The sequence below is a fragment of the Bidens hawaiensis genome, unplaced genomic scaffold, assembly GCF_021521415.1.
Source record: "Bidens hawaiensis isolate Kalapana, Puna unplaced genomic scaffold, B.hawaiensis_p1.1 tig00029598_1, whole genome shotgun sequence".
Lineage (NCBI taxonomy): Eukaryota > Viridiplantae > Streptophyta > Magnoliopsida > Asterales > Asteraceae > Bidens > Bidens hawaiensis.
In genome coordinates this window covers 150291-222379 of record NW_027505156.1, presented here as the reverse complement: position 1 = coordinate 222379, position 72089 = coordinate 150291, and the positions used below count along the sequence as shown (strand labels likewise).

Below are 72089 nucleotides of genomic sequence, written 5' to 3'. Positions count from 1 at the left end.
TAAACTCATTTTACCCAACATCTACCATCGGGCATTTTACCTCCCGGACACGTGTCACAACCCCAGGAATCCTCTATCTCAAATAGAGGATTCCACATGTCACACACCGTTGACGTGGAAAACGTTTGTCGAACCGATATTGCGTGTACTGATAATCCGCTATCTCAAATAGAGGATTACCTAAAACCACTTAAATTATAGTCAAACACCTAAAAACACTCTTTTTTTTCACAAGTCACCAATAAATTCTGCACCTGGCGTGCAAATAAGAGAAACCCAATACTAAACGAACTGACCCATTGGAACTAAATAGACAATGCCATCAATAATAAGTCACACCACCAAAGTTCCTAACCCAATACTAAACTCTCCATTAGGCGTTCCAAATACAATGGCTAACACTTCATCTCTCTAAATCCCAATTGACATTATTGACTTCAGATGTTAAACAAGTTACTCATCAACTTCATAAATTTTATGGATGTGACCCAGTGCTACAAAACTGCAAAAATAATGTCTAAACTGAAATCATCTTAACATTTTTTTTTAACTAAATTTTATTAATAAAAAACATCAACTAGCAAGAAAGTAGCCGGGCAAAAGCAGAACCACTAGACAACCGTGATTGGGTTTAGAAGGCAAGCCATCCACTCAATGTTTTATCTTATGATTTATATACACAAACCAATAATAAGAATAACTTAAAGTCATTATATTTTAATTGATTATCGGTTGGAATTCAAACGAACAAGACGACTAGGGACAACCATAAACACTGAGAATGTTAGACCATGTGTAGTCATAAAGCCTCATCCCCAGGCATTATGCGACACGTGACGCCCAGTCAGAGTTATGGTTTTATACAAAAATAGAGTGTAGTCATAAAGTCTCCACAAAAATAGAGTGTTGACTTGTTTCCCCTTACTAATAACTTCGCCCGTCTAGCCCCTAAGAGTACAAAAAAAAATACTAATAACAATATAAACTCAAATCAGCTTAAAGTTAAACATAATAGAGTTAAACATAATAGCCTGGGCCATATAATAACGCCAAGATATTTTTTCTGTTAAGTTATATATGCCAAGATATCATGGATTTATGTCACATAATATTAAAATTGTCTAACCTGTCCTGAACTCCTGATGAGACCATCAGATGTAAATGCATTATTAAATGTAGCATAGATAGCTACTATACATAAAATACAACATCTTATCCACTTGTGTATTTATAGGCCTATAAAGGAACCAGACATACACGAATGAGACATATTTAGTGTTTGTTTATTTAAATTTAACTGCACAAACGATTGAACAAGTAACCACGGTTTCTGTTCGTGTTTATTTATATCCGCTTGTAAATAATATAAACAAACACTTTATGAACGTAATGAACATAACTGAACATATATGCATGAATATTAACAAACACAAGTAAGTGAACACCGATTAAAAGAAAACGTGAGCATCAACCTATACTAAATTATAATAGACAATATGCAATTTTATAAATTAGACTAAATCGTAACGGCCTAGAAATTTAGATTAACATGTAAACGAACATAAATGAACAAAGTTAAACAAACGTAAACTAACGAACATAAATGAATGTGAGTGAACGAACATAATGAGTTTAAGTGAACGAGCGCAAACAAATGATGACAAACATAAACGAGCGAACGAAACATATGTTCATGTTTGTTCATCATCGTCCGTTTATTGAATAAAATAAATGCTTGAAGAACAACTTACGAATAGTCACGAAGTGTTCGGTTTTCACATGTGTATTTCATCAAATACATTTTTATTTCATTCTAGGTTATTGTATTCCAAATTAACTTTAGCAAAATGACACCAAATGCCTCTACATAGTTAAACTATGTTTGTAAGTAGGGGTGTTAATCGGGTCAACTTGATCGGGTTTCGGGTTAATCGGGTCGGGTTAGTCGGGTTTTCCTTAAAAAATATCTAACCGCGACCCGACCCTATTAAGGTTCGGGTTAGTCAAGTTCGGGCTATTCGGGTTTCAGGTTAGTCGGGTTGGATAAGTCGGGTTAATCGGGTTAACCGTGTTACTTTATAATTTTAAGTTGTTTTTTGTGTTTGTAACTTATAGGTTGCGAAATTTCTCATTTCACTCGATTTTCAAATTATTTTACAAGTAATTGTCTTATAAATCATATATAGACCTGTAAACGAATCGAATCGACATGAATAAAGACATGTCCGTGTTCGTTCATTTTACTTTTAAACAAACACGACAATTAATCGAACAAATATTTGTGTTCATGTTTGTTAGTTAAAAACTAAACATGTTCTTGTTCGTTTATTTAAAATCTAAACGAATAGTTCACAACCATAATTAAACAAAGATAAATGAACATGAAGGAGCATATATGCACATACATAAACGAACACAAATATACATAAACAAACATAACTCATCTATAAAGCTTATAATATTGCCTTTATGGTGCTTATTTCACCATTTCATTATTGTATTTAAAGTTAAGTATCACCACCAATCGGGTTATTCGGATTAACCCGAAACCCGACCCTATTAATAATTCGGATTCGGGTCGGGTTAATCGGGTTCGGGTATTTTGAACACCCCTATTTGTAAGTCTATATATAAATAGTATCTTGGTTTTCGTTGATAAATAATATCCTAAAAACAAAGTTCATAATCTCAATAATATCCTTGGATTCCATGATCTAATATTGATATCCCCGTATTCCTTCAATGATTCTTTATGATAGATGTTCCAACCATGAACACATCATGTCATGAATTCGCTACTCGACATTCATCCAAGTTGCGTCTTTTTATTTTAGATCGAGCGTATAATTAGTGGTATTGGGTTTATGAGAACTACCACGGACATCTCAAATCTATTTTGGAACTTGTGAAATCTTAATTCAGATTTTTTGTATAAACTTTCATTGGTATAACCTTTGACTATATATTTATAACAAAAATAATATAAATAGTTTATATAATTCATGTACAAATATACATATTTCGGGAAAAGTTAACGTACAAATTAAATTAATGTGCTAACCGTAAGAAACAAGTAATGTAATTATATTTATAAGTAGTGTAATTGTATAATTACATCATAGTTTAATTACACTATACTGTAATTACACTATATTATAATTACACTATGTTGTATATATAATTACATGACTTGATGTTGTATATTATAATTTCACAAATAACACGTTAATTTAATTTTGTATGATCTAAACCCAACATATTTATTCTTTTAACTTTATGTGAGACAAATTTTAAAAATTTTTCAAAAGTTTCTTCAATAAATATATAAATTGGTATCCCACATGATGAATAAAAAAATACATATATATAAACTTAAAATATTTAAATACTGAGAAATCAAATGACACCTGGAGTGATAAATTGAGCGGGTCAGGTAGGTCAGATTCGGATAGCAGGTAAAAGAATAATGAGTGTTAAAATTAGTTGGGTCGACCCACAAACACATTTTTCAACTTCTATTCTTTTTTTTATTTTCACATTTAGTTGGTATGTGTAAATTATTATTATTATAAATGCTATATTATTACAAAACTAAACTTACTTATTATATAAAGCAATTAGTTAGTTTTATGCCTTTGGATGCACCTAACATCATTTCTAACCCATTTGACTCAAATTGTCACATAATCACTAATTGCAAGAAAGACCATTGACTCATCAATATTCACAATTTACATAAGATGGCATCAAGTGAATCAGTTGATTCAAGATTCAGAAAAGAGAAATACATCTTTACATTTCGGTTTTCGAGTTTTCTAGCCTTTGATTGTTGCAAGTGCTCCAAACGCACTCAGCTTCATGGCATTGGAACCACTAATCAAGAAGCACGAGGATATACAAAACAGCTTTCCTGATTACTGTTATCAAACCTGAAATAAAGAACAGTTTGTTTGATTTCATGTCACGGTCCTAAACCGCATTTTTTAAGACCCAATAAAGATTAATGACAAATGTGACACAATATTAAGAGGGTAGGCCGGAAAATGAACCGAACGAACACAAACGTGGCTCGTACTTGTTCATTTAACTTTAACTGAACAAACAAACGGCCATGTACAACTAAACAAACGGATTTTCTGGTTCATGTTCGTTCTTTAAGAAAATAAACGTGTTCGAGTTCAATTAATGTTCGTTTTTTAATATTCTAAACGAACAATTCACAAACATAAGTGAACACATACCTAAAGACTAAAGTACACATATTCCCAACTTAAAGTTAAAAATACAATTATCATTACATTCAATAGTTCAAGAATAAACAAAGATATCCAAATAAAGGTTTTTCAAATACAATATTCAAATTGAATTTTAAAATAATATCAGTAATAAATATATTTGAACTAATACTTAAATAAACAAACATAATTGAGTGGATAAACGAACGGATATAAACGAATGTAAATGAATGAACATAAATGAACAAACGAGACACGTGTTCATGTTCGTTCGTTTAATTAAATGAACAAAAAGCCAGTGTTCATGTTTGTTTGTTTATTAAATAAAAAGGTAATGCTCATGCTCATCTGTTTATTAAATGAATGAACTTCCCGCCAAACGATTCACTAAACATTCGGTTCGATTTTACTTTATTACCCTTTTTATTAGATATGAAAAAAAAATGTATGAAACTAAGAACTAAGAACTGAAGTGACTCACTAACCTGCCTTCTCCTTTGCCTTAATATCATTATCCATGAACGGCCCACCACATAACATGGAAGTAGTATACCGACCAGTTGAAGAACAGAAACCTGAAACTGCAGTTCATGTACAGCATGCATTACATTAAGTCAACCAAAAAAAGTCAATAACTGAAGACAATAAGTCAACCAAAAACATCAACTTACATTAAAGAACTTTGATGATTCTGGCAGCATCCCGAGGTCTCTAGTGACCAACAAAGCTTGGCGGATCAACAATATTATCATCAGCTACACATTTAAGCAAACAATATTAAAGTTTATAACTTTATACGACATTTCATGAAACTCATGACATGGCACATATTGTTCAGTTGTTCGCTTACAATTAGAGCCATGAACCGAAGGTAAGCAATGCTATTATTACTTGCCACACCATATTCTTCATAATCCGGTTCAAGAAACTGGTTTTCAGCAGTAGCAAAAGCCAGAAAATGAGCATCCCGGAGGTCGATTTGCGGGCCCCACGCATGCCTAACAAAGATAATAAAAATAACATTAGAAAATGATCACATCTTTGTTAAATCTTTGTAGCAAATTCACCTGATATCAATAGTCATGACATCTGGATTGGTTCTTGCAGGTGGAAGAGCATAATCAGGTGAATAAACCTATCAAAAAAGCAAAAAATACATCAACATCAACATCAACATAAACATAAACATAATAATAATAATAATAATAATAATAATAATAAACATAATAATAATAAACATAATAATAATAATAATGTAGCAAATTATTAAAAAAAAATCAGCAAACCTGATTGCAAATTTCACAGGTTATATCTCCTTTCTTATTACACCATTTCTGAATGCATTTTCTATGAGCAAACTGCAACCAACAAATTCAAATTTTTAATCAAAGCAATCATGGCAATGGGGTCATAAATTATGTACTGTAATGTAGTACAAGTACATCTTCATCTAGCACAAGTGTACAACCAAACTTATTGCTTTAACAAGATCAAAATATCTGAACCAAACATGGTCCCACCAGTCCAATCCACATACATGATCACACTTTAACATCATCCAAACATCTTAAATCTCAAACCCATCAACCAAAATATACTACTGGATGTGATCTTCATACACCACCCAAATGCTAACTGTACATGCCTATACAATCAGTATAGGCCAAGTATGACTGACAAGTGTACGGAGGGGACAAAAAAACAGCTTTTTTTAGCCTATCAACCAAAATATACAAACTGGATGTGATCTTCATACACCACCCTCATTTTGACTGTACATGCCTATACGATCAGTATAGGCCAAGCATGACTGACAAGTGTACGGATGGAACAAAAAAACAGCTTTTTCAGCCTATACGGTCCGTATAGGTCTTCAACTGCTCATATAGAGCCTGATACAAACTGACACAACTCAGGTCCTATACGAACTGTAGCCCTATACGACCCGTATATGAAAATCTTTTCTCTATACAATAAGTCAATAACCAACTCAAATTTCAAAATCCCTAATTTCAAACCCCAAATTAACAAATTACGGGATGTGATCTTCATACACCACCCAAATGTTGTCTGGATAGGTCTATACGAGCCGTAGAGACCATATGGGTAAAAAAACAACTTTTTCAGCCTATACGGCCCGCATAGCCTTCAACTGCTCATATAGAGTCCTGTACAACCTGTATAGCCTATACCCCTATATGCCCGGTGTAAGCAAAAAATTGGTGTGTGAAGATCCTTTGCCTATACAATAACCAACTCTAATTTCAAAATACCTAATTTCAAACAAATTACAAAAATTAGATAAAAAATTGGTAAAAAAATAAATATATTGGGGGAAATGAAATTAGATTAAACCTTGAGGGTGCCATTACAAGCACAAGGAGCCTCCAATTCATGTTCATCATCTTCTTCTTGACAAATCCTACACTCTCTAGTAACCTTAGAACAGCCTTCACCAACTTTAGTCTGTAAATTGGTGTTAAAATTGGTGGTTTTTTGCAGCATTTGGATTGTTTCGGAAATCAATTGGTGGGTCTGGGTAGAATTGGTGTGATGGATGCAGGATGATGCAGTCATGGGTTGGTTTGTTGAGTGTGAATAAAACACGCAGTAACACACACAGTTGGTGTGAATAATATGAAGAAGAAGCAGAGAGAATAATAATAATAATCAGGGAAATGTTTTTGAGACTGGAAATGAGGGGAGTGGGGAGAGAGAGTGGGTTTTGTTTTCAAAAGTGGAGGTCCTGAAATTACTAAACTACCCATGCCTTTTATTGTCTTGTGACTCTTGTCATAATATTTTTATTTATTTTATTATCGTGTAACTTGTCTTTCTTAATCAATGACATACAAACGAATCCGGACACAATGTATATTAGACGGGTTTCAAGTAACGGTGAAGCTTTGATGAAAACGCTGAGAGGGTAAGACTTATATTGTATGTTAATAAATGAGTAGAACCGGGCTCAAATTTTTGTTTGGCCGAAAATGAGTAAATCTACATTATGTATAATTTTCCGGATGAAAAACATGTTAATTTACAATACTACGTAAAAAAATAGGGGGCCAGGGCCACCTCTGGCTCTCAATAAGCTTCATCTGTGGTATAAAGTTTAATCACTTAGAGTATGTTTGGTATATGGTAATGGAATGGATGAGGGAATGAAATGAACATGGTAATGGAATGGCCAATAAATGAAATAGATCATTACCATTTCATTGTCATGTTTGGTTACTATATAAAAATGAAATAATTAATCACTTTATTATTATTATTATTATGTTGTTGTTGTTGTTGTTCTTATTATTAAAATTTTTATTAATAATAATAATAAAATTAATAAATAAATAATTTCAGTAATAATACGAATATTCATAATAACTAATTTTTAGACCCTCGTGCTGCAACAGGATCTTTAAACTGAATATAAATAATCGTAACAATGTTAAATCAAGTATATGCATTGTGAAATGTTAACTCGCCAAATTTAAAAAAAAAACTAATAGTAATAATGTAGTAATAGTTTTAATATAATAATAATTATATTATATTATACAAAACAATAATAAATAATTATATAATAATAATATAACTAATAACTATAATTGGAAAATAATAATAATAATAATATCATTATAATTATATAATACTAATAATAATTGTTGACTCTTTTGACTTTTTCATTCCGTGAAGGAATGAAAAAAAACACATAAACCCAAAACAATGAAAATCCTAAAAGAAGAAGGAGTTTCGTTCCTCGTGGAATGATCTATTCCATTCATGCATGGTAACCAAACAAGATTTTTTGCATTTCTTTGGAATGACTCATTAAATTCCACATTCCATTCCTACATAACAACACTACCATATTAGGTATCAGATATTTGTAATTTAAACACCCATGTTATTAGGTGATATACAACTTGATTACCAAAAATATATATACAACAAATTACATATTTTTTAAAAAGCATATAAGATAACTTGAACACTTAATTTTAAAAACAATTGTCTTTTGGTACTTTTGTCTTTGTTAATATGATCTACTAATTTTTAGTTTTTATATTGAATTTTTATATAAAAGATATAAAGGTAGAAAACTCATTTGGGAATCTTAATGAGGTAAATTTAACGAACTAACTAGACAGGTAATATGACGTGCATTAAGCCGGGTATAAGGCTCCAGATTATACACTAGGTATGAGACTGAAATACCAATACTCATCAAAACTCATATTAGTATCGTCCCTATTCGTAATTGAATCATGCGGTCAAAGCCATACATTAATGATAAAATTTCTTTTTTCTTTTAACTTAAAACAGGTTTTCGGTTCTCTTTTGAGAATACCACGAACCCAAAAGTTAGACATTGCTCGAGTGCTAACGGAGAACACAGACGAAGACAAGTCTTACAACATGAGGTGAGGGTAAATAATCCGTCATGTTGTAATTTTTTATTGGAATAACGAATGTTTATAGTAATTGGGTTATAACGAGTATATGTTACATACATACTAAAATAAGTGATTTTGCGAAGGGTGTTTTATGATGATTGAGATACCATTTACAACGAGCTTTTATGATAGAGTATGTTTTGTTCGCGAATGTTATAAATGTTTAATAATCTCAAAAACAAACTTTATGAACACTCCAAATAAGAAGAAAGGTGTATGTCTTAGTTTTAAATGTAAGGATATTCCACACTTTTTCTTAAAGGGACATGGTATAGAAAAAAATGAACATGGTATAAAAATGTAAAAAAGGGTTATAGGTGCATATCATGTATAACAACAGTCAGGGATCTCCGGACTCCGGTGTGCAAAGAATCAGACGGTCACGCCACCACACCACACATTCCCTCTTCTCTTCTTCTTCTTCTCCTTTCTGTAAGACACATGATAATATTTTTTTAATAGATGAAAGTTAAGACTTAATATGAATTACAGTTATAAAAGTTACGTGTCATTATCATTTTATATATGTAAAACCAAAATTACTTTTCTTAAACTTTTTGGTTTTTGGGTATAGGACTTTAACCGAGTCACAAACTTTGGTATAGTGACATTGTAAATTTGCTTTGGTCAAAATGATTATAAGTACGAGGTGATATATCTCACTAGGGTTGAAAGCAAGTTGAATCAAACACGTGTTTGATGGGACTTGAGCTCGATTTTTTTACAACCAATACTATTAATCTTTTAAGAGGTACTAATAAAATTCTTCCTTTAAAGACTCAAGCTCATGATCTCTCCATGAAGAAAACATCACCACCTATCAAAGTGATGATGGTTTGAGCTCGGTTATATAACTTGACTATGATGTAGTTTCAAGCCTGGTTTAAATATGGTTTACAATCAATTTATATTTACTGAGAAAGCTCAAATATAAATAAACATATCCAATATCAAAACTTATTTAAAACTTATTTTGAATATATGTAAAGACTATATAAGATGAATAGATAATGTGCAATAAAATTTAAACACAATTTGATTAAAAGTGCAAACAGAAAGAAAAAATAAATTGATAAGCCTAACAATAACATCAAATTAGTTACGTCTATATACTTTTGTACACGTCTGTGGACAACATAAAACTTAATAAATACTCAAGCCGATTCGTATAAAATTAAAATATACTCGTTTTGTATATATTTCAAACATGTTTTTAAGCTTTAGACTCCAACAAAACACGAAAGGCTAAAAAGCCAACTTAATTTCAACCCTATTTATCATACTTCGTATGGTCCCCTAATGAGTTTCATTATCATGAAAATATAAAAAGATAAGGGTCAATTTAGTCATTTTAAAAGTCAGAGGTGGGTGCTAGTGGATAATTGCTCATCTTTTATTTGTATCTTAAGTTTCAAGGAATGGGGTTACACCATAATACCATATGACTATCATGGAGAATAGTAATGAGTTGTTCTTAGCATTATCATTATAAAATAAAAAAGTCCATTAAAGAAATCTTTTGGGCTTGTGTTGTCACCACTTTGTAGATACAGTGATCAACGGTGGAAATATAAAACAATTAAGCATACCTAATATATTAAAGTTGGATTCTTTTTTGTACTTTCAATAACACATTTGATAATATTTTAATCCGAGGTTCAAAGTTAGGTTTTATTTAAGTTAATAAATTTTATAAAATGTGATTAAGCTAGATTACGTAACGCCAGTTGGACATACTGAACAATTGGTCAACCAAAGTGCAAATATAAATTAAACCAACAAATGACTTTTTCAGATTTATCAAATTTAACCAAAGTGCATAACCTCACGGACTGGGTACAACAATTAATTTACAATGTATTCCGAAATTGATTGCATTTCGCATATCTCACTCGTCAGAAGCTGGGGACATTTCCTCATGAGTTTGACATAATGAAACCAATAACCTATGATCATAATCCAGACGTATAGGCTGATTCTAAACCATTTGCAAGAATGCCATAGTATCTTAAGAGACGGCTATGTGCTATGTGAGAAATAATTGTCTATAGTTAAAAGTCAATCGCACAAGTAGATAATAAATTTATAGTGTAATACTATAGTTGTGACGAATTTAACTAAGTGTCGACCTGTAAAGCGGTAGGTTTCCCAACATCGTTTTTAGAAGTGCTAACTTGCCCTGAATGAGAGCATGTTGGCTAAGATAATTGGCTTGCAAATTTTTATATAATCAGATTCTAGTTTTTGATGAGTTTCATGTTAACGCGACTTTAAAGCCGAAGTAAGTGAAAGGGAAAGAGCCGATTTGAGAGCCTAAACGTGCAACTTTTATTTTAAGCCATAGGACGGACCCGCTCTAGCTTTAAAAGCGTCCCTTTAATTCTTACATAATTTAAGTCCTTATGTTATTACTAGTTCTATATTATGAATTTATATCATGTTAGCAGTTAGCCATACAGAGACAAGGACGATTGACTTTTAAGTTTTAACACAGCCTGTAATTAACCAAACCTTCTAATTTATTTATGCGTATTTAGTTAATTATTGATTTTATTCAGTGAGTGTTGATTAAATATCTATACCATAAATTAATATAAAAAGGCCACTTTCCATCTTATAAACAAATTATCTTCTCAGATTATTTATAACTAATAACATCCAAATTACTAATTAATGCTATAACTCGTCATAGAGTAGACAACCATAACTGGTTTATCACAATAAGTTTATTTCTCAAAAAAATTCATTGTTCACACAACCTGATGATCCTTTGGTTTATTGTGTTATCAGTTTATACGTGACTAAAGGTGGGGATTAAACCAAGTTCCGGACCCAACCCGGCCCTACCCATCTCGCAGGTACAAACCAGGTATCGGTTCCTTAGAAAAATCGTGCCCGGATCCGGACCGGCTGGAACCGGTTCCACTTTCACCTTGTCAAAACCCCAGACCCGACCAGACCAAACGCGATAAAAACCCAGCAAGCCTGGTCAAATACTCGATCATACCTAGATTTGTTGACCATATTCCGGTTCATAAAAATACCTGATTTGTGCACGTGACCAGCAACACATAAAACAGTTTTAAGGCATGCTAGCAGTAGCAGTTCCGGGCTGATCTTGCTAATTAAGTGTATTATATATGACTTTGGGTAATTGGGTCATGTGTATACATGGGAGCTGGCCCAAGTCAGAAGAGGTTTGGGCTGCAATGGGTTACATGTAAGGCCCCGTTCTCGGTAGCCCTACTTTAACGTCGGATTTACTCATAAACATAGTTCTATAAATCAGAGTTTATTAAAAATTTCGCGGAATATAAAACATCAATCATTCGTTACAAAACATTAAATCCTTTCTTTAAAACCAACTTAAAACATCATATTTTAATCACCATCGTTTCTTCCATCTTCAGATGCCAGCCGTTCAATCCATGCCATGTGTCATACTCATATAACTCTACATTCAGCTCACCTGCGTGCATACTAAAAGTCAGCTACGCTGAGTGAGTTCTAGTTAATCAGACAACATACAATTTATTCTCATATATTTCTTAACGGATCCGAAGACACGTATTAATACTTTATCTTTGTATAAATATCCATAAGAGGAACGTCACGTAATATCTATTAAAAGAACTATTACTATTGCCCATGCTATATGTATTCTCCATAGAGGGAACACTCTACACATATATTATCCATAGAAGGAACACTCTATATATATTATCCATAGAAGGAACACCCTATATATTTTCCATAGAAGGAACACTATACTCTCCATAAAAGGAACACTATACTGTCCATAGAAGGAACATGATACTATCCATAGAAGGAACAATATACTATCCATAGAAGGAACACTATACATTATCCATAGAAGGAACTCTATATATTATCCATATAAGGAACACTGTATATAAGCTATTATTTAATATCCATGTAAGGAACTAATCTCTTCCCTTGGCAATACGTGCAATATCCGAAGATCGTTCACGTACCAACAAGAAATCAATCGTATCTATCACATATATCATACATGGCATACACTTACCATTTAAGGTAAGTGTATTAACTGTCACATCGAGTATGCACACAGCCCCGAAAACATAACAAAGAAATGAGGCTAGAAACTCACCTGGATCCTGCTGCGCTCGCCGTTAATCGAAATTCCTCTCTTCAGTTGGGCACGGCTAACTGTATAATAATTACATGCATCAATTAACTATCACTACTCATCTCACGTTTCTAGTCAAATCATTACCCTCAACGAACAGGGGTCCGGGGGCAGCGCCCCTGGCAGCGGGGTTCTAGGGGCGGCAGCCCCTAGCAGGGTCCAAGGGGCAGAGCCCCTGGCTGGGGTCGAGCTGCCAGGTCAGCTTGGAAACATTTTATTTCCATTAACTGTCTTAAAACATTTTTCATTAAGATTTTAATTTATTTCTAAGTTGGGTTAGCATCTTTCGGTTGAAGTCAGTCCAACTGTTCATTTAGGCCCAACTGGGTCTAGGCCCAAACCAAATAGAGATCTGGCCGAGAACTCATGACCGAGAACCATGTTGACCGAAAACACATGTTGACCGAAATCCCATACCTGGCCGAGAACACGGGTTGGCCGAGAACCCTTAGTCCTGGCCGAGAACACCCAGTTCAGCCCATTTTTCTATCTTTAAGCTTCTACCATGCTCAGTTACTGTTCTAAAGGTTCGTTTCATGAACCTTTAACCCTTTTTTCATCATCATCCATACCCGTTTTACACCCATTACCACCACTGTTTCAAGATCTATCCGTTTTAGGCAAAAAGCTTAGACCTTTATAGGTTTAAAACGTTCTAGGCTAGATCTAGGGTTTATCTATAAGCCGAATACTATCATAAGTCTATTAAGTTCATTTTAATCATCAAGTTTTCATTTTTAGGAAACATTTGGACCCGATCTACTCAAGGGTTTAGTTTCATGGTAACCCATCCATAAAAATGTAACCTTTAATCATAAAGTACATACATTTTTGTCGTTCCAAGGTTATGGTTTGCTTGATGTACGATCTTGGACTTGTTATCTTGCTTGTATGATTGAAGATCCTAAGTTACGATGCTCGTTTGTGTATGAGGATGGTGGCCGACGGCTAGGGAGGGAATGGTTGGCTTAAGTTTGTGTTTTTAAGGTGTAGAGAGAATAAGATGGATAATATGGATGGAAATGAAAGGATTAGGGTTTAAGGGGTATTTATACTTCATTAAGCCCATGGACTCAAAGCCCATCTTTCCTTTTTGGTCCATGATTAATTTCCTTTAACTAGCCTACTTATCCTTTTATTATTATTTACCCACTAACTCAATTACTTCACTCGACGCAACTAATACATTTAAATATTATTTTAGAATTTTCGGGATGTTACAAGTCTTCCCTCCTTAAAGAGGTTTCGTCCCCAAAACCAAGCTTATTCCTTGTAAAGGAACACTTCCTATACTCACACACTTTATTGGATCGTTATGCTTTCTGGGGTATCCTTCTTACTCCTGACTCGTAGTCATCGAGTGATGTTCATGTGCTTTAGCTATTTAAGGTAGCTTGTTCATGAGGCCCTCGATGTACCAAGTCTCGTCTTGTCATTCGTTGGTTCGTACTTTTTAACCATCTTGTCTAACATGACATTTTATTCTAACATAACAAACATTCATAACCAAAATCATTTCGTGACTATTTCTTATCATAATTAATTTAGACAAATCCAATCTAAACTTTAAAACAATAAAACAGACATAAAAACACACGTTAAGTCATTCATAATTAAAACATAGATTAAAACTTATAGCTATTAGCTAGCCTTCTTAAATGGTCTTTTCTAAGCAACCAGGAGAAACTGTTAATCCTCAAGCATTCCCCTCTGTCCTGAGCTCCTCCCTTGGCTTCCTGCAGTCCCTTGCCAGGTGTCCCTGCCCTCCATAGTTATGACACCTATGGTGATCCTTTGTTGGTGCATTTTGTGACCGTCGCTATGCAATTCTGTTCAGCAGAAACGAAGTACGAAGTTAGAACAACTTCGCCATAGACGAAGTTATAACAACTTCGCCATAGGCGAAGTTGTAACAACTTCTACCATAGGCGAAGTTAGAACAACTTCGCCTTAGGCGAAGTTAGAACAACTTCGCCTACTGGCCCAAGCCCAAGCCCGCGAAGTTGTTTTGTCTATATATATATGTGTCTTGTTTAGGTTTGAGAATCCAGAAAATTAGAGTATTGTGTGTTCAATTCAAGTAGCTAGAGAGAAACAGAGAGGCAGAGTCGTGTGGGACGGCCCGAGGTAGAGCTCACCTCGGGTCGGCCGTGTCTTTGTTTTTGTTCGTTTTGTAACATGGTTTGGTTATGATATAAAAGATCTGCAGATGTGTTTATCCCATTCGTGTGTTTGTTCGTGTATGTGTTTGTGTGTAATTGTGTTCTTCGTCTTCTACACCATTAAACGAGTCTAGGAGGATTCCGCACTCCTAGACATCGTGCGGATCTTGTATCGATCGGCGACGCCCCGGGGGGACTTACAAGTGGTATCAGAGCCTTAGGCTCTTATGCTATGGTTCGAGATCTGCGTTTTGGTGTTTCTGGCATGTTTCTGATGCGTTTTTGGCCGAACAGCCGCCGCAGGCGAAGTTATGGGGTTCGGGCGAAGTTGTCGCTTAAATTTTAGGGTTTAGGCGAAGTTATCAGTCAGGCGAAGTTATGGACAGGCGAAGTTAAGGAGGGGCGAAGTTGACTTTTCGGCGAAGTTAACTTTTAGGCGAAGTTGACTTTTAGGCGAAGTTAAAAAAAAAAAAATTTGTTTGGAGTTTTCGTCTGTATGGCCAGGTGTACACGATTATTGTGAGACCGAAGACGTTGTTCCGTCAACGAGTGAAACTTGTTATCTCTTGGTCTTACGTGTGAACAAATACGTGTCAACTCTGGATATGGAGTTGAGGTTGTGAATGGGATATTGATTGAAACTGGATATTGACATAGATTTGGGTGTTTGTGGGCAATGAAATAGTTGTTGTTCGAGGTTGACCAACTGAAGAAAGTCAAATTGAACTGAAGGTTTTTGTCATTACTAGATTGCGGTCAGAGCATATTATTTATGTTATTTTCAAGGCGTTCGAGAATTGGATCCTGAAACGTGATGCTTATTTATTAAAGTGAAAATTCTGGAACAAGTTGGATTTAATCAGGAATTAAAGTGTTTATGTTCTTGATCGTTATCCCTGGTGATTGAAGATGCTTCGGATTAATTAATGGTCATGTGTGTTAGATTCTGTCAGGAATTAATTAAACGAGTCTAGGAGAATTCCGCACTCCTAGACATCGTGCGGATCTTGTATCGATCGGCGACGCCCCGGGGGGACTTACATCCTTGCATTCCTAGGAGGAATGTCCTGCTTTTCCACACCTATAGTGTCACACCCTCAAAATCCACTAATGGAGTTTTACCGTCAGAGGGTGTGAACTAACAGGATCGGAATCATCAGTTATAATCAAACCATAAAACAAAGTCTCAAAACCATGAAACGTTTACGAGTAATTTAAATGCGGAAGCGTAAACCATAGAAAACAATGTTACGTCACGCAGGACGATTTAAAACCCAATGATAACAGTTAAAAGTAAGTTTGCATAGTTAAAAGTTTTTCAAGCAATGCATGTTCCTAAACCGCGCGCCCGCCTCGGCTACCTGAGAATAACATACTAAAAGTGTCAACACAAGGTTGGTGAGTTCACAAGTTTAAATAAAATAAAGCGATTGGCGTTTGCGTTCAGCGTGTTGCGTTAAGCGTTTTGCGTTACAGCGTTTTGCGTTACAACGTTTTGCGTTACCAGATAGTGTTATGTCAATTATATATCTATAGGTAGCTAGCCTATAAAACAAGTATCACTAAGTGTTCGACACCGAAACTGACTCGTTTATTAAGTGCCTTGTCACCAGGTCATCCAGACCATGGTACGTGTTAGCCAAAATTACACCCGCTCGACCTCCAGTCGAGTTTAGCGTTGGGTAGGGTTTGTCAAACCCAGTAGTACTACTCAACAGTGACTCGCTATTATCCAAATATTAACCGGTTCGATGTGTAGGACTTCAATTGTTTCGTTTGCCACTTAGCCTTTACAAGTGATATATAATTTATAACAAAATCTTAAATGCGTTGTGGAGTATGTTATCTCCCCCAAGTGAAAAGCATTTGAAAACAGTTTAAAGAGGGGAAAGTGAAACTCACTGTTTGCGAAGAATTTCCCAAATTAAATCACCAAGATGCGCGTCACCAAAAAACTCTCTCTAGCGTTCTAAAACAACAAAGAGATTTTTTCTAAGTGTCAGAATATTATCGAGTCTCTAGACCCGGCACATAATACCTATGCACATAACATGTTTCGTGTTTCGTTTGTGAATCGTGTGTGACTTTAACAAGTGTATTTGTGATACATTACATGTGCAAGCAATCATATACGTGTCATGCATTCATAAAGTACATCACTAGCAATTACTCCCCGTAAGGGCAATTTGGTCAACTCGTAACAATTAACTAACAACTATTCCCCACGAGGGCAATTTGGTCAAATCATTACAATCAATTAGCTATTATCCCCGCAAGGGCATTTTGGTCAAAACACGACAATTAATTTGCATTCTTTCCCCTCAGGGGCAATTTGGTCAAAGCACAACAATAAATTAGCAAGTATCATGTTTCATGTATTTTCACAAAACTCAGCAGCTAGTTTCACCGAGACAGAATTTCTACTTGAAAGATTGTACTATTCCACCGATCATAGCATCTCAATAAATTTACAAAAAATCATCACAGAAGCACATATGTCTCAGGTTTCCAGAACATATTTAATTATATTTTTATTCCACATAATTTTCTCACAAACATCAAATTATTACAGCAAACTCATAACAGTCAAATTCATGCGCAACAGAATTTTATTTGCAAATCCCGTTAAACAAAAAATCCAATAAATGCAAGACCACTTGGGTTCGGTTCCTAACTCAGTGAGTCAACTTCCAGAAGTAGAACCAACCCAATTGGTCTCGTAGTTCATGAGATATAACATTTACAAAACAACCTAACAGCAGGTCTAACAGCTCAGCTTTGCACAACGTTTTTTGTAAAATCATAAAAGTTAACTTCCACTTGTCCAAAAATTACAAATTTATACTCTATAGAAACTAGACTCAACCTAGTTTACTGTAGTACCAATAATCTCAACCAATTTTCACATTTACACTTCGTTACAGTCACTTAAATATCAAATACACATTCTGTCCAGAAACTGTTTGCATCCAAACTCAATATATTAACAACCTATGAACTATCATGCATTCATATAACACTCTAGACTCCATAAACACCATCCATGCACATCAATTACCCATTACATACATGATTAGGGTTTTTGTTTGAACTCAAATCATAGACACAACAATCAACATGTAACAACATCAATACTAGTTATCAATCATCATTAATTCAACAACAATCATGTTAACACACACCATACAAGAAATCGGCAGCTTAGGGTTTGTTATTAACCCAACAAACATCAAAATCAAGTAATAAGGATGTATAGGATAATCAATTATACCTTCCTAGCACCTAGTTCTTCAATCAAAAGCTTGAATTGATGGTGTATATGTGTGTGAAAGTGGACGGCAGCCAAGGAGCAAGGGGAGGGGGTTTGCGATCGGAAGTAGGGAGAAAGAAATAAGAGTTAGGGTTTAGTTGTTAAGGATATATTTATAAACACAACAAGTTACACTCAAGTCCCTCCACTTTCAATTGTTGTTTTTTCTAACTTAACTAACTTAGTTCTTGTTTCTTGTCTAGCATTACACACAATATAATCAAGTAACACATATGTTAACACATAATTATTATGTTGACGTTTTTCATTTATTCATCAATCGTTTGCGTCAACTCGTTTGCGTTTCGGTGCAAATCCCGAAAGACTACACATGTAGTAAGTGTTAAGCGTCATTTAAACCCTAGTTTAAATGTAATGAAGTGTGCGTTATAGATTCAGTGATCTTAAGTTTGAATTGACGGAGTTGAGTTAACGGAGTTAACCTGAAATTGACGATTGTCACATCATTCCCATGTTAAAGAATTTTCGTTCCGAAAATTTGAGTCAAGTCGTGATGAGTGTCTGAAAAAGTAAGAAAAATTTTCAGTTTGTCATATATAGCAAACACCTAACCCCATTCGTCACTCCCCCGGGTGCTTCTTTCCACATTTTTCACAAGCGGTGAACTCCCCCTGCCTTGCCTTCTTCTTAGGCGGGTTCTCTTCATTAGCTTCATTTGGCTTTAGGGCTGGGTTCCTTTTCTTCATTTCAACTTCCTCATCTTCCACTTCCACATCATCTGCCTCTAGATCATCATAAACCACTTGTGCTAAGTCAACTGCAGAGTCAAAGGTAGCAGGTTTGCTAGTCCTAACTAACGTGCGGACCTTCTGGGGTAGCCCTCTTACGTAGCACTTGATCCGTTTCGCCTCAGTGTTCACCATGTCGGGCACCAGCCTAGACATGCGGTTGAATTCAGTTGTGTACTCTCGGTGTGTCATCTTGCCCGCCTTCAGATTCAGAAATTTCATCTCGGCCCTCCCAATCTCGGCATCAGCACAGAACTTTTTCATCACTAACTCCTTCAGGTCGTCCCACCTCATTGCCTTCATCTCTCCTCGAGTCTTTCTTTGTTCCACAGTTTCCCACTAATACATAGCCTCATCTTCAAATGACTGAGTGGCATAACCCACTGCTTGGTCAGGACGGCACTCGCTAATTCGGATAATTTTGTCCATTGTGGTTATCCATTGGAGAGTAGCGATTGACGAAAACGAATTACACGATTTGGAGTATGCATATGGAGGTTATTTTTGGGATTCATGGAGTTTGGGATGTGATTGACCCGGGCTCTAATGACACGAAGCAAAATAACATCACGAAGGCGCTTCTGTTTCAGTCGATTCCCGAGGAACAGATAATCCAAATCGGTAATTTTAAATTGGCAAAAGAGATGTGGGATGCCATAAAGTCAAGAAATATGGGCGCGGAACGTGTGAAGGATGCTAGACTTCATACGTTAATACGTGAATTTGACAGAGATGATGAAGACTAATATGGTTGTGAAAGCCGAGAAGGTCAAGATCATGGGTCAAAACAACATGTCAAAGGAGACAAGTTCAAAGTCAAAGACCACCTATTTCAAGTCGGAAATTAGGGGGGTGATTGTTGGACTTAATTCCGTCCTCGAGTCAATGAGGCAGGTTGGGCCGACTCATCGAGCCTATGATGAGTTCGTCTTGTTTATCAAGTTGAGCACGTGACTTGGTTTACATGGAATAAATTACTTGGTGAACAAGTCGAGCCAATGACTTGGACAACAATGAATTTATTTATTAATTATTATTTAGATGTGTTTTTACCAATTAGTATTTGAATATGATTATGGTATTTGTATTCTAGTCTAGTTGGGTTTTGAAATCTAAATTAGTATATATACCCGAGCTTGTGGGTTATATCGATAGGAGTTTAAGTATTGTAATTTTTCGAGTTAATGAGAATTACAAAGATCGAGCTTATGATCTAAAACTTCGTTATTGTGTTTATCGATCCTGGTCACCAAACTTCAATTGGTATCAAAGGGGACGGTATGATGATGAAAGAAACCGAAACCATTGACGAGTACGCCTCGAGAATGACCGCGATCTCTTCTAAAGCAGCCACACTTGGACAACCGTATGAAGAAAGAAAGCTAGTTCAGAAATTCTTCACGAGGCTGCCAAGCCGGTTTATCCAAGTTGTAGCATCCCTCGAGCAAGTGTTAGACCTTAAAACAGTCGGTTTTGAGGATGTTGTCGGGAGGTTGAAGGCATATGAGGAGCGTATCAAAGGACACGTGTTGCGTTCTGAAGAAGGTAAACTTTTGTTTAATAATTCTGATTCCTCTTCGAGTTCGAAGCAGTCTTCACGCGAACCGAGTAGGGGGTGCGAGAAAGGTTCGAACCGAGGACGTGGTAATGGACGTGGTGGTGGACGTGGAAGTCAGAGCCGTGGTTCACAAGGAGGGTCCAACGAAGGGGATAAACAAAAGGGTAAAAAGGATTACTCGGAAGTTCAATGCTTTCGTTGTGATGAATTTGGTCACTTCTTTTCGAGGTGTCCGGAACGAAGGAAAGAGAGACAAGCACATTTGGCCGACGCAAAAGAAAAAGAGCCGTCCCTCTATATGGTGCAGTGCGTTCAAGAAAAAGTGTACTTGAATGAACAGAAGGTTATACCAAAATATTACGAGGGTGGTTCGAACGAACAAGACTTGTGGTATTTGGATAACGGTGCGAGCAACCATATGACGGATGATTTATCTTTTTTCTCTGAATTAAATAAGCGTGTTGGTGGCAAACTTAAATTCGAAGATGAGTCTTATGTTGATATTTGCAGGAAAGGGTCGATATTGGTAGTCGGCAAAACGAGGGAGCAACAATTATTAACCGACATTTATTATATTCCTAGTTTACAAAGTAATATTATTAGTCTTGGGCAAGCAACAGAAACTGGTTGTGATATTCGTATGAAAGACGATTACTTGTTAATGTATGATGATCAAGGAAAATTGTTGATGAGGGTTACTCGATCCAAGAATCGTCTTTATACGATTAAGTTAAAGACGGGGAAACCCGTGTGTTTACAAGCCCGGATTGATAACGAGAATTGGCTTTGGCACGCGAGACTAGGACACCTAAATTTTGAGTCTATGAAACAAATGATGAAAAATAATATGGTCGTTGGAATGCCAAAAGTTGATCAAGAAAATCAAATTTGTGACTCGTGCTTAGTTGGGAAGCAAACGAGGAAACCATTTTCGAAGTCGGCGAATTTTAGAGCAACCCGAGCATTGGAACTAATCCATGGAGATTTATGCGGGCCCGTTACTCCTAGTACCATAGCCAAAAATAGGTACGTGCTCGTCTTGATAGATGATTTTTCACGTTTCATGTGGACTTTTTTGTTGAAGGAAAAAAGTGAAGCGTTTGATATCTTCAAGCGATTTAAAGTCATTGTGGAAGCGGAAAATAGTGAGAAAATCAAGACGTTTCGAACCGATCGAGGGGGAAAATTTACTTCTCGTGATTTCAATCGGTTCTCTGAAAACGAGGGTTTTATTCGGCATTTAACCGCTACATATACACCTCAACAAAACGGTGTTGTGGAGAGGCGGAACCGCACGATATTGGATATGACTCGGAGCATATTAAAAGCGAGATTTGATCCGAGTATAAATGTTTCTAAATTTGAAGATGAATAAGATTTTGATGCTATGAGATATCGAAAGATTGCAGGGTGTCTCTGGTACCTTTTACAAACTCATCCCGACTTGGCGTATTCGGTCGGAGTCATAAGCCGGTACATGCAAAGGCCGAAGCAGTCTCATGCAACTTTTATAAAGCAAATTCTTCGTTATATTCAAGGTACTCTCAGTTTTGGTATTTCTTACACTCGTGGGAAAAACGTGTTACTTGGTTATAGTGATAGTAGCTATAACATTGACCAAGACGATGGTAGAAGCACTACGGGACACGTGTTTTATCTTGGGTCGTCACCAATTACTTGGTGTTCTCAGAAACAGTGTATGGTTGCACTCTCATCGTGTGAAGCAGAGTACATGGCGGCAAGCGCAGCCGCGTGTCAGGCGGTTTGGCTAAGAGACTTGATAAGTGAGTTATTCGACAAGGAAATTCAAGCAGTGGTGTTACGTATCGATAATACATCAGCAATAGCACTCGTGAAGAATCTGGTTTTCCATGGAAGGACCAAACACATTAAATCTCGGTTTCACTACATACGGGAATGTGTTGATCGTGAAGAGTAAGTGTCGAGCATGTTAGTGGTGTTAAGCAATGTGCCGATATTTTGACGAAGGCTCTTGGGAGAATCAAATTCAAGGAGATGCGGGAATTACTTGGAGTTGAAGACTTGTCGGTTTCGAGTTCGAAATTCCGGGGGTGATTGTTGGGAATTTCGGTTAGGCGTTACTTGACGTGCAAGGTTAAGTAACAAGATTTAAGGAGTGGATAATCATAGACAATTAAATGTGCTTAGATTTAATTGTTAGTATAATTATCATGTCCTATTATTTAGCAATCCTAGTTGTAGTCTAAACGTGATAGGTTAGATTATAAATACCCGTGCTTTGGGGTTTAGAGATTGTAACAGTAATCAGATAATTGAGTTTTGTGAAGTTTCTCAATAATAATATTCGTGTTTGGGTGTTAGCCAAATTAACGAGTCTGAGTTTGTGTTCAATGCCTGCTACCAATCCCATTAAGACCATCGAGTGGTTTTGGCTGTGGTGGTTGGTCTTCGCGATGGTAGTCACGATGGTGGTTAACCTGCATTGGAGGTGTAATCATTAAACCACACCAAAACAGAGGGCCTGTGATTGTATTTATAATTTAGAATTTAACTAGTTCTAAAAAAGAAGTAAACACACAAATATATACATTTTACGCGTTGCGGCGAATGAAAAATTCACCAGTTAGTTTTGATGTACTCATTATAGCAAATGATATATGAAACTCATAAAATATAATCGTTTAAGTGGGATGAATTACAAAACTACCCTTCTTCTTTGATGCACTATATCTTCACACCACTCAATGTTCATAATTAACCCCTTCAATTAACTTCCGGTGACAACCATTTACATCCTTCTTAGTTTACTTAACACACTCTTATTGCTAATAAAGAAAAAACTCACTAGATGAAGGATTAAAACATACATGGTCACCGCGGATTATCACACACATACTTAAAAAGGAAAAAAATTCATGGGGCGCAGTCGACCCCCATCCGAAGAAGCTAGGGGCGCCTCTAGACTGTTTTGATGAGCACAACAAACACACTTGGTGCCTCTACAAACCGATAAACTCAGCTCGGCGTAAACAGGGAAGATCTCTAGGCACATTTTCATACACGGCTTCGTTAGACATTTGCTTGGGTTATAATCATAGTAGTAGGCTGTCATCCCAGTACCTACTTGGAAACAAAAACCAAAATAACTAAGACCAAGATGTCTAGGTACAAAATAATATTAAGCTCAAAGATTATAATCATAGTTAAGAAAACAGGATTTCATAAAGAAAATATTACCAATAGCCTTATCACAGGTTTTCTGAAGGTCCTCTCCGTTTGTAAAGTTGCTAACAAACATGCAGAAAAATACCAAGCAAATAATAATATTTTTCGCCATTGTCGTTGATCAATCAGAAAATTAGGTCTAGATGTAAAAAACACACATTACTTACTTCTCAATATATAGGAGGGAGAATGTACACCTTCTATAAGTAACAAAACAATTCAAAGTTTTCACATGTGATCATATGGGCTTAATTTAATTTGTTTGTTCATATAGTGACGCATTCAAAAATTATTTTCACGAGTTAGGAACTTTTAGTTCGCTGAATACTAAAAATTTATTGTAATTATATAAACAAACGAAAAGAAAACAATCGAAAATACTTCATGATGATATTGGATTCCATTTCACAAAGCTAATTAAGGTAAAATTATTGTCTTGTCTAAATCATTTTACTATATGTGAATGGTAACCCTAATATATTGACAAGATTTTCAAGAGGCTTTTTTTGGTGAAATAAGTTAGAACACAGCCATATACAAATTTAGGTTTTGATTTTTAAAGTGGTCTAAACTCATTTTACCCAAATGCCCACACATTATACATTAGATATACCATTATGTATAATTATTTATGTTGGTGATTTCTACAAATCGTATATCTTAGAAAAATCTGAGAGTCGTGTGAAACACTTTCAGATCAAAACTATTTGTTGGTTCCGAAATGTTTTGACCGGATAAAACTCAGATTGAGTGCAAGAATCGCTATGGAGATTGAGAGAGTTTTTATGAACCAGAATGTTTATCGAATGAACCATAATACCTTTGCAGTTATCTGATTTTAAATTTCAAAATCACAAAATACGCTCCAGCCCCTTGGAACATGCCAGGGGCTGCCGCCCATTGCACGCCGCCACCAAGCCCCACCAAGGGGGCGTTGCCGCCTTGGAACCCCCATTACTTAGTGGTTTCGCCCCTTGATGTGCTAAAAGTAGTTACAAAATAAATAACTAAAATTATATTAATTTAGACACTAAGTAATACTCTAGACCCTTAAACTACTAACCGGCAAGTGAACCGGTCGACTCTAGTACAGCTAAGTAAGTCCGGATATCGAACCCACGAGACTCTTTAAATTACAAAACTAGCAAATTAGACTCAATTACAACACACGACTATTTATTAATAATATTTGAGGGGGATTTTAAAAACTAATTAATTAAAACTCTAATAATAATTAACTAATGATTACTTTAATTAAACTATTAACAAACTAATTAATATAATAATAAAACAAACCCTAATTATTTAAATAATAATAATAAAACATAATCATTACTTATTAATTAATTAATAAAACTTAAACCCTAATTAGTTTTAACTATAATAAACAATTTAGAAAACTTGGATTAATTCAGATGATTAAAATAACTACCCATGCCATAATCCCCAAAGTTACGGTTATTAATTTAAATGGAAAAATGCAAGTTATGGAACCAGGATTATAAAATAGACCATTGACAGAAACCCCGAACAGGACGCTTGAACTTCAAGAAGACGCCTATGGATTTCTAACAAGTTTCAAGACCCACCAGTTTTATATTAAACTTCCTTACGGTTATTTAATTGCTTATGTCTAAGTATCTTTTATGACGAAAACCTACCTTACAGCGCGGAATTCAAAAGATAGCAAAGCAGACTCAATTAATTTAATAGATTAATCTGACAATCAAACATAGACGAACTCTTTACGAAGAACTAAATCTAGCAATCCCGACAAGCAAAGATCTATCAACAACCTATCACCTTACAGCTTTCTAGTCTGACAGTTCACTTTTATCTATTTACTTGATTTTATTGTTTCTATGATTTTAATCGATATTAATCACAAACTAGTCAAGAACACAAAGTAAATGACCTAACAAAACCCTATCCTAAAAAACAATCAACAAGGTCAATGTGAAACAATAAATTCAAGTAAACAAAACCAAGCAATCATACGCCTTAATTAAATCAAACTCAACCGTTTACTTAGAACATAAAATCCATAACGAAACGAAAATCCAAATAAAAACAAACCAAACTAAGGTTCATCACGACCTAGGTAGTTTAGGAAATTTAGCCTAGCATCATAAAGTCTAAATCAAACAAAACAAATAATAACGAAAACATGGTGAAAATCTAAAGAACGAAGGATTAAAGGCGATAAAACCCGTAAAACTTCAAACGTAAACATGTAGCTCTTCACCGGCTGTCCTCTTGCCTTCAAAATCACCACGAGACTCGAAAATATGCTCCAAGAACTTCCAAAATCGGCTGGTGGCTTTCAGGTTATGTCGGGTTTAAGTTAAATGTGTTTAAATAACCAAAACAAGGCCCGACATTAAGCGAAAACGAAATTAATTAAGCCCAGTGTTGCCTAGGCGCCGCGTGGAGGGCATTTGGCCTTCCCACTTCGCGCGGCGCGTCGTGCTTCTCCATGGGGGGCGGTCAGACTAGCCCGGTCTGACCGGTTCTCTGGTCTGGTTCTTCTTGACGCGTTCCGGATCTCCGTTTCGGCTCGTTTTTTGCCCTTTTTAATCACGATCAAATCCCAGAACCTACGAAACATAAAAACGTTAGTAGTATACAAATCTCGACTAAAAACGAATAAAAACTATTAAAAATTAAATAAAATATACATGGGAAACATAAACATTTAGCATTATATCACCCCTACGTACCAATAAGATTACATTATAATACTATCGAAATAAGTGTGCACCCCACACCCAGCTTTTCCGATTCATATTACAATTAACTTAATCAACAAGTTAATCCCTAATTACACTATAATCACTAACATTTTACACTGCTTAAGTGCTACTTCTTTCTTCTCTAAACAGACTTCATACATAATAAGCCATATGGCTCGCTAGACCACCAGTATTGAAACCGCCTTCCGCTGCCACATACAAATATCTATATCTATATCTATATTATATATAATGCATGAGTGAAGGGTACAATCACTATTGCTTAAGGTATAATCACTAATGCAACCAATATTGAGAATCTAGGGGTGGTATAGTCTTTGCTTACTATGATCATGTACATGTACGGTTAAAGTTTTAACAATTTGAAACATACCTACAATTATGGTCCTAAAACTTAAGGGTAAGTTTTGTTAACTTATTAAATAATTACATATTAACCCCCTTATTCTAAACCAACAACCCCACGAAGTTTTTACGACCATAAGTTTTTTACATAATGATACTTTTTAAAAAAATTACACCATAAAAACGAACATTTTATTATCTTTAATTTGAGTATGGTATTGCTATACTTTTAAAAATTTTAAAAATAACATGTTACATGACATGCAATTAGGGCCGCAACAGGTCTAGTGGGCTTGGGTCATGTTTCAGACGGAGTTACCTGTTCACTGACGAATGGTTACACGTCTGACGCTGCATTACATGCATACTATAGTTAGGCTACGTGCGTACTATAGTGAGATCACCGTTTAAGCGTTCGATGTCGTGTTTGAGTGTGTACCTCGCCGCATCGCGCGGGCCCCAAGCTAGTTAATCATTAAAATAAAGTAGATATATTTTAGGTTTGTTAAATTTACCCCTAACTTATCCGCACTAGATTTAAATTTAAAGTTTGTTCTAAATACTACTTAAAACAATTAGAAGTTTGATTAAATATGTCGGCTATAAAGTAGATATCAGATATGCATGCATGGTGACTTATATATATATATATATATATATATATATATATATATATATATATATAGTTATATCACTTCTTGATTATAATATCACAACCCTCATTAACCTACATCTTCATTCAACCGATCGATCATGGAGGAACCCCAGAGAGTAGTCGACGTGATGATCAACCTTCAAATCGCGAACAACCAATGGCAGGAAACTATTGTTCCTCTTAAACTTGTTTTCGGCAAAGTTATCGGTCGTGGATCTTTCGGGGTGGTTCACAAGGGTTCATACCAAGGCCAAACAGTAGCAGGTATATATAAGTTCATGATTTTTGTTATTTTCTTGTGGATTTGATTTTATGTTTTTATAAGGCCGATTTTGATTGTTTTCGTGTTCTTTTAGTGAAAGTTCTTGATTTCGGCAACACGCGGGTTACAAAAGCCATGATGGAGTGCATGAAGAATGATTTCATGAAAGAAGCTTGTTTATGGCAAAATCTTGATCATCCTAATGTCACAAAGGTATGTCTGATCTCTTACACTGGTTCTATGCATGATATTATACATAATACATTAAGTATAACATAACCTATATTTAGATAATTACTAGCATGCACTTATAAAACTAAATGGTTTCTTATATGGGTGTTTAAATGGGTCACAAAGGTACAATGTCTGATGTTCTTACATAGGGGTATATTATAGTACATGCATATATAGTATATCAAACTTAAAGTATAATGCACTATATTAAGATAATTATTGGCATGCACCACGGGTGTTTACAGTTATGTTTAAAACCATTTAAACCGGTCATCGATTAGGTGTATGATTGGCTTCTTTTGCTAACTTTTGGTTGGTCGGTTTCAAATATTTCAAAACGAATAGTTTAACTGGCTTACGGTTTCAAAATTTTTAAACCGTATAGAAACCAAACCTGACCGTTATCGTAAGATTATTTAAATATATTTTAATTTTATAAATATTTTATATTAGTGCTGCCTTATTTTTTAGATAATGGATGTTTACCTTTCTGTATATATATTGTCATTTTCTGATCTTGAATTTATTTGTTGGGTTATAGCTAGAAATGAGAAGGGCGATAGTAGTAATTTGTTTGAAAATGAACTAAGATGTTGAATAACCGGATGACCTGTAAAATTTGCTAAATTTTTGAACCATGAATTGAAATATGAATGACTCATTGACTTGTTTAACCCACACAATCCATACATTAAATGTAGAAGTAGGTTTGTATTTAATTTAAGGGTTCGATTATGTTCCATTTTCATGTAACACTAATTAAAACAAATTTTTAGGGGTTGTCCAAATCATGAAATTAAACTGGAACCAAACCATTAATTCGGTTTTAATTTATAACGGTTTGGTTTCGGTTTTCAATGACCAAAAACCCTTGTTAACGGTTTGGTTTACGACTTGGAATGCAAACCGTCAAAACCAGACTATGAATACCCTAAGCATGCACATATACAAATTGATTTCTTATAATCTAATCATCATTTAATTTTCAGATGATTGGAGCGACCATGTCAATGAAGACAAATTCGAGGAGCAAGAAATCCAAAACCGAAAGTGATTGTTGTATTGTATCCGAATTTGTAAAAGGAGGCTCGCTAAGATCCTACCTGCTTAAGAACCGTAAGAAGAAGCTGCCTATGAAAACCGTCATTCAGTTTGCTCTTGATATTGCAAAAGGGTATGTGATAAACACATTAATTCTTAATCTTTAGTTTAAGTTTTCATAAATGAAACACTCATAAATATTTTATTTTAATTGATTCTAGGTTGAGGTACCTTCATTCCAAGAGAATAATCCATCATGACGTGAAGCCGGAAAATATACTTATCGACAATCAAAATAAATTGAAACTTACTGATTTTGGAGAATCGGTTTATGAGCCACTAGAGTTGGTTTTCACGAGTGGTGAAATAGGGACAAGGGGTTATATGGCTCCGGAGGTATTTTGTTTATAACCTTACATTTGTACTCAAAGCTTTTATATTACTATCTGTTTAGTTATAAAAATGTTGTGGTGATTTTAATCGTAGGTTGCAAGCAAAATGCCATATGGACAAAAATGTGATGTTTATAGCTTTGGAATATGCTTATGGGAGATATACACTTGCGACATGGCTTATACATATAATTTAGACAACATCCCAGCAGATATTTACAATGTATGTATAATCTTGGTACCTATCATGTCTTGTATACAAGATATTTACAAGGTATTTAAGATTGAAATAAACTAATGTGTTACTGTAATTACAGGAAATGAGGCCGAGCATACCCGTTAACTGTCCAATATCACTGGCTCAATTAATGGAACGATGTTGGGACACAAATCCGAAGAAGAGGCCCGAGATGAAAGCTGTGGTTGTTGAATTAGAAGAAATTATAAAATCCGAAGGCTGGCAAACCTTGTCAAAAGATCATAATGGTGTTCACAGTTGCTTCGGGTTCTTAAGCCATGTGATATAAGAGGAGGTGGTGCAAATGCATAATTAATTTTCATGTAAATACATACCTATGTTGAAGATGGGGATTGCATTCTTGTTTAAGTATATCATTTCTTTGTTTTGATGATATAATGAAGAAACTTGTTTTAGAGTTGAATTGTTGCATCAACACCTTTTAACCTATAAATATAAATGTAAATTGTTTTGATTTGTTTACTTATTTAAGCTTATGAAAAATAACTTTGCATTCGAAACTACTTTGTATTTATTAAGTTTGCAAAAATAGTAATTTGTTGGTACTTAAAAAAAATCTTAATGTTAATAAAGGGATGATGAATTACGATATGTAAAATGGTAGTCTTCCCTCTGTAAAAGTCACATTAAAAATTTATCATATTTCCTTCTGAAAAGTTCATTATTTAGAAAAAAATTTATATATAAAAAAGATTTATAAACACTTTGTGTAAAAATTAATAAAAAGAAGCTTTAAATAAGAAATCCTTTTAAAATTAAAATAAATGTAACAAGTGGCATGCCCTTAAAACAACCTGCTACGTAAAGTTATGCTTTAGAGTTTTCGGTTGAGTTTTGGAGTGAAAAACTAGTGTAATATATATAAAAACTTTAATACATTTTTATGGAGTTACACAAGTCGTATGTAAAGGAATGTATATGGGTCGTAACTCAGTAATGCGATTCAATACTCATATTAATACGGTGCTACCCATATACGTAAAGAAATGCTATATGGGTCGACGTAAGTAAATACTAGTCATATGGGTTGTATAGGTTTGATACAAATCACGTATATTGTGTTTAGCACAACTAAGAAATATTTGAAGATTAGATCTCAAGTATCAATAACTATTTATTAAACATGGGAAACAACTGGGCAAAGAAAGTTACACGTTGCCCAAATACACGGTAACTACTTACAAATCTCGTCCATTCTGGTTTATAAAAAATCTCTTAGGAACATGAAATAGTATTCATGATAAAATGGACCAAGATGCAACCTTTGGTAACTAAAAATTACAGATAGGTTACAGGTGAAAACGGGCCAGGGCCGGCCTAAAGACATGGCAGTGTAGTCGATGGCCACAACCCCGACACCCCGTTAGGCCCGAAATTTTTTTATTTCAAAAAAACTATATGTATTTTTATCAAAAAAGTATGTACAATCAATGTTTCAACACAATTACATAACCACTAGCTTAATATAGCGGTAAAGGGGTATGACATCTAACCAAAGGTTGTGGGTTTTAGTCTTATTTGAGACAATTATAAGTTTATTTTTATAAAAAAAGTTTTTTATACAACTCAAATCATAATCAAGTAAGTCCATTTAAAATTAAACTGTTTAAACCCAGAAAAATGTTTATTTTACTTAAGACCCAAAAAAAATTTCACCTTTTGATCAAATTTTTTTTCGCATCTCGGAGCCAGCCCTGAAACGAACATGGGAGACAAAATTATGTTATGGCTTTGACAATTGGGGCGCTACAATACCTCTCCCTAACCCGTCCCGATGTCTCGTTCACAGTAAATAAGCTTTCTTAATTTCTGTATATAATCCTTAATCAAATCAATAGAATATAATTCGGTTGAATACATTTAGTGTATCAATAGAATTAATATAATACCTATTATAACTCAGTATGATATACTCAATGGAGGTAAAATAATAGACAATGGTAGAAAATCATGGTCACAACTAGAGGTTCATAAATTGGGTTTTTCAAATATCCGGGGTCGGGTATGATTGGGTATTGGTATTGCCTCTAAAAACCATATCCTATGCATTGGGTTCGGGTCAGGTATAGAACCAGATATTTTAAAACCGGGTATTTGAATACCCTATTTTCGGGTATTGAAACAACCCTATTTGTGGGTTTTTTCGCGCTTTTTTCCAGGTATTTTTCAGGTATATATTGGATTTTTTAAAATGTTGCACTTTTTAGGGGTATTTTAAGGTATTTATCGGGTATTTGAAATACCCGGTTTCGGGTTTTGGAAATACCATGTTCCGGGTATGGCACGGGTTCGGGTTTTCGGGATTACTGGGTACAAATCGGTTCGGGTTCGGGTTCGGGTTCGGGTTTTAGTACCGAAATGCATACCCTATCCGTACCCTACTAGTAGGGTCAGGTACGAGTTCGAGTATTAAAAACCCGGATATTAAAGAAACCAGTTCCGGGTTTTTATTTCGGGTCCGGTTCCGGATTCGGGTTTTTTGTGCACCTCTAGTCACAACATAACAAATGTAAATCAAAGTGAGCCAACATAAACAATTAAGACCTAACATGGCTTGATACGGCACTTCCTATCGTATTAACAGTCACTTGATCATAAGCCTTCTAGTATTATATATAAAAAGAGGAAAGTGAGTATGAGACTGTTAAGCATCTAACCTTAGATGTAAAACCCTCAAAACTACATAATTTTGGCTTAAAAAATTAAAAAATAATTTATTTCCTATTTCCTCTCCATCACGATCTGCAACATGGTTCTCATTATGGTTGATTATAATGTTACATGTTACAATTGACTCACTCATCAATCTCGTAACTTGCTGCTATCCTAGCCTCTCCCATTCAATCTTGCAATCACATATTCCTATAGAACTATCCTTCTGCATAATTTAATGGCTTTTGTTGATTCTCATCAATTGACTTCCACGGTTTGTATAGTAAATCAATTTCTCAATTGGATAATTAATGGCTCTAAATTGATATTTATTTATTTATTGATTTAACAGTTGATTGGATTTTGGAGAAGGGATGAAAATCAATAGATAGTAGTTGGGTTTTTGCATGATTCGTCAGGGATGGAGGATTCGAGCCATGTTATTTGGATTAAAATTAGTAAATTACCATGATGCAGATCGTGATGGAGAGAAAATAGGAAATAAAGGAATTAAAAAGTTATTTTTTAATTATTTTAAGCCAAAACTACGTAGTTTTGGGTTTCAGTTAGATGCTTAACAACCCCATATTCACTTTCCCCATATAAAAAAGGTCACTTATTCATCTTATAAAAGATATCAACCCTCAGATTATACTTAGTTATAGAATAGACAATCATAATCGTTTTATCACCATAAGTTTATTTCCCAAAAAAAATCATATCATATAACAACATTTGTCGCGTAACTTGATTCTTTGATTATTGTGTTATCAGATCATATTATACTTTCTAAAATACAAACGATATCTGATAATAGTCTAAACTTGATCGTTTATCAACTGTTGTGTTAAATAATGTTGACAAATAACCGTATTTATTTAGACCTACTAATCATTAACAATCTTTTTAGACTAAATTATAAGAAAACTAACTAAAAAAACCCTTAGGTTTTGTAAGTACGACAAATTACCCCGTACTTATGCAAGATTAGTCTAACATACTAGACCAGCAAGTCAGCAACCCGTAAAACAGTTTGTGCTGGCTAGCCGGGCCGGGCTGATCTCGCTTATAAAGTGCAATATGACTTTGGGTTATGTGCATGCATAAGATCTTGGCCGAGTTAGGAGATTCTTGGGTTGCAATGGGTGAAGACATGAATGTATGATAAGACTCTTTATGTTATTTGATAATACGGTTTTATCCTCACGTGTGTTACACACACATCATTTATGAAAAAAAAAATCATATTAAAACTTGGGTGGCTTTTATTTTATAGTTAAAAATTGTTAGTAACTTTATTAATTAGAACAATTTTAAAACTTGTGATCCGTTACGGTTGTTCTTAATCAAGCATACAGCTTTATTCAACAATATATGTCACGGACTCACGGTAAAATTCCTTAACATTTTGGTTGAAAGTATCAACTCAATAGTCAATACGAGTTGGGCTTTCTAAATGCTCGTGATTCAAAAAGAAAAAAACATAAGTTTTAAGAAAGAAAATATGATTTTTTTTAAAGAAAATATGAGCATTTGAAGTTTGAACCATATGATATAAATCCAGTTGCTAATATTCTTAGAAAGAAAACATAAGTTTTTTTTTAAAAGAAAACATGTTTTTTTAACATTATTTAAAAGAATTTATAATGTGACCCTACGACAGAGATGCTCATGTTCTGCCACTAACTTTAATTTACAAAGCATGGTTATTGATGGAGGGACTAAAGCCACGATGTAAAGAATATTTGATTTTAGAATAGTGTCCATTGTGTAATGTGAGTATGTGACTACTCGTAATAACCTTTTTTGATGACATTTGTGAACCACCCATTAGTCTTATATATGAGTGAGTCTTTTTGAAACAATATATCAATCGTATATACTAATTTTCATATTTCAGGTCTAACTCACTTAGAAACATCATTACGGAGAAACCTATTAATATGGAAACCTCGTTAGATTTTGAACGTGTGATCATAATATCACAAGCTTTAACCATTACCCCGTGCTATTGGCCCAGAAGGATAACCACGACTAGGGATGAACAAATGGTATGTACCGGTACCAACTCAGGTATCCTTGGTACAACTCGTTATTGATTTTTTAAATGTGGTACCGATACTTTCCCAAGTTTTACCTTTAGTACCGGTACACATATTTGAGGATTTTCAATACCGGTACTGAGCTCATCTCTAACTACAACTACTCATAATAACCAAAAACTGCAACCTACATTTTATTCTTTATTATTATTATTTCTATACCTTAACTAAAAATCACATTTATTTATAAATTTTGTTCATATTTTAAGAGCCTCTCATATCTCATTCCATAAATAGAGTTAATTAGAATTTTTAGTTAAAACAATTTCAAATGAATTCTTTAAAAAATAAAAATAAAAAATAAATAAAATCTTAAGCATCAATTATAACAACCGAGTCTTTGAACTTCATTTTATTTCTTGGATTATAAATCTTCATTTTTTTAACAACCAACAAAGCTTGACTATCCGATATACTCATTGATAAAGTCCACCCACTCTCGTATTCGCAGACAGTGCTGGTGACTTGTATGCTATGCCAGCAATCCAGCAAAAACCCTTGGCTGAAAGGCCTATTGTGATAAAACCTTTGATTTACATATGACATTTTGTTACAAACGAGACTCAAACTCACGACCAATTAAACCTATTGGCCTTTGATAAAACTATAAATCTATTAAAATGTTTAACATCAAGAATATATATAAATAATCAACAATCCTTCAAGTTATAAAATATCCATTATATATTTTCCAAAATGGTCTAGTGACCATATCCTCAATATTCACGCTAACATCAAGTTCAAATATTCTAATGGCACGATAAACATAATGATATTATCTAGACTAGACTTTATTCACACTATATGAGAACACCAAGTCTTTTTGAATAAAAATAAAGGGAATAATGGAGCGAGGAATCTTGACTATACAATTTATGCAAGCCAATCATAATGATATAGCACCACTTCTTCCCTTTCCAAATTAAAAAATTAATTTAAAATATTCTCACAATAAATCAAACTAAACCTTGTACAACCTTATCTTTTCATCCTGTAAATGCAAGAAAACTTTTATGTAAGGAGACACAAGCCTAGAGGATTAATGGATGCTATTAGAGCATCCGCGGTCAAGGGAGTTCCACGGACCGACACGTCAGACACTTCTCCGTGTCTGCCCCACAAACCAACCCTCCCTCCCGCTACACCTATAGACTTTCCTCCAATTCTCTCTCCTCCCCCTCTTACAAAACCTATAAGCGTCTCTCACGAGTCATCCTTGGCTACAGACCCTCGGTCTCTCTGCCATGCATGCATCCGTGAGGATCAACATACCCTTATTACAGTTAGAGATGGAGAAGAAGATAGGGACATAAGTTTAAAGGATTTATCTCAAAAGCTACAAGAATTTGCTAAAGCTAGAGACTGGGAAAAGTATCATACACCTAGAAACTTACTCCTTGCCATGGTATTTCATCACTTTCATATTTGTCTTCATGTTTCATTTCCATGCTTTTTGTCTTTAATTTAGGCAGTATTTCATATTTTCTAAGTACTTAGTGGTAGTTAATGATTTAGTTACTGAACTTGTATTAAAAAAAATTACAAGAATCCTTGCTAACCGACCACTATTATAAAAAGAAGTGTTTTTGTGCTTTGTGTCGAAAATCTAATAATTAATGTTTTTTGAGTTTGTTGTTACAAGCGAACTTCGATAAGTAAGAAGAATTCAGGTTGAAGTTTGCTTGTTTGACCAACAAAGTCAAGCCATCGGTAACAAATCCAAAATTATTTTTTTTCTTGTGTTTTTGAATATGATATTAAATGTTCATGGTGTTGTAACACTCCCCACAACCATTCACGCGGTCTAACACCGCCATCTAAGAGCATTCTATGCTTGTTCCCTAAATTTCTGTGAGTGGTTGCGACTAGAGGAAAGAAAAAAAAGTAATGATTTTTTTGTAAATTTGAAGATAGTTTCTTTGCCTCTATTTATTTTAATATTTGTTAAAATTGGTAATGACTAGAGACAAAAGAAACTATAATAATAAAGGTATAAACAATTTTATTTAGTTAGACATTAGAGAAATATATTGATTTTTATTGTAATTATATAGATGAGAATGAGGGCGGGCTGAGAATGCTCTTAGATTAAACCCATGTGAAAAAATGAAAACCCGAAACATGCATCATTTGATTAACCCGAATATATTTGAGAGTTTAAGCAATTGAATGGAACGTATGTAGGTGGGTGAGGTGGGAGAGTTATCAGAGATATTTCAATGGAAAGGAGAAGTTAAAAGAGGGTTAGAAGATTGGGAAGAATCAGAGAAAGAGCATTTGGGAGAAGAACTATCAGATGTATTATTATATCTTATTAGATTGGCTGATATATGTGGCATTGATCTTGGTCATGCAGCACAAAACAAAATCCTCAAGAATGCTATCAAGTATCCTCTTCCTCCTCCCCATGACTCATCAACTTCGTAATCAAATCAAAGAACACTCGGCTGGTTTTTGTTTCGTTAATGTGTCCTTTGGTTGTCGTGTTTTTCCGAACCGAACTATGGTAAGTTTGATGGTCGATTTGTTCGAAATGTTGGTTTTTTAGATTGAAATGTTGGATCAGAGTATTTTGATGGTACTCTGGAATTCTTAATCGGATAATTCATAAGAGTTAACTAGTATGTGTTTTTATGTTTTACTATGACTAGAACATAACTACATTTGACTCACTTATTGACTAGAACATTATATATTTGACTCGTATATTGTAGAGGTAGGGTATGAAACCCACCATTTGACAAAGTATCACTAACTGCATAACGTTGGGCGGAACACTAGGCGCTAGAATATCACTAGCGCCGGGCGTAGTGCATGGCGCTATTAGTGTAGTCCAATATTACTTTCCCTGGCACCTCGGGAATGGTAATACAAAGGTCCCACCAGCATGGGACAAAAAGATGGTAACCCACATAGGGGTAAACACCAAACCAATGGGGATTAGACAACACATAAAGGACGGTACAAACAGTACAACCACATCCTTGTCAAAAGGCCATGATGCCTACCAACTTCTACCAACCACCACGACCGCACGAATGGAGAATATTATTGGTGGAAAACCTGACAAGGTGGTTGGTCACACACTCTCTCCTCCGGCTATAAATACCAATAAACCTCCAAATGGTAAAGGATATACTTTCTCCTACCATCACTATCAAATTATACTACTTCGTACTATCAAGTACTGATTCTCACGTCGGAGGGCGGTTACGAGAGAACCCCCCCATTCCTCGTAACGAGCTCACGGTGTTTCTGTTTTGCAGGTTACACTTGTCTGTGCCAAGAAGGTTTTATAACCCCTCGTGTAGAATACTTAACCATTACCCTCGGACTAACGTGTTAGACCTTGAGGGGTGGATTCGTGTTTCTTCATTGGCGCCATCCGTGCATATAGCTAGAACAGTAACTCACTCCGTTCTTGACTCAAATGAGTGGCAAGACTACACCAAAGGAGGTTGGCCAAAAAGCCAACCTAGAAGGAAACGTTGAAAATCTGAACGTAGAGGATACAGGCGGAGGTCTTCTAAACACCTCCACCGTTCATCCTACCATCACAGATAAACAAAAAGCGAAGACACGTTCCAAAGCAACATGCCGCCAGACATCATGGCATGGCTCGAGGCAGAACAACAAAAGCTAAGAGACAAAGTACAAGAAAAAATGGCGTCCGTTGTGAAACCTAGATCACTGTTTGATACAGCTTCTAGTAGCAGCGAATAACAGGAATCTGAAGAAAACTCAACACCGGCTCGTGCGAAAACGCCTTTCGCCAAAACATCTCATGCTAAGCAAACCAACAAAGCAGGAGACAAGTCACATCGATCAAATCTAAAGGCAGACTCACGCCTAGATGACCCGGACTATGAAGAGAGCTGGAAAGGGCCAGATGCCAGAAAATTGGTAAAAATATCATCCAGAAGCGGCCGTTGATTTTTCCAAACCATACCGGCCAACAACATCGGCGGGAAAATCAAAGTTTGTAGCAAGAATAGCCGAAGCAGAGCTACCAGAAAATCCCAAAATCCCACCAACGGTGGGCCAATATGATGGTATCTCAGATCCAGATGATCATTTGCAAACCTTCACGGCTGCGGGATTAGTATCAGGGTGGACCATGCCATTATGGTGCCACATATTTACGCTAACCCTAGTGGGAGCCGCTAGAGCATGGTTTGAAAGGTTGACAGATGGCCAAATTACAAGCTGGGAAGACCTAGCAAAATATTTCACTCAACATTTTAGCCAGCAACGGCGACACATCAGTGACCCAGCGGACATTTTGAATGTCGTTAGAAAAGACAACGAAACTCTTGAAGATTTCATCACAGGATTTAACCAAGAAGGCCTGAACATCGGCGGCGTAAGTGAAGCACTTCTGCGGGCAGCCTTTCGCCAAAACGTAAAGTGTGACGATCTTATACGTAACCTTACGGGCAGAGATGGCATGCCGCATCGATGGGACGACGTTATGACCGCGGCCAAAAGGTACACGCGGATGGAAAAAAGCTTGGGAAAAGAACTGGCAAAGAATGACGCCAGAAACGACATTAACAGGGCCCGCCAGGGCAAAAGAATGTCCTCCGTGTGGTCAAGGTTGAACAACGACAGAGGGTCTACCTTCGACCCGTCCAAAACAAGACAAAAGGGTCAGTCGAGCACGCCCCAAACGAACGCATCCAGGCGGACTCCGCTGACAAAAAGTCCAGCCCATATAATGTACAACGAAGGGATCCAACTGAAAAAACCGACACCAGTTAAACAGTGGCCGGGCACAGATATGAAAAGTTATTGCGACTTTCATGAGCAACATGGCCATTCGAAAAACCGGTGTATCAACTTAAAAGACGCGATCGAAGAATGCGTCAAAAATGGCAAATTGGATCACCTTGTCAGTAACATGCGAGGGAAGTACAGACGCCCACCCCCAAGAGATGGTGGAAAACCGGAAAAGAAGATCAAAGATCTACACGGCAATATGATCTTAAGCAATGTTCAAAACAAGAAAATAAAAACATATTGGGCGCCATGGAAAGAAGAACAAGTCATTTTCCCAAGAGTAAGAGGAGGGGCGAACAAGAAAGCACCCTTAGTGATCACAGCTGTCTTCGGTAACTACAGGACGCCGCATTTCTTTGTTGACACGGGGGCAACGTCCAACATCATGTACCGCCAGTGTTTCGACTTGGTAGACGAAGAAGACAAACGTCGGTTGACAGCAGTTAACGCTCCAATCACGGGGTTCAACAAAGTATTGCATACCCGCTGGGGCAGCTGACATTCCCAGTTGAGCTAAGTGATGGGCTCCATTCGCGAACGGAAGACGTCGACTTCATAGTAATGGAGACCCCCCACCCACAATATGATATAATCTTGGGAAGAGAGGCCATTGGTGATTTCAATGCTACCCCGTCAACAGCACATGGGATACTAGGGGTACCAACCCCGACCGGGATAACAATGATCCACGCCAACAAAGAGTGTAACATGGTAGAGAGAAAAACACCGCCACAAAAGACGCTTAAACTCGGTAAAACCGGAGAAGTGGAAAAATGGATACTCAACAAAAAATTCCCAGAGCAAAGCATAACCATTGGACCAACCATCTCCGAGGAAGCACGGGCGGCACTCAAAAGCCTGTTGGTCAAAAACATTGATGTCTTCGCCGGGACTCAGGCAGATATGACGGGGGTCCCGAGAAGCAAAGCGGAACACGAGTTAAAGGTTAACCAAACCTTCGTTTCGGTGGTACAGAAGCGAAGGAAAATGGGACCAGAACAGGCAAAAGCATGTGATGAACAAGTTCAGCAATTGATTGATGCGGGTATAATCAGAGAAATTAAGTACCAAACATGTGTAGCCAACCCAGTAATGGTACCCAAGGCAAATGGTCAATGGCGCATGTGTATAGACTTCAAAGATCTTAACAAAGCCTGTCCAAAAGATTGTTATCCACTGCCAGAGATCGACCTTAAAGTTGACGCGCTAGTACCCTTTCAGTTCAAATGCTTTTTAGACGCGCACAAAGGATATCACCAGATCCACATGGCGGCAAAAGACCAAGACAAAACGGCGTTCAGAACGAACAGCGGAACATATTGTTACAATTTGGTCTTAAGAACGCCGGGTCTACTTACCAAAGGCTGATGGATAGAGAGTTCAAACCTCAGATTAGAAGAAACTTGGAAGTCTACATGGACGACTTGGTCATCAAAAGCAAGACGGAAGGAGCCATGTTAAAGGATATCGAGGAGACCTTTGGAACTCTAAGGTCAATTAGCATGGAGGAAGGAAAATTCCTGGGAGTAATCATGGCGAATGGTGGCTTCAAACCAACCCAGAAAAATTGGAAGCCATGCGGAAAACGCCGTCGCCAAAATCGATCAAACAAGTGCAAACGCTTAACGGCCGATTAATTGCATTGAATAGATTTTTATCTAGTCATGCGGAAAGATCATTCCCGTTCGTCTCAACCCTAAGAAACTGCCTCAAGATATCTCAATCCCGATGGACGGAAGAAGCAGAAATGGCGTTCCAAGAATTAAGTCACGCTTAGAAGAATTACCAACACTTACAGCCCCTAAAGCTGGAGAACCGTTAATAGTGTACTTAGCAGCATCATAAAGAACAGTCAGCCCAGTCTTGATGGTGGAGAGAAATGGCGTTCAAACGCCTATTTATTACATACGCCGCACTCTGGCAGACGCAGAAACAAGATACTCTACCTTGGAAAAGTTAGTTTTATCCTTGGTCCAGACAGCGCGACGATTGAGAAGATACTTCCAAGGCCATCCGATACATGTTCTCACCAACTTTCGCTTACAAAATGTGCTAAGCAAGCCGGAATTGTCTGGAAGGCTCGCAAAATGGGCAATAGAATTGGGAGAACATGCCATTGAATACAAACCAAGGCCAGCAATCAAGGGCCAGGTTTTGGCCGACTTCGTCGCAGAAATCCCTCAAGAAAAGGAGGAAGAATGCAAAAGAGAGATCGAAACCCCTGTAGATCAAGCGAAAGATGAAGACTGGAAGGTGTTCATAGACGGAGCTTCCAACGATGAAGGCGCTGGAGCGGGCCTAAAGATAACCAACCCAGAAGGGCAACACTTCACGTACGCATTACGCCTAGAATTCAAAATCACAAACAATGAGGAAGAGTACGAAGCTTTGTTGGCAGGGTTGAGAATAGCTAAAAAGCTAGGGGCATGCCACTTGGAAGCACATGTGGATTCCATGTTAGTGGGAAATCAAATTGAAGGATCGTACGATGCAAAAGACGATAAGATGGCATCATACCTAGCGCAAGCTAAAACGCTAATGGCAATTTTTGCCACATGCAAGGAGAAACACATCAAGAGAAGTGAGAAAAAACAGGCTGACGCCTTAAGCAAACTTGCAGCCGTTGGTTTTGAACACCTAGCAAAAGACGTCCGCATCGAAGTCCTAGAAACACCTTCAATAATAAACAAAGAAATTCTCGTTTGTTCAGAAGCAGAAAACAGTTGGATGACACCAATCATCAACTACCTCGCAAGAGGTATTCTGCCAGAAAAGAAAGCAGATGCGCGGAAGATTCGCCACAAAGCGTTGAATTACACAATCCAAGAAGACATTCTCTATAGGCGATCATACTTGGGGCCACTCCTCAGATGCGTGGACCCGCAAGACGCAAATTATCTACTTAGAGAAGTTCATGAGGGAATATGTGGCGTACATGCAGGACCAAGGATGGTGGTTGCAAAAATCATGAATACAGGATATTATTGGCCAGGCATGCATGTTGACTAATATATGCATCAAGGCTGTTCATTCCGGTCCTGCATGTACGCCACATATTCCCTCATGAACTTCTCTAAGCAGATAATTTGCGTCTTGCGGGTCCACGCATCCGAGGAGTGATTATTGGCCAGGCATGCATGTTGACGCCGAGAAAGAATTGAGAAAATGCAGCGCTTGTCAATGCCACGCGCCAAACACCCTGCGCCCGAAAAATTCCATGATACCGGTAACAGCCTCTTGGCCATTCCAGAAATGGGCGATTTATATAACTGGACCATTTCCAGAGGCGCCGGGCCGGGTGAAATTTTTGATCGTGGCGATCGATTACTTCACAAAGTGAATCAAAGCAAAGCCGGTCGCAACAATCAACGCAACCAGCATCAAAAAGTTTATTTGGGAATTCATAATTTGTCGTTTTGGATTACCCATGAATTTGGTCAGCGACAATGGAACAATCAACGCAACTAGCGGGGACCTAACTCCCTCCCCCTAGCATTTTAACGCCCTCAGGCGCAGGCTGCAAGAGAAGCATGCGGTCGTCCACCTCTGAAAGAAAAACAAGTTAACACATCGTAAAAACAAATCACACTTCGGAGCAAAAAATAAAAAAGAAGCTAACCTTGACCACCGTTAAGAATATTGAGCACAAACGCCGCATCATCCCAAATGCGGCTTATGCCGAACAGCACCAACGCGCGCTCCGAATAGTGACGGAGTGGAGAGGGGCTGGCCCGCAAAGTGTTGAACCAGTCGGAACCGGTATAAGGAGCCACTTTCGGCTCAGGAAGCTCTTTCACTTCCGTGAAGAACATAGGATGTGGAACCACGCACGCAGAAACGTAGAAGAACACACTCTTCCACTCATGCAAACTCGATGGTGCATCTAAGGCGATAGCCTTGGCACTGGGGCGAGTATGCAAGTTGTACCATCCATGGGCAAAACGCCACCGGTAGAAAGCAGATAACCTGTCAGCCGTCGGAGTAATACCGAGGAAATGACAGGTATATTCGAAATGGCGAAGACGAGCCATCCCGAATGGATGAATCTGGCTGAGATGCAGCCCAAACACACCCAAAACGTCCACTAGAAACCAGGTAAGGGGCAACCTGAAGTTGCCCAAAAATAAATACTCCCGGTACACGGCAATCTTGCCGGTGGGAGCCTCACGAGCTGTCTTGCCGGAGGCAGGCAACTCAGGCTCATACTCAGGGCCGATGGTATAGACCCTGACCACATTGTTGAAGTCGTCGGCAGACATACGACAACCGACGAACTCCATGGTATTATTCTTCTTAGTCTTGGAGGTTTGGGAAGATTCAGCCATAAAATAAAGAAGGATTGGAGGAAGTAAAACGGTGAGAAATGATGCTTAAATGGTGTAACCTCCCCCTATTTATACTAATCGTAATTAATGAGGGAAGAGGGATACAAAAAGGATGATTAACACGTGGCCCAATCAGGGAACTCCACAATAATAGGGTGACAAAAGATATGTGTTACAGCTGGGCGTGTCACCGGGATTCTCGCCCACTTGCCTGACACAGGCAGAAAGCCTGCAGGGCAGAGCAACTGTTGGTGCATAATGTCAGTAGTTCAGTATCTTGTGTTTTGTATGTGTCTGTAATCGTTTTAGATTGTTTGTTTGGTTTTGAATATTGTTTTGTATAAGTTCGCCTGGGATGTAGGCGAACTTGGAGAATAAGCGAAGTTATGACAACTTCGCCTAATATGTTAGGCGAAGTTGTCGAGGTCTATTTAAACCTCACTTCGGCTTATCGAAAAAGAGATGGTTTTTTTCTCTGAGCGTGTGTTAGTGATTATTGATATCACGTGTGGAAGTGTTGCAATACAATCGAGTTTATAAGTATTGTGTCGTGTGTTTGTTTTATCGGTTCAACGTATTATCTATCTTACGCTCGTATCGTATTACGTGGGGATTCCGCACCCTCGTGTTACGAGACATTCCTGTGTGATCCGGCTGGGAACCTTCATCAACCGTCGTCAAACTGTCACGTCCAGCAGTCGTTTCACTGACTTGCATTTAATTCACCTATCAACGCCAAATTACACGTTATCCATATAAAAGGAAACAAAGATGATAAGTGTTGGCCAGAAAAGGCTTCGCCATTGGATGATTTAAGCTAAATCACCCGCCAAACTAGGCTCCGCCATGGGATGATTTAAGCTAAATCACCCGCCAAACCAGGCTCCGCCATGGGATGATTTAAGCTAAATCACCCGCCAAAAAAAGCTCCGCATGGGATGATTTAAGCTAAATCACCCGCCAAACCAGGCTCCACCATGGGATGATTTAAGCTAAATCACCCGCCAAACCAGGCTCCGCCATGGTATGATTTAAGCTAAATCACCCGCCAAACCAGGCTCCGCCATGAGATGATTTAAGCTAAATCACCCGCCAAACCAGGCTCCGTCATGGTATGATTTAAGCTAAATCACCCGCCAAACCAGGCTCCGCCATGGGATGATTTAAGCTAAAGCACCCGCCAAACCAGGCTCCACCATGGAATGATTTAAACTAAATCACCCGCCAAAACAGGTTCCGCTATGAGAATGATTTAAACTAAATCACCCGCCAAAACAAGCAGCGCCATGGGATGATTTACAATAAATCACCCGCCAATATAGGCCACGCCACGGAATGACTTAACATAAAATTGTCGCCAAACTGCGGTTACAATCAATGAAGTCACCCGCCAAATATGTGGGATTATCCACAAAGGAAAACCAAACCAACGACAAAAATCAGTGAAGAACAAATAGCACGCATAACCAAAAGTCAATGATAAGTCCACAGCCCCCACTTCTAGACAGAAGGGCGACTATGGACTAGGGGGACTTGTAGAGGTAGGGTATGAAACCCACCATTTGACAAAGTATCACTAACTGCATAACGCTGGGCGGAACACTAGGCGCCAGAATATCACTAGCGCCGGGCGTAGTGCATGGCGCGAATAGTGTAGTCCAATATTACTTTCCCTGGCACCTCGGGAATGGTAATACAAAGGTCCCACCAGCATGGGACAAAAAGATGGTAACCCACATAGGGATAAACACCAAACCAATGGGGATTAGACAACACATAAAGGACGGTACAAACAGTACAACCACGTCCTTGTCAAAAGGCCATGATGCCCACCAACTTTTACCAACCACCACGACCGCACGAATGGAGAATATTATTGGTGGAAAACCTGACAATGTGGTTGGTCACACTCTCTCTCCTCCGGCTATAAATACCAATAAACCTCCAAATGGTAAAGGATATACTTTCTCCTACTATCACTATCAAATTATACTACTTCGTACTATCAAGTACTGATTCTCACGCCGGAGGGTGGTTACGAGAGAATCCCCCCCCCCCCCCATTCCTCATAACAAGCTCACATTGTTTCTGTTTTGCAGGTTACACTTGTCTGTGCCAAGAAGGTTTTATAACCCCTCGTGTAGAATACTTAACCATTACCCTCGGACTAACGTGTTAGACTTTGAGGGGTGAATTCGTGTTTCTTCATATATTGAATAGAACATTCACTAAATAAGTATGCAATTAATAGAGTGTTGCCAGTTGCCTGATGAATGGGATTAAAAGAACTAACATGTAACATGTTGTTAAAAAATCACGTTTATTTTATTTTATTTTATTCGGGGTTTTACTCGGTTATATAATCCGGTTTAAAATTTTTATTTAATATGGGGTTTTCCTCGGTGACATTTGGTGCAAGTAGTAGCAATTGTGAAATGTAGCTTAGTTAAAGCAATTGTTACAAGAGGTGCATGAATCATTTTTTTGGTTCTAAACAGGTTCAGTTTCAAGCAAAGAAAGTCAAAACCGGTATTTATTCGGTTAAGTTAGGTTTTAGCCGATTTCGCCTACAAATCGATGATTCACTTCAGTTTCAATCTGACTTCTAGAGCGGTTGGGTTTCGGTTTAGGAACTGGTTTCGATTTTCTTGCCCACCTATAATTGGTACAAGTTGGACACACAAAGATGAGATTTTTATTTTCTGAAAAGCCCAACTTTACTGGGCTGGACACAGAAAGAGGATCCCCAAGTTGTCTTTTAAGAGAAGACCAAAACAGATGAACAAGCCCAAAAAATAATTACCGTTTCGTTTTTCCTACCAAGTACTAATACATCACCATTGTATGGGTCACCAAGTGTAAATGAGCTGAGCCGAGCCCGGCTCGTTTTGACTTATGATAGCTCGAGCTCGGCTTATTTTGAGCTCTTTTTTTTCTAAAGTTCGAGCTCGTTTTGTTAATGATACATTAGTTAGCTTCTATACATTTTTAATTATTCTTATATATTTTAAGAAAAAACTTAAAGGAGCCTAAGCTCGGCTTGAGCTCGTGTAGTACCTTAAATGAATCAAAGCTTGGCTATGCGGTGTGAAATTAATACATCAAAGTCAACGAGCTGTTTTTGAGGCTTGCGCTTGGCTCGGATAGAGCTCAAAAAAGCTTGGCGCGCTCCTTGCGACCTTTTTATCGATTCGAGTTCAAGTAGCTCGCGAACAAAACAGCTCATTTGCACCTATAATTGTATTGTGTACCATCTAGTTTATATAAATTCCAATAAATTTGTTTTGTCATCATTTGATAGCACAAGGGGTTGGAATTATTAAATTAGTTTACATCAACTGTTTACATAAAGAAAACTTGCATGTTCTTTTTGATCTCAAGTTTTTTTTGTTTTTCTTTAATTCATTGAGAAATATGTCACTGGCATCCAGCTTTGTGCTCTTTGATCTATACAGATCTTACATTAACAAAGGTTAATATAATGCATTTCTTTTTTACTTATAACGATGCATCCACTTACAAGATTTTTATTATTATAATTAACTTTGATCAATATAATGTATGTGGTGGTACGGGTTTTATCTAGTGCTGTTCACGAGCCGAGCCGAATCGAGCGAAGAGTTGCCCGTTGCTTGGATCGTTTACAACCGAACCGAACCGAGCGGCTGAAATTCGAACCGAGCGAAAACCAAAACGAGCCAAAATCGAACCGAGCATTTTTCGATCGAACATCGAGCGATTCCGAGCATTATTTATTTCTTTTTCACTTTAAAAAATTCAATAAGAAACAAATTAGAATGATGTAAATAATATATTTTATAAATAAATTAGTAGTTTTTAGACAAACATGTAATATATTGCAAAATTTTATTATAAATAAGTTTAGAGTGAGATATAATGATAATGTAAACAAACTTTTAGTATTCTAAAAACTTGAATCGAACAAATAAAACTATAAAATTAACGAAATATGAAAATTTTTAAATGAGTAAAAATAATTGTAAGCTTATATTTATGTGTTTTGTCTGTATATATTTATATATTTGTTCATCTATATTATATATAATGAGAGAAAGATGAGCAAATTAGGACGGTATATTTTAAGGGATTTACAATTGTTTAAACACAATGTACAACCTAAAATAAAATGAGGGTTAAATCTCACGTGTTTTTCAATTCTCTTCAAAATAGTTACAACCTTCCCCCCTTAACTTTAATAAATTTTTGTAAATATAAATAATAGTTATAAATTTGGTCCTTCATCTTTTAACCATCTATTCTTTATATTTTCATTTTTAACCCAAATACCCCCACGATTTTTACACGGTAATAACTTTTCCGTACGTTAATATTTTTTAATAAATTGCACCATAAAAACGAGCATTTAATTCTCTTTAATTTGAATATGATATTGTCATAGTTTCTTGTCAGTTAAAAAAATAAAATTTTACGTATAGACATTTGCCGTCCGATTTTGATGGTTAAACTATAAGTCAAGCCTACGGTTTTTTGTCACCGAAATTGAAACTAAATCGTTGAAAATTGCAACCAACAAAACCAAACCATTAACAATGGTTAGGTTCCGTTTTCGTTTGTACTTCGATATTAAATTGTGTTAAGAATAAGAACTATGAATCTACTTATAACAATAAATAGTTTCACGGTTACAAACGAAACAACAAGCACCTATAAATCTACGTGATTATCAATGTCAGTGTTTTCCGCTGTATCGCGCCGGCACCCGTCTAGTATATAATTATATATAAAATAAATTAAAAATATTCGAGCCGAGCCGAACTGAGCAGACCCTTGCTCGTTGCTTGGCTCGTTTACAAACCGAACCGGGCAGAGCGACTCGCTTTCAATTGAGCGAAAAAAAGAGCGAGCATTTTCCGAGCAATTTTCGAACGAGTGGCGAATGAGTTCGAGCGTCGAGCGGTTTGGACGGGCCTATATATATATATATATATATATATATATATATATATATACACACACACACGTATGTAACGAGTTATCAGGTTTGATGAGTCCAATCCAATACAATGAGCCCAGTCCACTTTTCAGGTTTAATTTGTTGTAGTAACGAGTTTTCTATTTTCTACACATGTATGTGGTGGTACGTCTAACCTATTACAATAGTGTGTCTACATTCAGGGTTTAACTTGTTATTATATAGAATTTTGATCTGCATGTGTTAAATAGTTTGCTAACCAATTATGACGATTTGCACAATTAGTTAGTTTTGTTATACATTTTAGTGTTCTCTAATAAACCGTAATTATCATACCACCATTCTGATCTGCGTTTATTCTTATACTATTTTTTTAAAATATCACAAATAAACAATTTTTTTTACATAAATTGATTTAAGTGTTCGCTGATAAACCATAATAATCATACCACCGTGTTTACTTTTGAATTTATATACAAGGGTTGTGGGGGATATAATAGGATTTCACCTAAACTTAGGAAGAAAGCAATAGGGGAAAGCAGAAAAATCGAGTAACTTCTAATTAATTGGTAGGTAAAACTCACGAGTCATGATATTGAATCCACTACTCTTTAATTTCAATTTATCATCATTCGAAATGCCTTCATTACTTTGGAATCATATAATACGTTTATGCTTTTGTTAGTATTACTCTTATATATTGAACATATGAAATTGTTGAAGTTTATTTGTTAGTAAACTTAGAGATAAATATTTGTAAGAGTTCTATATAATAAGAATCAAAATTGATAATAAAAATATATAAAGTTTATTAACAAGAATTTAGCATACTCTTAATTCTATATCTATAGCATTGTCCATCGTGAAACTCAAACCCTCGTCCTCTTGAAAATGACATCATTTTACACAACTGGATATCACTAGGCTAAAGCACACTGATAAAAAATATATTCACAATACATTGTATATAACAAAGGAATACATTATATCATTCATTAATATGCTTTTTCATTAAAATCCTATTATAAAAAGGCAAATTAGATTTTAATAATTCAACTATGACATATTGACCGAGATTAATCATAAATCTGGAAATGCGTATAGATAATTCTAACTTTGAACGTATTTTCTCCAAATATCTCATATTATCTGAAAGTTAACCTAATCAGTTTTTTTTAATATCGTGGATTATAAAACTTATAAAACTTATAATTGTATCTTAATTAATATAAATTTAAAATAACTTGTTATAAGCCATAAACCAATGTTTTTCAAATTTAAAAAGGGTGGATCATCATTTAGTATTGCAATCATTTCATAATGATACGTAGTTGGAGTTGTCTTTCAATGATTCACAATAATGATACCCGTTGGATATTTAATCACAATTGGAAAATAATAAATCCAATTAAATTAAAAGAATTGAAAAAAAAGACAACTAAGAAACAACTCCTACTTTGAGAATAGTTATTATTTTCATGTATACAAAATTCACTTATAAATTTGTGATTATTAGAATTTCACCATTAGATCAAAACATTTTTTTCTAAAAGAAAACTAATAGTTATAAAACCTGGTTATTAATTTATAAAACCTGGTTATTACTGAATGAATTTATTTTTCTAAAATCAACAATCATTTTTCTATTAATTTGAATCAATTCAAACATAATTCGAACTAAAATCAATTTCAACTTCAAAACTTTTATAATTTTGTATAACTCAATTTAATTAACTCTTAACTAATTTGGAAGATGCAAGTTTAAGATGATTTTAAGTGGAAAAAATTGTTATCGAGAGAAAAACTAAATTAAAAAATTGCTTAACTAGAAAACCGTCGATGAGATGGCATGAGAATTGAGAAGGAGAACAAGATAAATTCCATTATTTGTCACATAAAATATTTATACATGGCTTGTTATGGCAGGAATAAATTTTAGAAGCCAAAAAGGACTTGTCAAGAAATACAAACTACTCTCTTCATCATCGAAATTGTTGTCCAACTAGACTACTTTTGTGGTATTTTTCAGAAACCTCCATTTACATAAAATATTTTAAAAAATATTAGCATATCTATTATTCAAAAAATCTTAAATATATATCAACGGAATTTCTAAAATCTCTTTGTTTGCTTATTATCTTTTCTCAAGCTACCAGAGTGATTGATTTGTAAATGAAGCCGTCTCATTCATTTGACCCGTATTCATCGGGTACAGGTCTCAACAAACGCAGATAGTGTTAAACGGGTAATAACATCTCATTAAATTAAAAATTCATTTCACCAAATATTTAATATGAAAATCTTATAAAGTATGAATATAATAAAAATTAATAAATGATTTTTTTTAAAAAGTATTATATATAACTAAGAAACAATTTTATAATATAAAAATAAGCGGGTTATGAGTCTCACCAAAGACAGATAGTTTTTAAGTTGTGTTATAAATCTTATATATTTGTGAAACTCTTTAATAATCAAACTCTAAGTATATATAAATATACTAGATATTTAACATCTTAACTTTGCTTGTATTAACATATTTAAATACTAGTTTGAAACCCGTGTATTACACGGGGAATTTATGAAAATTTTAATATTTAAACATTAAGCAAATTACAATTAATAACACAATTATCATATATTGTTAATACAATTACAACTTACATCAAAATTAGGATATACAAAGTTTATAAGTTTTGATATAGGATCAACAAAATCTTTTATAAGTAAATCGTCAGGTATATCTATCGTTGCAACATCATCATGGGACCAACAACATCACCTTCCCCTATATCTAAAAGCCATTTTGCAAATAATTTGGTTTCTTCAACATCAGATGATGGCCTACCCATAGTTAACTTTAGGTTTTTTTGTTAATCTCAAGACATTGCATTCACTCCAAATGTAAATAGAGAAGCGTTTACGAAGCATTTACTATGTCTTATCAAGTGCCTTTTTTGAACAACAATTACGAGGCATTTAGTAGGGTAGGGTTTGCTATTCAGAAGGGGGTAGCGGCGCAGCTTGTTGCCTGTCTATCTGCCGTTAGTCTGTAATTGTCCCGGTGTATTGTAATTTCAATTTTATATTTAAAAATATGATATTCACATTATTACTTAAAAAAAAAGTCTCCTCCAAATACAACAACCTTTCCTCCAAATAGCAAATTAGAAGATGTTAAACTTGTACAATAAGCAAAAATACAACCAACAAAAATATATGTGATGAAAACACAAGCAGCTAATCGTATCTTAGTTATGAAAAAAGAAAACATGCATATAATGAAAACATTTAAACAGCTAGTAAATCGTGATTTTAGCTACCAAATAAACAAAGAATTCGAATTTTAGAAAGCATGATAATGAGTTGACCAGATTCAAATTTATGTTTTTGAATTTAATGTGGAAATGGAACATATTTTAAATGTAATAGGAACATGATTAACAGTTAGTGAGAGCTTTGGTTATATTAAAATATGTTATAAATATATTAAACGTTGAAAATCACTAAATAAGTAATGGAAAGTTGGACTAAATATTTTACTAAATGCTTAAATTTGAATTTATATTCATCATCATCATCATCATCATCATCATCATCATCGTACTTAGCATATCCCACCAATAGCAAAGCTATGGTGGGGTCTGAGCAGGGTAAGATGTAGACAGCCTTACCTCTACCCCATAGGGATTGGGAGGCTACTTCCGGTGAGACCCCCGGCTCGATAGTGGTTTTGCAACAAGCCTTGGACATAAGGTACATAGCACTCAAATCATCGGGACATCGGCTGATTGGTGCATGTACCCTTGTCTTTCGATTATCAACGCCACCATATGATGCTTGATTAACCTTCCGCCACTTTTAACGTTATTTTCACGAGATTAGTAAAATAACGTCAAAATTAGTGCAATTTCACTTTTGCCCACCCGAGGGTTCACACATATATACATTATATGCGCGCACCGCAAGCAGGGCGTGAATTTATATTCACAAAACCGAAAAGGAAAACTAAGTTTGTAGTCGGTTGAAGGTGAAACATACCATCCGGTTTAAAACTATGCAGCCCCTAAAGCGTTCTCTGAGCAAGAATCCATTGGGCCTATGTATGTTGTCTTCCATAATCATCTTGATTGTAAAAGTACTTTGTTACAAATTTTACAAAACGAATTGGGGTTAATAACAACCTTATCTTAAAATTTATGATCATTTTTTTTTCTAAACATATGATAAATTAAAGAACTTTAAAGCTAATTAACTCAAAGTAAATATCATTTAAGACATAATAGAGGATTTATTATTAGGAAGCTAAAATTTTCTTTAACCAGCTAAAAACTTTAACCGGCTATAGAGTAAATTTCGGTAAAGCCCGAGCCCTAATACTTAAAACCCCATTACTCCAATCGACAAAACCTGCACCCAAAAAACCCAGGAGCTGAAGCTTTCCTTGAATTACCAAAACATGCTCTATAACCAGCTAAAAGTTCTAACTTTAACTGGCTACAAAGTTTTAACTTTCAACTTACATATTTGCTTGAAGTTTCTGTGATGTTGGTGAACTGCATGGTGTGTGGCTACAACATAAGGCTAAAAACTTCTAGAACCTGTAAAAGAAATTAAAAAATATTCAAGAATATGTTGGAAAAGTAAAAAAAAAAAAAAGAATTTTTAATACGTATAAAGGTTTAAAAATAATACTTTTCGTTTTCCATCTTTTGTTTTCCTTTCAGGTAAAGAAGAACTCGCTCCATCTGAAAACAAACAGTCTCCAAGATCCTCGAATTATCCTTTAAGCTCGGTCGGTGAAATCGTGGATGACGGTTTCTGTTTTACACAAATAAAAAAACCACGGACACATACACATACATATAATTGAACAAATTAAAAAAAACTAAGTTTGTAGTTGGTTGAATGTTAAACATACCAGCTAGTTTAAAATTGTGCAGTCCTTGAAACGTTTTTAATTGCTTACAGTCGCTTCCAGCATCTTAAGTAATGCTTGCTAAACACCCTTACCAGAAACATCTCTGCTGATATTTAATCTCTCAGACTGTAAGAACAAAAAATCATTTTTTTAACAGAAAATATAATTCACAAAAATCACTTCAAATGATGCAAAAAATAAACCTTTATGGTTATCTTATCAACTTCATCAATTTAAACCATCCCTTATTGTGCTGCTTGCACATTAAATTCAACAACCTTCAAAACATATATAAACCTTATATTATAGAAGTGTAAAGATATCAAAGATAAATAATTAAATATAGTCATATGTATTGTGGTACCGTAAGTAGCTTATGCAATATAGATTCAACATCATCACCAACATAACCAGCCTGCATAGTATTAAAAATAAGTGACTTTCAGTCACAAGAACACAAAAACAATAGCATATTCCAAATTTCATATAATTTGCAGACCTGAGTCAATGTTGTTGCATCAAGAACTTCATGCTCCATGCTATATTTAGTACCAAAAATATGAAAGCTCAACACATCAAGAACATCATGCTCCATGCTACATTTAGTACCAAAAATATGAAAGCTCAACACATCAAAAACATCATGCTCCATTTAGTACCTGATATGTAAACTGATAAAAGCTAATGCGACAAGTAAAATATATATCTGCAGCAAGACAACAGAAGAAGCCAACTGTGATAAACAGGCATCAACCAACAAATACAAAATTTAAGCTTTATTATAAATATAAATGAATCGGCATCAAACAGCAAATATAAAAAAAAACAACTTACTTGATAAACCTTTAAAGACTGTCAGCTGCTTCTTCATGTCATTGCCAGACTTGAGCTTTGCAAATATCCTCTATGATGCCCTGCATGAATCCACCATGTTCTTATATCCAACTGAGAACAATTTTCCATCCTCAACAGTCTTGGCTTACAACACTGAATTCATGGTGGATAGAAATTATATCAAGTTACAATACTAGTGTAAAATGACTAAAAATTGATGGATACGTGTGATTAAAAAAATAGTTCATCACACATTGCGAGTGGCACTAATGTTGTAATTTCATCTAAATCAACCAAAGATGATTTATATCTAACAAATATGAACAGGCCATATTCGTATTCTATTTTATCCGAACACGAACACGAACACGAACACATACATATAATTGAACAATATTGTTTTAAGTGAATCATTTATTATAGAGGAGGGAATTGCGATGTTACCTGATAATAAGCAGCAAAGGAACATGGAAGATAAATGTTCGGAAAAAAAATTGAATAACATATCGGAATTAGAAGCGGTGTCGCACATGTAATCGGAGAAGGAAGAACACTAATAGCAATTAGCAGCGGCATCGCACCGAGGGTTTGTAATCGGAATCTGCTGCGTATTATTTTGTTATGGAGTCTTGTAATCGTCAGAGAGAGAAATCAACGATGAGGGTTTATGATTTACCCCAATAATTCTACTATGTGTCGGGTAATGATCCATGTGAAGAAAACATAAATTAAAAAGGAAAAATATAAAGTAGAATGGCTGACAAGTGTCATCAAAGTGTAGTCTTTTTTTAGTATTATTGTAGATTAGCGAAACAAAAAACAAATATGATTAAAAAACCAAAAAATGATTATGTACCAAACCGTTTTGTTTTAATCATTAATAATTTAATACATTTCAAAATTTGATTCTTCCAAGTTTCAAATACATTTCTAGAGAGAAACATACATATATAAATAGGTTCCTCTATTTGACCTGGACCCTTTCCAACTCATTGCTTAGACTAAGGGGTGTGGGGGGCTTTAGTGGGGGCTCCAACCAATAATATTATGACGTGTGACAGAGAGAGAAACTGAATAAGGGGGTTGTTGGAGCCCCCGTTGGAGCCCTGGCCCCTGGTGTTGAGGGGCTCCAGTGAAATTTTTTTTTTTTTAATTTTTTTATAAATATATTCAAACAACGTATTATTAAAAAAACTCATAAATTATTAAAAAAACACACATTAATAAAAAAAACACATTAATATCTAAAATTCAAATTACAAAAAAAACATACTAAAAATTAAACAAACAATAATACTTAATAATAACACTAATCTAATACAAGATCATCGGGTCGCCTCGCCCACAAATGTTCAACCAACTCATGTCGAAGATTCCCGTGTATCTCACGGTCTTGATATTTGCTATGTTATGAAGTCTTTGTTGATCACTGATTGTGGACGGTTGTGGCGGAATGTTACCTTGGTAGTTTTGGCAGATAGCTTTGCCCTCGTCTTCTAACGTCATGTTGTGTAGGATCAGACACGTGTAGACGATGTCCATTATCCTCTCCCGAGTCCAATAACGTATCGGGTTCGCCAGCACATAATATTGTTTTTTCAGAACTCCAAAAGCTCTTTCAATATCTTTTCTAGCAGACTCTTGCTTCTTCGTAAAATACTTCCGTTTATCGGCGATTGGATCTGTAAAAGCTTGAACTAACAAAGCCCATTCGTTGTAAATACCATCGACCAGATAGTACCCGTACTTGAAGAGTTCTCCATTTACAACAAAAGATTGAGGTGGTTCAACCCCGTCGATAAGGTCGTTGATCAAATGTGACTGATCGATAACATTAAGGTCGTTATTTGACCCAGCAACACCAAAAAAAGCATGCCAAAACCAAAGATCCTGTGACACCGCTGCCTCAAGTATAAGAGTCGGCCCTTCATGATCACCACGGTGGAACTGACATCGCCAGGCTGTTGGACACATAGCCTATCCAACATGCGTACAATCGATGCTACCTAGCATCCCAGGGAAACCATGTTTTTCTGCGTACACCTCATATATGCGTTGGATGTCATACATTGTAGGTTTACGCAGATATCTCCGAGAGTAAATCGATATGACTCCTACGTATATAAAATAATCTATAAACATATAATATATATTAAAAAATGTAATAAATATTTAATAAAAACTAAAATTAATGTTTTTTACCTTGGCAGAAAAAATGAAGGGATTCACGTGTAACCCTTTTCGACATCTGTAAATACTCATCCAAAGCGTCCGACGAGATGCCGTACACTAATTGACGGATAGCAGCCGTGCATTTTTGAATAGAGGTAAAACCGGGGAGACCCCTAGCATCATCCCTTTGTTGAAAAAAGGGATACCGTGCCTCTAAATCACTTGCTATACGCATGAACAATTGTCTGCTCATTCGGAAACGAGTTCGAAAATCCGACTCCTCGTATACCAGTTGAGGGCTAAAATAATGCCTAATCAAAGTATCGTTAGCACCCGATCGATCACGATCACGAGGTGGTGCTCTAACTCTCGGGACTCGAGGTTGATGGGCTTGATTTTGCAAGAGATCCACCACGGTTGCGGTCAAAACTCCCCCTACATGAAGAAGCAAATCATCCTCTTCGGAGGAGTTGGAATCAGACAAGTACCACGACATTTTTTTTGTGTTAATTTTGAGAGGATTTTAGGAGGAAAGGTGTATAATTGTGAAATGAAGTATATTTTATAAAGGTATATATTTATAGTTTAAGAAAATATTTTTTTTTTAATATTTAAGAGCCCAACGGCTCTTTTTCTAAACCCAATGCAAGTTTCTCTCTCTCTTCAGCCGCTAACCAGCTCACGCCTCTCTTTTTTTTTCCGTTAGCGCCCCCGTTAGCGCCCCGGTGGTGTGGTGTTAGCGCCTGGGGGCGCGAGCGGAGGGGCTCTAGCGCCCCCGTTGAAGCCCCAGACCCCTCAGCCTTAGCTTTCATTTCAACTCCACCCCATTTCTTCTCCTTTTCAAATTCAAATTCAAATTCCAATTCCGACACCACCAACAAAATGATGGGACTTTTACGAGGAGTCCGAACCCTCTTCTTCCTCATCACCATGATCATATCCTTCCTCGTATTCTCCGCCCCGATCTTGGTCGCAATTGCCGATGTTTTGCTTCCAACAGCTCTATTTTCAGCTTCTGTTACATCATCATCAGATGACAATAATGATAATAATAAGCAGAGCTTGTTGTTTTTATTATTTCAAACGGTGTCGTTTCAGTTGAGCAGTTATGATTTCAGATACTCCCTTGTTGATATCCCTGTTGTTTCAATACTCAGATCTGGCATCATTCTATGTATGTTAATTGTTAATTATTTACTTTTTATTTTATTTATTTTCCTTAATTGTAATTCCTAGATTTTCTAAGATATGTGCCCTAGAATTTAAACCTTAGAGCTTTTGGTTAAGGTTAAGGGTGTGTACGGTACGGTACGGTTTGGGTTAAAACCAAAACTTTGGTTTTCGGATTTTTGAAACCGTTTGTTTTGATTATTTTGTCATTTGAGGTATGGATCATTTTGTTAATTAATAACGAATTGATTAGGTATGAATTATTTTGTTAATTAATAACTAATTGATTATTATACATTTGGTAAAATATTTACTAGATACTTATGAAGTACTTAAAATAAAAATATGAAAATCTTGAAATTCGGTTAGGTTTAATTTTTTTTTTCGGATTTTACAAAAATATAAAACCAAAATGTCGGTTTTTATTTCGGTTTAGATTTTGGGTTTAATGCACACCCTTGCCACAAGCTCTGAACCTTTTGGTTGTGACGCACATCACATAACCACGAGAATGTATGTTAAGTAATTAAATAGTTAGTTAATTAATTGATATAAATGTTGTGTAGGTGTGTACGGGCTATGTGACGGGCCGGGGCTATCAACAGGGCCGTACTTAGGAATAACAACGGTTTGTTCGGTTTTGTCATTGTTGTTCGTGTCGCTTAAGGTGGCTTACGTTTTTGGGGACAACGGTGTCATGGTTGGGATGACGGAGTTGGCATTGTTTGTGTTTTCGGCAGCGTTGGCGATCGGTCATATTGTGGTGGCGTATCGGACTAGTTGTAGAGAACGACGCAAGCTACTTGTTTACAAAATTGATATCGAATCTGTAAGTCAAATTATTTGTTTATTATTTCTAATTTTTATTTTAAAATATGATATACATGCTTGTACAACGATTCTTGCATAATGTGCAACCTGTAAAACATAAAATACATTAATTTGGTTCGAATTAAATTAATATATTTGATTAGTTTAATGGTTTTTAATTAATTGTAAACGATAAACTTTGTGACCTGGTTTGTGGTGGGGCCCTTTCGCCAGTACGTTTTTTGTTTGCCTTTCTTGACTATTTGAATTTATTTATTTATTATTTATTATTATATTATCATTATTATTTTGTGCTTTTAAAATGTTAATAAATTTAAATAAATATATACCCATGTGTTTTTAATTTTTTATAATACATTGTTGTAAAATTGATAATATCAATATAAAATTAAGCGAAACCATTTTGCTTAAAATAATAATTAAGTGGGGCCCTTTAATGCTGGACAAGGCCTGCAAATGCCAAAAATGTTATTGGTGAAGGCATGAAAGAATGTCCAAATTGCATGCTTTTTTACAAACCTTTGATTTTGATGCCACAAGAAACATGTTTGGTTTTTTTTCAAACATTCATCTTCAATTTTTCATGTTTTTGTTCCTAACTTAAAGACCCCTTTAAATACATAATCAAATTTAAATAGAGATGCAAGTGACAAATGATGTTTAATTTGCTGATTATATCTAATATATGTTTCTTGATTGTGTAATTATCACTATTAAAGTCATGTTTTATACGGCTCTTGTAGTTATTTAATAAAAAAAACATCATTATCGAATTAGGTCTATACTAAGCGTTTTATACATTTAAAGAAAAAACTATAATTTTTTATATAACAGTCTTAGTTATTTACTTAAAACTGGTTTCGTATTTAAATATTGTTACGATTATTTATACATTATGGCATTGTAGGTATCGGCTTTCAAAAATGGGTTTCGAAGATACTCAAAGATGTTTCACGATGCAAAGTTCAAGGTGAAACTACAAAACTTAAAGACGGGAAACAAACCAGTTACTATTTGACCAATGAAGATATTATTATTTAATTTCCTTTTCTATACCCACGGCATTTTTCTACATCCAAGTTGTAGGTACAATATCTTTCCTAGTTCCCTAGTCGCTTTATGCATAATCCACTTGTACAGTACAACCCAATAATGCATCAAGATTCTATCAGTTTGGTAGTTATGAGATGGTGTCCTGATGCATTAGGGACTTGTACAGTACAACTCGACAATGCATGGGAAAACAGTTTAAAAGTCATGAACGTGTGGAAATGGTGTGAACTGTGAAGTGGACATTGGAGACATGGACCCCACATGCATTGTGTAGTTGTACTTTATGCATTGATGCAGAAAAACAGTTGTACTTCAAAAAGATCTAAAAGGAATCTTTCTCTGTCTTTTTGTTGAACCTGTTTCAGCCACGACCATGTGCAAACATTTGACTTTTGCACAACGTGCAGAGATTTTTAATCTAATATTTCATAAATATTGGACAGAATTACAAATTTTGTCCTTTAAAAAAAGCCAAAAACCGGTTCGTGTCCTTTTCTAAGTTTCCTTGCAGGCGGTGTACTTTAAACTTTTTTTTTCTACACGTTATGTCCTTTACGCTAACTGGGTTAGAAAAACTCAGTTAAATGCCCTCACGTGAGACGCATGTGAGGGCATTTTTGTCTTTTCACCACCTGCAACTCCTTCCTTCTCTTCCTCTTCCTCCCTCGACGCTTAACCCCCTCAGGCTCCATTTCCCCCAACCGATTCAGATCCAAATTCAATCAAAACCTAATCCAATCAACAATGACATCACTTATACATTTTCACAGATCCCAAACATAAATCAATGGTTCATAAACAACAAGAAACACTCAAAATCCAACCTTTAACAAAAATCAAAAACACCCAGATTGCAAACGACCCAGAACAAACGACCCAGAAACAATAAAGATCCAAGCTTTAACAAAAATCAAGAACACCCGTAAAGATCCAAGCTTTAACAAACAAAAATCAATAACACCCAGATGAAATTGACCCACAAAGATTAAATCGAATGGTAACCTAAAACGATGCATAAATCGATCGATGTAGAAATTGAATCGTACCTTGTGAAGAACAGTTAGCCGCCGGTAATAGATCTACGGCGGTTGTATGGCGGTGGTGATGATGGAATGGGAGGTACAGGCGGAGCGTTTTTCCGGTGGGCTCTCCGGCTGCCGGAAAACGGCGCCGACTCGGAAGCTGAGGTTGTATGGCGGCGGACGTTGAAGCGGCGTTGAGGGAGGTTGGTGTGGTACTGGCGGTGGAGGCGGCTGTTGGAGGTTGGTGGTGGGAGGAGGCGGCGGGAGAGGAAGAGGAGAGGTGGCCGGAATTTATGGCTTAGAGAGAAAGAAGAGAGAAAGAAAAGAAAATATATATAATATATTCCCCTGTTAAAATTACAATTATGCCCATCACATGTCTGGCACATGTCATACTTAACTGACTTTTTCTAACCCAGTTAGCGTAAAGGACAAAACTTGTAGGAAAAAAAAGTTTAAAGGACACCGCCTGCAAGGAAAGGACACGAACCGTAATTTGGCTTTTTTTAAAGGACAAAATTTGTAATTGGGTCTAAATATTGTCTTAAAAATTAGATTAATGCTTATAGTAAAAGTTAATAAAAAAACATATAAAACAAGTGATATTGTGATAACATATATACTTAACAATTTTGATCATTTTGCAGGTTCTCAAAAAGGGAATTGTAACTTGGTAAGAGATATTCAACATTGATTTTTGGTAGGTACTTATGTAAACTATATGTTAGATAGTTGTTAAATACAAAACTAATTTAAAGTAGAAAATTATGAGAACGATATTAACACATGCATACATTGTGTTAATAGGCATGTGTATATACGGTTTTTGTGATTTTCACTTAAGGTTGATTTTGTATTGAATGCGTAATTGCTTTTTTTAATGTTGTAAATGGAGAATATATAGAGCGGTATGAGTGTCGGGTTTGATCTGTCCTCCACCAAAGGACATGTATATATTATTTTAATAATTTATTATTGAATTAATAGTTGTGGCATGGGGCTTACTCTTTTGGGGCCTTGTTTTTGTCCAAATGTTATGAATAGAGGTGTACAAATTGGGGTTTTTCTAATACCCGGGTTCGGGTATGAACCGGTTTCGGGTATGATCGGGTATTGAGAGAAATCGGGTAGGGTTCGGGTAGGGTATTGAGGAGAAAAACTCAACCCTATGTACCCGGGTAGGGTATAATCGGGTTCGGGTATTGGAATCGGGTACGATCGGGTATTAATACCCGGTTTTGAATTTGAAAATTGTTTATTCATTTTTAAATTTGTTTAAAATTTAAATTTGCTTTTTAATTTATAAAAATAATTAAACTATATTACAAAAACCATAAATCCACTTAAGTACAAATTATTTACTTAATAATATGCATTCTAAAAAAAAACTTAAACATAAAAGTTGTAAAGTAAACATAAAAATATACTATAAAAACTCATGTATTATTTCGGGTATTTGAAAATTGTTATCGGGTATAACCGGGTATGGGTATGAGGTATGACCGGTTTCTGGTATTTACGGGTATAAATCGGGTTCGGTTCCGGGTACGGGTATTGAGCTCAAAAAGCATACCCTATCCATACCCTACGGGTAGGGTCGGTTCCGGTTTCGGGTATAGAATACCCGGGTATAAGAAAAACTGGTTCCGGATATTTTTTTCGGGTCCGGTTCCGAGTACGGGTTTTGTGCACCTCTAGTTATGAATACTTTCCCTTGACAACTCCCTTCCATTCCATGTGTGGCTCACAGCCACAGGCCACAGCTCGCTGGCCCATTAAGCCCACCTATTATGACATTTCTCCGTTTCCCTTTGCAAAACTAGAATTTTTCAACTATGATGAGAAATAAAATTGTAAACATACCTATTGTTAAACTATGATGGAAAAAGCAGTAATGTATTTCTAACTATTATGATAAATGAAATTTAAAAGGTAACTATTGTTAAACTATGATAAATAAAACGGTTATGTAATCGTATGACCTTATATTTTTCTTTCATTTACTAGCATATCCGGTTCATGGAACCATATATGGTTTTCGTTACATAGAAAGTGCTTATGAATTGGATTTCACTACATAGAAATTGCTTATTTGATTTGGTTTTCACTACATAGAAAGTGCTCATATGATTCACACGGTTCTATATTTAAGAATAGCTTTGAACATGGCTTATGTGAGTAAACTTTAGGGTGCGTTTGGTTTGCAAATGAAACACACAAAGAGATGGATTTCAACATACAATTGCATTGGATTCCATTGAATTATGCGAACCAAAGGCACAAATAATGTCAATGTATGTAATCATTATTCAAAATTAACGTCTCACGCCAAGATATAGAATTCAAATTTCAATTCTGTTTAGCTTTGCATCCCAAACAAAAACAAACATTATTTTTTTAAACGTTCACGAATGTCCTCTCAGGCATGTAGTTTTCCTATCCAAGCGGCAGTGATCAGCACTAATATAGATACGATATTTATATTTCGACGGTAAAAATCATTAAAAGTGTCTATCTTTTAAATGCTAACATATATAATTAGTCGTTTACAGTTAAAAAGTCGCTTCCAAACTTTTAAACAGTACAAAAACGAGACCAGAATTTACTTTTATTTCGGCAATTACTCAAACATTTTTTCTTTAGACTGGTCCAAAAAACAATTTTTTCCTTGTTTAGCAAAACTTGCTAGTTACCAAATATGGTCAAAATTGTGAATAAAATTACTTCTATAAATTAACAAAACGGCAGGCATTTAGAAAACATCAATTTAACCCCACTTTATGTTGAGTGCATAATGAAAAAATTATAGGGTGAGAAAGGCTCGAACTCTCGACCTCAAAATAACTCAGAATGCCATAAGACCTACGCGCTAGCCAACTGCGCCACCACCCTTTGATGATTTCAATCGACTGTTTTTGTTAAAGACTAGTAATATCACATGTTCTTTAACGAAGATATAATAAACAAACAGGCATCTATATAAAAAGTAATATTATTTGTTAGATAGTGTTAATTACTTGGTTCCTGTAAAAAAGTATCACTTAAAGTTTTAGTTATCAAGTTTAATTTTTAACCATTACGTACAGTTATTTTGTGCTATAAATTATATTCAGGACTTTGTTGTTGTCAAAAACATGCATCAGATAATTACACTCAAGAATAACAAGAGTGCTTAATTTCTAAACTAATACTTCACCAATTTGATGATGTTACAATAACTCAAAATGCAGCAATAAATTGAGAAAAAAACACTTCATATACAAAGAAATACAAGAACTCTCTCAAAAGATGAATACTCTAAATTGAGACTGGTGTATTTGAAGGAGACGAACGAAACAAATGATCTAAAAGATGTGACGATATATAATACAAAACAATTAGACATTGGCCATGACACGTTTTCTAGAGAATTAATAGCCTTTGGCAGCTATTCAATGTGATTTTGTTGGTTGCGAAATTAAAAATATTAAAATTGAACCAAAAACATTTAAACATATAGATACGATAATAAATTGTGTCATCCAACCACAAAATTCTAGATTTAAAAGTGTTAGTAGAAATAAACAATTACTACTATATTAATATAAGAAAAACGAAACAATGATATAATGTTTATATAAATATCTCCAACTTGTCGCATATTTCACGATCAAATCTCTAATAAATGAGATGTTTAGGAGCCGAACCCACTAAGTCATCTCAAAAGAAAAAGAAGAACGTTTTTAACGACGGAGATGAATGGTATGGATAACACAAAGTAACCAAAAGACAAGCAAACACCATTTTAAAGATATAAATTAATAACTTTGTACGGTTAATGGGTTAGATCAGGCCTACGTGGGCCGATGAGGTACTAGAATAATTAATTTAAAATATTAATAAAGTAAAAAAAAGCTTTGTCTTGGCAAATCTTACAAACTTTTTAACGCTATCATAAAAGGTGATTTGAGTAGTTAAAAGTAACACCAATAGCAATAGGAATAGCAGCCATGGGGGGCACACACTAAATTTACACACATTAGAGAAACGTATATACATACAAGTATACACATGCATGTTGGGTTTTTGAGGCTTGTGCCTTGGTTTTGGGCCTGGTTATTTGAAGATGTGTGGTTTACAATTACATCACACATATTGCACTCTGCTTCTCATCTTCGTGTATATAAACATTGGCAAAGCTTTTTTAGTGTAAATTTATCCGTTTTTAACCGAAAATTTGAGCCGGCCCTCCTCATTTATGATTTTTCTAATACATTTTGCCCCCCCCCCCACACGTTCTCGTCCAAGCTTCGTTACTATATATAAAAACAAGTGTATACACATACATGTTTGTGGGAGCAAACTTGTAATAGAAAGGCGAGGAGTAAACGTGCAATATGCGTAAATCATATGGAGCATTTGAGTAATTAACTCTAAGGCTAATGAAGATTGACGCCATGAGAGGCTTTTTTGGGCCAGTCCTATATTTTACTATGGCCCGTTTATGTTTTCTTGTTTAACAAGGGCTAAAGACTACTTTGTACCTATTTATATGTCATGTTATACTTGTAATTCCTCATGCTAAATGTGTATGAAACCTTGTCATAGAGAATTCATGCTAAAAAGTCAAACATGTCTAAAAAGTGTATGAAACCGCTAGCACTCTTAGAGGCTAGGTGATACGTATCCTAAATGAGGGGGTAAAGCATCCGTAAAAAGAAAAAAAAAATTATGGACGTGAAGATTCAAATCATGTCACACCCTTATTCAAGTCCTGGCACATAGTTTAAGTTTTAAATATTGAAAACATGACAAGTTAATTAAACCGGCTCTAGGAGAATAAGCTCAAGCTAAAGCTTTGTGCCTTTATTTGGATAAGGCCTCCAATTTAGACTAAAAACATAAAAAGGTTACTTAGCATGAAACTATATAAAACTTAACAAATGCCGCCTATAATTAGAGTTGGTTAAAAACTTAAAATATATAGTGGAAACTGGAAACTCCCTCAACTATATATATGTGTATGTGTATATATAGATACAGCGAACAAACATTACTTTCAATGACAACCAGCCACCTTCTTCCATCACTTTGAATGTCTTCCTTCCTCTTTTTAATCCTTCTATCTTTTGGGTTCATTCACGATCAGAGTTAAATTAACCAGTTTCTTCCCTTCAACACATGACCTGATCATCCACAAAAAGAGTAAGATTAATTCATTCAAACCACTTATAACAATCAAATTATCTTCTTCTTTTTTTTAATCTTTCAACTTGTTTTCCCATTTGGGTATCTAATTATTTGCTTAAATTCCTATATTTTTGTATGATATAATTAAGCAGGTTGAGCTTTGTTTTCAAGATTTTCTTGATTAATTCTTGATCAGGTAATTAAATCATAAGTCTTTTTCAAGATCTTTGAACATGATTTACTAAATCTTAAAAAGGGTGTATATTGTGATAACTGTTAGATAATTATATATTACAACTTGTAGAGCAGATTGAAGTAGCTATATATATTATATGGAGACATTGTGTTTACCTTCCAATAGTTTGAGTTCAAATAAGGTGATGATGTCCGAGAGCAAGAATTCAAAATGGACTAATGAACAAAACAAATGGTTTGAAAGTGCCCTTGCTATATTCGACAAGGACACACCTGACCGGTGGTCGAATGTAGCTGCTTTTGTTCCTGGGAAATCCGAGATCGATGTGAAGAAACATTATGAGAAATTGTCGGCGGATATCTTTGAAATCGAGGCTGGCTATTTAACCTCCTCCTCGTCCAAACATGATTTTGAGGAAGATCATGACTTCGGTATCTTCAGGAAAAGGCCTACAAAGTTTAGATCTTTGGATCATGAGAGGCGAAAGGGCGTGCCATGGACCGAAGAAGAACATAGGTAATACTTGAGTTTATTTTTCTTTTGAACTTTTTTGGATTAGTAATAGGTGGTTTAGAATTCTGCTAATTACATATAAACGTTTTTTTTTTTTGAGTTTGTTGGTGTGGCAATTGGCAAAAGAACTAGCGAACTCATGCAAGTTTTGACAACCTGTGAATCTTTTGGAGTTCGCTGGTGTCCTAAACGTAGTGAACTCCATAGAGTTTTTTACTAAACTCTATGGAGTTCGTTTGTCACTCACCTGGTAGCAAACTGTTTAGAAGAAGAATAAACTCCAAAAAAAACGCCTATAAATATTTAGTTGAATCCTGATTATCTACTAATTTAAAAAACATGTTTTCTTTCTAAATTAGACATGTTATTTAGCAAGATCTCTTAAAGGTTCAATTTTGGTTAAAAAATTGATCTTTTATAGGAGATTCTTGATGGGTCTTCAAGTTCATGGAAAGGGAGATTGGAGAAGCATTTCGCGCAACTTCGTGATGACAAAAACACCAACTCAAGTAGCAAGTCATGCTCAAAAATATTATGCAAGACAACATGCAGATGGAAAAGAGAAAAGAAGGCCTAGCATTCATGATATTACAATGGTCAATCTCTCACAAAATATAAGTTCTCCTATGAGATCTTCTTCGATTGGCGCCGGAACCACGATGAACTATCCCTTTGAGGTTGCTAAAATGAACAAAAACGGTGGAAATGGTGTTAATTTTAGGGTTTTCGATTCTGGATTCCATTTCCAACCTACTACGTACCAGGTTTTAAGTTAAGGAACCAAAAGTTTGTGTTTGATGTTGAAAATCTTGTTTATATGTACTTGTACTTGTTTGTATTCCAAAGATATGTTTGCATTAAGAACTTCATGTTTCAATCCTCAACTATATTGTGCCGGCCCTATGTTTCGATATAGAAGAAATCATCTCACCCTCCCAAACCCTATCATGGTGTTAATGGGATAGAATAAATGTTTGTGCTTTGTTGTTTCAGTTCTCAACTATATTTGAGCGTCTCTAACTCTCTATCTTTTAAGATAGAATATATGTTTGCTTAAATCTTACACTCCAATACCCTACCATACTGTAAGTGGGATCTTACTAGATCCGTTTGTCTGTTATTATTCTAATTCTTAACTAACAACACGAACGGAATCCGATTCTGATTCCAAGGAGAATATAAATCTCTAGACCACAATTCATGATCACATTCACACCTTGGATGCCTTTCTTTATCAAAGTTAAAAGGAAAGTAGGTAAGTTCCGTTAGTAAAGAACAACAAGCTGAGTCATTTCTTTATATGATGGGTAGACTGCCATGTCAGCAGCTGACTCAGCATCCACTGACCAACATTTTCAGAATATCTAATTTCTGACTTTAGTTTCCCATTGGCACCACAATGCATAGTATATATGCACAGGAATACAAGCATATTGACTGTTAGCTTTGGAATAGAGCTAGCTGACTTTGCATTCCACAAGCATGTTGTGTTATTATTCTTTAGAATAAAAGTATACAGTGGCGGATCCAGGAATTATTTTTAGGTGGTTCCCTCTTAATTTATAAGGTGGTTCCTACGCGTCTTCTATATATCCGTACACTATTATTTCGAAACTCGGGTGGTTCCGGGGAACCACCCGTTTGTATGCTGGATCCGCCCATGAAAGTATACTTTTATTTATTTTTCATTTAATAAATAACCCACCAGGTATAATTTTATATATATTTAGATAGCTAGTTTTGTTCCTTCTCATCCTTTGTCATTTCGCGAAATTTCTAATCGACATCAGTTGTCTTTATCATGTAATTATTCCCGATAATACATGCAATTAAGGATAAGCTTTTGATCATTGAATGGACATATTGACAGGAATCATGTTTAATGATTCATGTACCTACAATGCAATAACCTAGTTTTGACTCTAGTCAACTCAAGACTTTGACATTTCTTTGACTTAATGAAAACCACTATAATAATTAATAATGGATTAGCTTTTAAAAGCACTTTACACCAACCTAAGTTTGGTTAATTTCTTTTGGTAAAGCCAAAGTGATCAAATCTAGAACAAAAAGACAAAATGTGTTGTATGTTGTGCAACAAAAGTTGTACAATGTTTTAGGTCTAGAAATTCCTGTGCCCATGACAAATAAATAAAGTTAATGCTTCCCATAATGAAGATTACTATTAATATCCTAATGGGTACTATACTAAGACTGAGGGGTGTGGGGCTTCAACGGGGGCGTTAGAGCCCCTCCGCTCGCGCCCCCATGCGCTAACACCACACCACCAGGGCGCTAGCGGTGCGCTAACGGGGCGCTAACGCGAAAAACAATGCAGACGTGAGCCGGTTAGCGAGAGAAGAGAGAGGGCTGCACAACTTTTGATGGTTTTTTGACCGTTGGGAGCCGAACAAACCAAAAAAAAAAATATTTTCCTATATAATTATACCCCATTTCACCCATTTTTATACCAAAACCTCAAACCTTCACCCAAAATCAATTCATCTTCTCAACTTTTTTTAAAAAAAATGGCTGGAAATTGGTTCCCAAACCTTGATTCAGATTATCTTGACGATGATTTATGGTCGTCACCGCACCAACCGATGTTTTATTCGGAGCCGCAAGAATCATCCGGCTTTCAACCATCCAACACACAACCGTCTCCTAACTTTGTTGTTCCGGAGACACAAGAATCACACGGTGAAGCTACGGGACCAAAAAGACGCGTCCACCGGAAAAAACAAGTTGCAACGGACGGGTCGGGACCGGCTTCGACTCCGAGGACGAAACGGAAAGCCACTCCGTGGTCATCGGATGAGAAGGAAGCCTTGTGTCGGGCTTGGATAGTCATTTCTGAGGATCAGCGTTGCGGTAATTGTTTTAACGTTTTTAAAAATGATTTTTAATAAAAAAGTTAAATAAAAAAGTTAAATGCAAATCTAATTTATTTAGTCATTTTGCAGCCGACTACCAAAAGAGCAAGATTTTTTGGACAAAGGTTAGGGAGACGTTCTACATGCTCGTTGGGAGTACAGAGCGGAACGCCGATATGATTTCGGGTCGGTGGTCCGAAATCAGAAAATTTGTCGGCTTGTTTACTAATCTTTTCAACAGGAACAGCGGTCGTATGAGACCAAGTGGCAGTGATGATTTTGCGGTTTACAATTTCACGGTCGAAGAGTGGAAGCAGGAGTGTTTGCGGAGGTATGGGATGGTGAAGACGTGGGACGATTTAAAGTTGTGGGAGAGGTTGAAAAGGTGTTCCAAGTGGGTTGAGCTGGTGGCGCCGGACTTTGATGCGGAAGTAAGGCCGAAACGGACTAAAACTAGTTCGTCTGGAGCGTATAGCACTTCAACCGGGTCGGATTGCCGCGTTGGATTCGACCTAAACATTGCGGAGGAGGAAACATCTTCACCGCCGAGGAGGTGGCCATTGGGAAGGGACGCCAAGGGGAAAAAACCGGCTGAGGGGGAAGCCGTAAACATCGTCAATCTTGTTGAATCCCTCAATAAATTCAACAAAACCATGGAGGTGGTCTCTTATGACAAAAAGGAAAAAAGTCGAATGAGAGATTTGGACTTTCTTACTAGAGACTTCAGTAACCTAAATCCGGTCGATCAAATGCTAAGGGAAAAGCAAAAGAAACGTATCCGAAAGAGGTTGATCGAAGAAGACCAAGCCGAAGAATAAGAAGAATGTTTTTTTTAGTACTTTAATTTTTATTTTATTTTTAGATATTAATGCGTTTTTTTATTAATGTGTGTTTTTTTAATAATTTATGAGTTTTTTTAATAATACGTTGTTTGAATATATTTATAAAAAAAATAAAAAAAAAATTCGCTGGAGCCCCTGCTGGAGCCCCTCCACACCTGGGCCAGGGGCTCCAACGGAGGCTCTAACACCCCTCTTATCCAGTTTCTCTCACTGCCACACGTCATAATATTATTGGTTGGAGCCCCCATTAAAGCCCCCCACACCCCTCAGCCTAATATAGTGGTTGATGCTATTATATAATGGCCACTTTATTCATTTCATACCTAAACCACACACATATGAAATAATAATTAAAAAGAAAGTATATTGTACACAATTTGTTTTACTTCAAACTTTCATTTGAAGTGTGACAATGGTCCCACTTAATAAACCAAAATATTCTATTGGAGTAACCTTTCTGCTAGTTGCATGAGAAAGCACTCACCTCCACCGCTTTATTCTAGTTGTAAACATTTTTTTAGTGGGGGTGGCCCAAATATGTTACAACCTCATAAAATAAATCTTTTTTATTTATACTTTTAAACCTAAAAATCTAGGTAAAATTCAACTACAGGAAGTTAACATACGTGCACAATGGTTGTTACTTGTTACACTTCCTTGATAAATCTATATTATAAGGCAACAAACTAAGTAACAACCAACAAACACCTATTGTTAAGAGCATCATAAAAGCTTCAAGATTACATAGCACAACAAACTTATTACGGGGTACGATTAAAACAAAACCGATAACTAAAACATATAGAAAAGGAATTAACTAGCGTAAAACGTACATCACGAGCTTATTCATCAAGAAAGGGAACTGAATTCAGTGACAAAACCGAAGGCGGGAAATCTGTTCTTGGTCCCGCTAGAGAATAATATGCCAGTATATGTGCCGGATGCTCAACCTCTTTATCTTCTGCAACAAGAACTCTTCTTGAAGGAATTATCTCAATATTCCAAAACGGGCGGGCCATTGTTAAAAGATCATATCCGTTAGAAGACCCGCGATACCCTTGTACCCAAAAATATCTTAAAGACCTTAAATGCAAAACTGCTATAGCCAATGCTTGTTCACTGAAACAACACCCTCTAACTTCAAGTTTTTGCAAATTAGGGCAGCCTTTTGAAAACCCTATTAGCCCTTCATCACTTTCTCCTAGATAACCTAACAACATCCATCTTATGTTTTGACTATATTGACCAATGTAAGTCAACCCCACGTCGGTCAACCCTCCCGGCCGAAGATAGAGGGCGAATCGTCTAAGCTTTTGGCACCCACGTAGTAACGCCCGGACTCCGTTGTCAAGGGGTAAATCGGTAATTACCTCTTCTCGGTCTAGTAAAACGACACGGAAATCTTTAAGATCTTTTAAGTATGTGCCCATTGATTCGAGAGCCGCGTTTGTGATGTCTGATACGTATACGGCTATGTATTGCAAGTCTAAACAGCCTTCGGATATTGCGGTTAGCCCTCTTTGAGAAACAATGCCTTCTTCATCTTCCATTTCTTGTTCATCATCGCCTCGCTCAATTCTAAGCCGTTTTAGTTTCTTGCAATATTGAGCAAGAACTTCCATTCCTCGGTCCCCAATTACGTTTCGGGTCTGTTTATACGCGTAACATAACAAGCAGAAGTTTGGATTATTGTTTTGAAAATGATCATCAGACTGTTTGGCAACACATTTTGGAAGTGGTTATGATCATTTGATTATTTAGAGGTCAGATAACATTTAGACAAAGTCACAAAACTAGTTAGACAATGCGAATGCGTAGTGGGTCGACAAAAGTGAAGTTTTGGGCGAAACGGGGCTACAGCATCACCCCTAGACTACAAAAGAGCAGTTTT

At 35.9% G+C, this 72089-nt stretch overlaps 7 protein-coding genes, 1 long non-coding RNA gene and 1 pseudogene across 15 annotated transcripts in view; 6 read left to right on the top strand and 3 right to left on the bottom strand.

The window, feature by feature from the left end:
* Positions 1-3691: 3691 nt before the first annotated feature.
* Positions 3692-6900, bottom strand: LOC143611120 (uncharacterized). The gene is made up of 7 exons (XM_077085410.1): positions 6591-6900; positions 5522-5593; positions 5303-5370; positions 5086-5233; positions 4907-4990; positions 4721-4816; positions 3692-3929 (listed from the first exon to the last, which is right to left on the bottom strand). The coding sequence occupies exons 1-7, from the start codon at positions 6810-6812 to the stop codon at positions 3924-3926; spliced, it is 696 nt and encodes a 231-aa protein (XP_076941525.1). The 5' UTR covers positions 6813-6900; the 3' UTR covers positions 3692-3923.
* A 15129-nt stretch (positions 6901-22029) lies between these two features.
* On the top strand, positions 22030-22581 carry LOC143611130 (secreted RxLR effector protein 161 pseudogene; annotated as a pseudogene).
* Positions 22582-27700: 5119 nt separating this feature from the next.
* Positions 27701-30058, top strand: LOC143611129 (serine/threonine-protein kinase 54-like). Its single transcript, XM_077085417.1, has 6 exons — positions 27701-27866; positions 27959-28077; positions 29088-29272; positions 29361-29535; positions 29626-29754; positions 29849-30058. The coding sequence occupies exons 1-6, from the start codon at positions 27701-27703 to the stop codon at positions 30056-30058; spliced, it is 984 nt and encodes a 327-aa protein (XP_076941532.1).
* Positions 30059-35333: 5275 nt separating this feature from the next.
* LOC143611117 (uncharacterized) lies at positions 35334-37139 on the top strand. Its single transcript, XM_077085408.1, has 2 exons — positions 35334-35949; positions 36729-37139. The coding sequence occupies exons 1-2, from the start codon at positions 35542-35544 to the stop codon at positions 36969-36971; spliced, it is 651 nt and encodes a 216-aa protein (XP_076941523.1). The 5' UTR covers positions 35334-35541; the 3' UTR covers positions 36972-37139.
* A 4050-nt stretch (positions 37140-41189) lies between these two features.
* On the top strand, positions 41190-42332 carry LOC143611127 (uncharacterized). The gene has a single exon (XM_077085416.1). The coding sequence runs from the start codon at positions 41190-41192 to the stop codon at positions 42330-42332; it is 1143 nt and encodes a 380-aa protein (XP_076941531.1).
* A 10252-nt stretch (positions 42333-52584) lies between these two features.
* On the bottom strand, positions 52585-55013 carry LOC143611118 (uncharacterized). 6 transcript variants are annotated; one of them, XR_013149712.1, is made up of 5 exons: positions 54802-55013; positions 54358-54437; positions 54098-54229; positions 53298-53423; positions 52585-53203 (listed from the first exon to the last, which is right to left on the bottom strand). It is a non-coding gene; the product is annotated as an uncharacterized LOC143611118 (long non-coding RNA). The 6 variants fall into 6 exon arrangements; XR_013149713.1 differs by lacking the exons at positions 52585-53203; positions 53298-53423 and adding exons at positions 53660-53801; positions 53888-53938 and having other exon boundaries at positions 54023-54112; positions 54354-54437; XR_013149708.1 differs by lacking the exons at positions 52585-53203; positions 53298-53423 and adding exons at positions 53660-53801; positions 53888-53938 and having other exon boundaries at positions 54023-54229.
* A 2333-nt stretch (positions 55014-57346) lies between these two features.
* On the top strand, positions 57347-61394 carry LOC143611119 (uncharacterized). Of its 2 annotated transcripts, XR_013149714.1 has the most exons (4): positions 57347-57703; positions 58266-58528; positions 59438-59616; positions 61253-61394. XR_013149714.1 is itself a non-coding variant. In XM_077085409.1 (3 exons), the coding sequence occupies exons 1-3, from the start codon at positions 57412-57414 to the stop codon at positions 59546-59548; spliced, it is 666 nt and encodes a 221-aa protein (XP_076941524.1). In that variant the 5' UTR covers positions 57347-57411; the 3' UTR covers positions 59549-59784. The 2 variants fall into 2 exon arrangements, 1 of the variants encoding a protein (XP_076941524.1); XM_077085409.1 differs by lacking the exon at positions 61253-61394 and having other exon boundaries at positions 59438-59784.
* Positions 61395-65600: 4206 nt separating this feature from the next.
* On the top strand, positions 65601-67405 carry LOC143611124 (transcription factor DIVARICATA-like). Of its 2 annotated transcripts, none has more exons than XM_077085412.1 (4): positions 65601-65789; positions 65927-65970; positions 66084-66486; positions 66905-67405. In XM_077085412.1, exons 3-4 carry the CDS (start codon positions 66107-66109, stop codon positions 67257-67259), a joined length of 735 nt encoding a protein of 244 aa, XP_076941527.1. In that variant the 5' UTR covers positions 65601-65789; positions 65927-65970; positions 66084-66106; the 3' UTR covers positions 67260-67405. The 2 variants fall into 2 exon arrangements, with proteins under 2 accessions (XP_076941527.1, XP_076941529.1); XM_077085414.1 differs by having other exon boundaries at positions 66079-66486.
* Positions 67406-70898: 3493 nt separating this feature from the next.
* LOC143611123 (coronatine-insensitive protein 1-like) overlaps positions 70899-72089 on the bottom strand; it is a 5495-nt gene continuing 4304 nt past the window's right edge. The window contains exon 4 of the mRNA XM_077085411.1: positions 70899-71847. Coding sequence (XP_076941526.1) covers positions 71041-71847 — 807 coding nt within the window. The 3' untranslated portion in view covers positions 70899-71040. The remainder of the gene's footprint in view (positions 71848-72089) is intronic.

Excerpts from the sequence above, each read along its gene's own strand:
- LOC143611119 (XM_077085409.1), top strand. The coding sequence starts at position 57,412 with ATGATGGGACTTTTACGAGGAGTCCGAACCCTCTTCTTCCTCATCACC. Across the intron at positions 57,704-58,265 it reads CAGATCTGGCATCATTCTAT|GTGTGTACGGGCTATGTGAC; the intron begins GTATGTTAATTG and ends AATGTTGTGTAG. Across the intron at positions 58,529-59,437 it reads ACAAAATTGATATCGAATCT|GTATCGGCTTTCAAAAATGG; the intron begins GTAAGTCAAATT and ends ATGGCATTGTAG.
- LOC143611124 (XM_077085412.1), top strand. The coding sequence starts at position 66,107 with ATGGAGACATTGTGTTTACCTTCCAATAGTTTGAGTTCAAATAAGGTG. Across the intron at positions 66,487-66,904 it reads TGGACCGAAGAAGAACATAG|GAGATTCTTGATGGGTCTTC; the intron begins GTAATACTTGAG and ends GATCTTTTATAG.
- LOC143611129 (XM_077085417.1), top strand. The coding sequence starts at position 27,701 with ATGGAGGAACCCCAGAGAGTAGTCGACGTGATGATCAACCTTCAAATC. Across the intron at positions 28,078-29,087 it reads ATCATCCTAATGTCACAAAG|ATGATTGGAGCGACCATGTC; the intron begins GTATGTCTGATC and ends TTTAATTTTCAG. Across the intron at positions 29,536-29,625 it reads GGGGTTATATGGCTCCGGAG|GTTGCAAGCAAAATGCCATA; the intron begins GTATTTTGTTTA and ends TTTTAATCGTAG.
- LOC143611127 (XM_077085416.1), top strand. The coding sequence starts at position 41,190 with ATGGTGGAGAGAAATGGCGTTCAAACGCCTATTTATTACATACGCCGC.
- LOC143611120 (XM_077085410.1), bottom strand. The coding sequence starts at position 6,812 with ATGACTGCATCATCCTGCATCCATCACACCAATTCTACCCAGACCCAC. Across the intron at positions 5,234-5,302 it reads GTCATGACTATTGATATCAG|GCATGCGTGGGGCCCGCAAA; the intron begins GTGAATTTGCTA and ends TATCTTTGTTAG. Across the intron at positions 4,991-5,085 it reads TTCGGTTCATGGCTCTAATT|CTGATGATAATATTGTTGAT; the intron begins GTAAGCGAACAA and ends TTAAATGTGTAG.
- LOC143611117 (XM_077085408.1), top strand. The coding sequence starts at position 35,542 with ATGCAAGAAAACTTTTATGTAAGGAGACACAAGCCTAGAGGATTAATG. Across the intron at positions 35,950-36,728 it reads GAAACTTACTCCTTGCCATG|GTGGGTGAGGTGGGAGAGTT; the intron begins GTATTTCATCAC and ends GAACGTATGTAG.